This window comes from Mesocricetus auratus, unplaced genomic scaffold, assembly GCF_017639785.1.
Source record: "Mesocricetus auratus isolate SY011 unplaced genomic scaffold, BCM_Maur_2.0 Super-Scaffold_100013, whole genome shotgun sequence".
Taxonomy (NCBI): Eukaryota; Metazoa; Chordata; class Mammalia; order Rodentia; family Cricetidae; genus Mesocricetus; species Mesocricetus auratus.
This window is the reverse complement of record NW_024429196.1, coordinates 59,722,747-59,794,835: the sequence shown is the minus strand read 5'-3', so window position 1 is coordinate 59,794,835 and position 72,089 is coordinate 59,722,747. Positions and strand designations below refer to the sequence as shown.

At 41.2% G+C, this 72,089-nt stretch overlaps 1 long non-coding RNA gene across 2 annotated transcripts; it reads right to left on the bottom strand.

Annotated features, from left to right (window-relative positions):
- Positions 1 to 24,285: 24,285 nt before the first annotated feature.
- LOC121143456 lies at positions 24,286 to 46,190 on the bottom strand. Of its 2 annotated transcripts, XR_005880637.1 has the most exons (4): positions 45,890 to 46,190; positions 28,599 to 28,693; positions 25,319 to 25,426; positions 24,286 to 24,439 (listed from the first exon to the last, which is right to left on the bottom strand). It is a non-coding gene; the product is annotated as an uncharacterized LOC121143456 (long non-coding RNA). The 2 variants fall into 2 exon arrangements; XR_005880638.1 differs by lacking the exon at positions 28,599 to 28,693.
- Between the last annotated feature and the right edge of the window lie 25,899 nt (positions 46,191 to 72,089).

Below are 72,089 nucleotides of genomic sequence, written 5' to 3'. Positions count from 1 at the left end.
TATATGCTTTGAGTGGGATGTAGGACTTAATTGTGTCCATCAGACTTTTTATCTTAACTAAGCAGAGGTAGAACAGTATTTTATGATATTATACCAAATTAATAGTTTTGAAATTATTGGTAACAAATATTAAAATCAAGATAATCTGTGACCATCCTATCCTGGGTCTTCCCTTTACATTCTCTAAAGGAGAAAACTTAACCAAAGCATGTACCAGTACAGGGTAAATTCTTTGAAGATAGGCCCAAGATCCACAGATTCAATTACTACCCAAAGTCAGGCAGGAAATGTTCACTTACTTCTCAACAAACATTGCCTGAGAGTCTGGTCTGTAGCTGTTTCTGTGTGATACATCCTTGGTTTTCTATTTCTTGCCAATGTGGACCCCGAGCCCCAAATCCAATAACTCTTCCAGCTGTAACTTCAGTTGGGGAATAAATTGGTCAGAGCTTACTGATACAGCTGAGGTCAGATAAAACCTGAAAACTGTGGGTACCTTCTTTAAAAAATCTGTTTTAAACTATGCTTTGAGCAGCATCTGTAGTGCAAAATGATCATTTCAGTGGTACTGTGTTCACAAGCCAGATCTTCAAGTCTCTCAAGCTTTTGTCAGCTCTCTTCAACATAGTCTATTTGTAAAACAATCTCTCTCATTACTTCTTGTGTCCAATAAACACAGGACTTGTGACTCTCACTAGGGTGTAAACATTCTTGAGTTAACTTCTGCTATTTGCCACCAGTCCCCAGTATCCTGTAGAGTGTGATGAATTTCTCCTGATTTCATTTCCCTGGGCGTCAAAGACCACACATGTAAAAGGAAAGAGCAGAGAACATCGACACACCATCTCGATAAAGGACAAGGCAGGAATAAATCATGAAGTGACTGTCGATGGAAATTTAAAGCACAAAATTTTATTTTCTTTTTAATCTGTTGCTATAAAGCATTCACCATCTCTGGAAAGAGAGCAAACCTGACAGCTTTGTGTTGACGCTCACATTTCTCGTTATAGACATCTCCCGCGTCTGTCCTGAAGCAAAAATAAATTTTGCTTTTTAAGCTTTTGATGATAAAAATCTCATCTGAAGCCTCATAAATGATCCTTTATTATCTATATTAATAATGAATAAATGTCTTTTGAGTACCCCTGATCTTTCCCATTAATAGCGCCAGATGTATTATGGATAACCTTTTGATTTAACAGCACAAACTCTGAAACAATATTAAACACTAAAGGACTGGGTCTCGGGAGTTACCGAGGTCAGAAACACATGCATTCCCATTCTGTGTGTCCATTAGATAACATGAATGCTATCAGTATTTATTTATTCATTTAGTTAGTTAGTGTGTGTGTCATCTAAAAACCAAAACCATAAACTTTCATGTTCACACATTCCAGTTTCCCCCACAACCCTTTCTTCTAGCGTGCCCTGAACTTAAAGAACTCAAATAATTTAGCAGCTCCACACATTTCTGCTTCATTTCTCTCCTGTTTCTTATATACAGAGAGTCTGTCTCTCACTACCACATGTGCAGTTGGGAAAATTCCAGCCGAAAAGATTCTTGCTCATTTTTTACTGAGAAGTGAGCCGTTTCCTCCTCAGATGTTTTACCTACCTTTGGGGGTTACCTTTCCATTACTCAATACCCTCTTGCTCCATCACAACCCTCAGAGATGACGGAGTACCATAACCAGGTGGACTTTGCCACGTCTCGGAGCTTCCCAGGGCAGAGCCTCCGTAATAACATAGATTTGGCATTCAAGGTTAGTTTCTTTGCCATATCCCAGGTTCAATGCCTCTCGAATGCCTAATTTCTTGTGTTGGATGCTGCAAAAGTTACAGAGTTGTGGGCTCATTCTGAGAAAGGAGGATAAGGAAGGGAAAGAAATGGGGGCAAGTGAAAATTGCTGCATGTTCTCTATAGAAATATATGTCTAGCATGCCTGGCAAGTGGTTATTTCCAATGGAGAAGCTTGGTCAGACTTCAGCATATATACCAACTTTCTTAGGCCACAAAGAACTGAAACAGCTAGGGAACTTATTTCATAATAAGAAAGCCATATAATAGGGAATAAAAATTAGCACAGAACAGATACAAGCACACTAAGAAGCTACACGGATGTGAAAGCAAATGATCCAAAGGTGGTAAGATATCACAGGATGGGAAATAAGGACCCCATTTCTAGGAGCTACTCTGTGCTAAACACATCAGTAGGGCAGAATATGGGGAAGGTATCAGGGAGAAGCTCATTTTGGTGAACACAGCCCAGAGGAAATGGAGCTGCTGTGGCCTAAGGACACTTGGAGATAGAGAGTTGTAGAATGGCAAGGTCCAGCAGATGAACTTTCTGGACTCTGACTGTGAAAACATGATGCACATCTGAACTTCTACACAAACCCACCATGTTGACATTGGCCAGCAATGGAAGTGAGGACAAATGGAGAAACAAAGTCCTGAGTGGTTGCTAAGTCCTGATGGACACCCTCCACCCATAAGATTTGCCTTCTTTCTTGCCACCCTGATGTTGCATCTCACACTTTGGTTATTAATATATCCTCCCATATTTTAACTCCTCTTCCATTTTCTCTTACTATTTCTACCTTAGCCTCATAATACTGGCTTGAATGAATCTTCCTAGTTCTACAAGACTAACCTCAAATACAACATGGTCATGAAACCCTTTCTAAATTCAACATGCATGCAGCATACACACATGAGAAGAAACTGAATTCTTTCTTTAAATTACAGCATGGTTTTATTTATATATTTTACATTATTTAGTTATATGCTTTATAGCAGAATTTTTTCACATGTCCAAGTTAATAGATTACATACAGACAACTCAAAACTTCCTAGAAACAAACAGTACAATGTATCTCCCATATTCTGCCCTAAGACTATGCCCTTTTACTACTGTGAGATGTTTTTCCTACATGGATTTAGAGATTCATCAATTTAACTCTAGACCAGGGCATGCACTGTAAAAGCCAAGTCTGTTAATTCAGCATTTGTTCTAATCTTGTTTCTTAAACCTCTGTCTCTACCATGGTTTGCTTGGATGAAGGAGCAGGGATGTCTCACGTCTTTTTGATCCCTGTCTCCCCTCCCTGCTCCGCACACTGCATGACTGTTCTCTTTAATAGGTCTTGTTGGGTTTGCGGTTCTGCCTCCCACAGTCCCCTCCCCTTCTCCACATTAACCTGCATGTTCTGGGTAATGGCGCAGTCACCGGCAGCATTAAGGCGCTCCAGTCTGCTCGCATGGCTTCTTTCTTCTAGCCATGCTCACAGTGGGACTTCCCTGGAATTAGCCAAAAAGGCACTCAGAGGTGAGGCAGTTTCCACACAAGCAAAATTGAAGGGGTGACAGACCCATTTAGACAATTCAGGTCCTCAGTCTTACTAACAACAACAACATAAATCAGTTACAGGGGCCAAAATTGTAATCTGCATATGTGAAATGCCAAAACCTGGTGGACTATAAGGGATTCTTTTATGTGTATATAAAGCTATTAGAATCCAAACACTCTATGAACACTGTCTAAGTGAATTGTGTATCAAAGTTAGGGTTACACCAGCTCAAAAAGAACTACGTACTGCCTTCATATTCCTATAACCCTGGATAAACACATTTCACTAACATGAAGTAGAAATATTTGAAAGTATGCACATGACTGTCATTATTATGTTAATCATATAAGATGGGATTTGGTGGGAAGAGAGACAGATGGGAGATGGTCTTGGTATGCTGAAAAAAAGACATAAATGTTAAGTAATTGAGAGAGTAAAGCAACCCAGAATTTTAGATTCAGAACCCAAATATCTCAACTTACATATTGAAAATCTCGGGACATAGGGAAGACTTGTACAGTGCAGTGGTAGAGCTGAGTGTTATTTGCAAGTGGCCCGGTGCAAAAGCATTCTATGACAGGAGCAGAAGAGCTGTGCCTTTCAAGTAAGGGATATGACTCTTTGGTCACATCCAAACTAAGAGGATAATTTAGAGTCACTGTTCATCTCTTGTGGAGACTTTAAGAGTGTGAATGACAATTGGCTCCTTTGAAGTGAAATTCAGTGGGTAATTAGACAAAGAAAGAAGCCATAAACTTTACAGAACAGTTTAGCAGTTTCTCAGCAAGTTGTGCATGCTCTGTCACCTGTTCTAGTCATTTAAATCCAACAGATTCACCCAAAGGAAAGAACTATATAGAAATACACATGTTTATACTTTAATGCTTATGATAGTTTTAGTTTTAACAGTCCAATATTAGGCAATCCAAATGTCTGTCATAAGGGGAAATGATAAAGCATCAGCATAAAGGAATCACATATGATTACATGGAGAATGCAAACAAAAAAACTGGCTCTATCTATGTCATTCCATCTTATATAAAAGTTCCAAAGCTTCAAGCTCATGGTCACACCAAACAGAGCAGTGGCCTCATGAACTGAGACATAAAAGGAGTGTTGTGCCCAAATTCTGAACCCCAAAATCACCAAGAGGCCCATTTCGATGCAAAAGCAAAGAGTCTTTTATTGTCAATGTTTAACGAGCTAACCCCATTAGCCCGGGCCCTTCACCCCGCCACCATGGCGAATGGCTGGAGAAAGACCCCAAACAACCTTGAGGCAGGGATCTTAAAGGGCAGCATAAGGGCAGTGTCTAGGGGCATGAAACAGTCTCAGGATTGGTGTGCTTCTAGGTTTGGGTGAGCTGCCCTGTGTGGATTGGTCAACTGGTTGTTATGGCCCATAGGCCCTCCCAGGGCAGTTGCTATGCTCTGCACTTCACTGTTGTGCACTGTCCATAAAGCACACCCAGAGCCATAAAGCACAGCCCCACCAGCTAACTTCTGATTGGTTCCTTGCCACGAAGAGGGCGTCTGACCTTAGTGACCAGGACAGGAGCGGCAAGGTCATGCAAGCACATGTTAGCCTGTTATGGCTGCTAAAATGGGGGACTGGTCACTACAGGAGGTGCAATAGGAGAGATTTAGAGGGAACAAGAGGAACTCTGGGCTCCCATGATCACTGTATGGAATTTGGTGTTCATTTCATGTGTGTAGTTCATTATCTTCTTGGGTGTATCTGGATAAAATTGTGCTACATGGGACCAGGAATGTAGGAGTCAGGACTTGAAAAAGGCAAAGTAGCAAAAACTAAAATAAATAAATGATTGAGATGTGAGAGCACCAGCTCTTGCACGAACTGTAAAGCGACATTGCTCAGAGTGTTTTGTAGGGAATGTTCAGTATAAATAAACTCAGCATGGTGACCAACTAGAGCAAGATATATATAACAGAAGAGGTAATCTAGTGTCAACCTTGAATCTTAGGGATCAGGGAAATGCACAGTAAACATGGGAAAAAATAATGGATCTTACGTAAAACATGTATGACAAGTGTTAGCTGTTACAGTGACACCATCTAGACTCACTTAGCAGTTGTGCCTTCAAGCACACAAACCTGTGAGGGGGTGTCTAGATTAAGGTTAGCCTTGTCTGGAATGAGTTATCTTGAGAACATTAACTAATATGAGAAAACCGATCATACCTCTGTATGGGACCACTCCCTGGGAAGGAGATCCTAGGCTGCATGGGGAAGTCAACTGAGTATCCATTCCTCATCCCCTGCTTCTTTACTGTGGGTGAGACAGAACCAGCCCCTAGAATGCCCTATGGCTGTGACTTCCCTTGCCATGAGGGAGTAGAAACCAGAACTCTGAGCCAGAATAAACCCTTTGTCCCCAGAGTTGTCTTTGTCTCAGAATTTTATCACAGCAGCAAGAAAAGAAACTAAGACAAGAAAAGTGACAGATACAGCTATAAATTTATATGTGTGTAATTTGGTATGTCACTATTTCAATAAAGTTTTAAGTCGATGGAAGAAATCAGAAATACTACAGAGAGTGAGAGATCCACCTCAGAAACTTGACTCTCATGTCAGGTAGTGTCTGACTGTAGCAAGAAATCAGCTAAATTCCACCTGCTGTGTTTAGATGAGAAAACAAGTGACAGTGGAGTTTTCATTGAACCACTGAGCAGAGGGGAGAACAGAAATGAACAAGGCAACAAGATAAGTGTGTATTATTGGTGACAGAGGCTTTAAGCAAAACTGTACTGATGCCAATTACATCTCAGAAAAGTAGTATAACGGCAAAGGGCTTAGCAAAGAGTGAGCTGTTTGATTTGCTTAGAAAGTGCAGAATCTACAATTAGTCACGTGAGTACAACATAGTTATAATATGATGACTGTTCTAAATAGAGTGAGGAACTGACAGTACAGTCACCCAGCTTGCCCTCACTGGTTCTTCTTCTGGCAATGCTCCATGAAGACTCGGCTTCCTGCATGCCACGTTGTGAACTGCTCAACTTTGCCATGCCCTCTGTGCCAGGATGGACTCTGTGTGTATTTTTTCTCCCTGGTAACTAATGGGGGAAGGGTCTGAGTCATCGACACTCACCATCCGGCTCAGCCCCTGGAAGAGACCGGCTGGACCAGCACTTGTCCTGCTCTACCTGCCGGAGGACCTGGCTGTAGTCTTTATTAACAATTTCAGAGGACTGAGAAGTGGGTAGAAGTTAGTTAACTTCACTTCTGGGTATGTCTGTTGGAGGGGTCAGAAAGAATTGACAGGGAAGACCTATTCTGGATGTGGACAGGAACATCTTAAAGACTAGAGACCTGAGTGGAATAAAATAAAGAAAGGTACAGCCTACTAGAGCACAGGCATAGTCTCTCTGCTTCTTGCCTGCCATGACATACAGTGCTCTGCTCTGACACACCCTCCCCACTATTATGGACTAATATTTGTAAAATTACAAACTGAAATAAATATTTCCCCCATTAAGACATTTTGCTATGTATTTTTTCATATCAGTAGGGAAGTCTGACTGAATCAAGGCCTATATATCAGTTAAGTGTTAAGTTCTAGGGAGCACTATAGCATGTAGATGAAAAAATAGGATGTGTTCTTGGCTTCATGAGCTTACAGTTCTGTAAGGAAGATCAGTAGATGACCACATGTACAATAAAAAGTGGCTATGAAAACTGCAATGAGACTCAGTAGTTATCAGGAAACTCTCTTGGTCAGTTGTTACATATGATTAAAAAAAGGTGACTGAAGTACAATTAATATCAAAAATATTACTGAAAGAACATCAGAGGACAGAGCACTGAGGAGAAACAGCATTAGATTTCCAGACCAGAAAATAAGGCTTGTATTCACACTGATAGAATATACTGGTATTTGAGGGCGCCTCGGAGGTCAAATAAGACAGAATCGAAACATCTACTCATTTAGTTACATGGACATCGTTGAATTCAGCAAGACTTTAGATTCAACTGATATGGGTGAAAACCTAACATGAAGATAAATGAGTCGAGCAACACTTGTAAAGGAGAGCCAGGCTGAGGAAGCCATTTTTCTTTTGCTGTTAATAGCTCTATTTTGTTTTGAATAAAGAGTCACAATAAATAATAAATATGGGATAGAAAAATTACAATTGAGGGAATTGACCACCAATTCATTCAAAATGTATACAGAGAGGCAAAAGGTAAAGAAAGGCTAATCAATATTGAGGAAGAGTGACTTTAGGACATGTTATAAAAACCGATACAATGGCCAAAGACTTAACAACTATGTCAGCGGAACAGAAGAAAGATGAGAAAAAGTCACACAAAAATTATCAGCGGATCTTTGACAAAGAAGCAAAGGAAACACAGTGTTGCAAAGGGTCTTCCCAACAAGAGCTCTTGAGACAGCTTGATGTCTACCTGCAAAAATCAATTCAACAAGAAATCAAACTAGACACATGTCTGTATAGAAGCTAATTCAGTTCTTCAGTAGGTTGGAGACATGACTCAGCAGTTATAAGTGCATTTGCTGCTCTTCAGGAGGACCCGAGTTTGATTCCCAGTGCCCACCTCAGGCAGTTCACAACCAACCACCTTTAACTCCAGCTCCGCAGGATCCAACACCTTCCTCTGTCCTCCATTGGTACTGTACTCAAGTGCACGCAAGCATGCACACACACATATATAGATAAACATGTGCATGATACATATACATAAAATGCTTCTTCTAAAACTGTTATTACAGATGTAAATAAGACATTTAAAAACATAAAACTCTTTGAAGTTACAAGAGAACCTGGATGGCTGTGGGTTTTGCAATGGTGTTTAGATACGAGTATGCGATGCATGAACTAATAAGCCAGCCTTCATTGGAAATATAAAGCATAGACAAGAAAAAATACTTATCAGACATGTATCAGATAAAAATTGAAATCCCAAATTGGCAAAGTACACTTAAAACTCAATGATTAAAAAAAATGAATGGCTATTAAAGGGTACCTCGCTAATGAGTCGTTTAGATGGCCAACGGGCTTATGGAAACATGCTCAATATCATATGTCATTAGAGAAAGGCAAAATGAAATAGTGAGGTAACATGCACTTATTAAATGGCCAAAATCCAGAACACCATGAAGAACAAATGCTGCTAAAAAACATACAGCAGCAGGAGCTCACATCTTTGTTGTGGGGTCCAAACTCACATGGCTGTTTGGGAACACAGATGATGTCTGAAAGGGTAAAGTACCCCTGTATCCAGCAACAGTGTCCTGTGTTAGCACTTGCCCAGTACATTAAAAAGTCATATCCACACAAAAGAACCTGTACCCAGAGATTTAAAATTCAGTGATTTTTAATTTAACTTTTTACACATGTCACTCTCAGTTCCCTCTCCCTCCCCTCCTCTCCCAACCCCCAATCCTCCCAGCTTCCCACCCCACTCCATACCCCCTCTGCTCTTCAAGGAGGGCAAAGGCTCAAGGGCTTCCATGAGGGATTTTCAGAGTCTGTCATATCATCCCAGGCAGGGCCTAGGTCCTCCCCCATGTGTCCAGGCTAAGAGAGCATCCTTCCATGTGGAATGGGTTCCCTGAGTTCATTTGTATGCCAGGAATAAATACTTCAAGTGTCTTAAATGGTGACTAGATATACCATGACGCAACTAGAATTTTATTCAGTGCAGAAAAGAAATGTAAAAAGACGGGAGACAAACTTAAATGTGTGTTACTAAAGAAGTCAATATGAAACACCAATATTCTGGAAGATTCCAACTATATAACAGTCTGAAAAAGTCAAAACTAGAGACCATTAAAAAGAGCATTGATTGTTGCAGGTATGCTTGTTTTTCAGAGGACTCAGGTTCAGTTCCCAACACCCACCAGCTGATTCCCAAACAACTGTAATTCCAGTTCCAGGGGATCCAGTGCCATCTTCTGACCTCCAGGGTCGCACATGGTGCACATGCAATACAAATATCTACATATTAAATAAATAAATAAGTGTCTTTTAAAAAAACAAACTTGTGGTTATCAAGACATGGAAATGGGGAGATGCAAACAAAGGCAGAGGACAGAGAAATTTTAGAACAGCCAAACGACTCTACACAGCCCTTATGTTAATGCACATTATAGATTTCTTAATCTCTCTAGTTTATGACACCAAGAGTAAAACCTAAAGACTGAGTAATAATTATATGTCATCATAATAGAAGCATGAGTCCAATCATTACTACCACTTGAAGAAGTTAGAGACTCAAGGATATGTTGTGGGATCAAGAACAAGGCTTATTTGCAAAAGTAATATATGAAAGAAGACAAGGCTATTTACACATATACCATCTACCTGAGGATTTCAGAACAAGGAGCTGCAAGAAGACACGGCAGACAGATGCCAGAGGCCTTCTGGGTGACATGTGACCAGCTTTTCTGACGCAGGAGCTACTGTGTACAGGTGCCTAGATACTCTAGGTTCTGCAAATGTGAACATTAAAAATCCCAAGACTGACATCCCTTCTGTTTGTCTTCCCAGGAGCAGCAAATTCTATAGGTAATTATTTTTAGATACAAAAGGTGCCTTTTTTCTGCACCCAGGAGAAAAGGGAACTCGAGGAAGACTTCTTTCTCATGAGGAACCAGGGAAGACAGAGCAAAGGAACTTCTCCCAGAGGACAGGTGTGTCACAGTCATGGCAAACATCTTTCATCCCCTGATGGCGTCTTTCAGAGGATCTGTCTGCATTATTGCTGGGGACTAATGATATGTTGTCCAGCAACAAAAATTAAGTGATTATTTTTTAAAGTCAGCTGGGCCCACAAAAAGCTAGAGGGTTTATTTAGGTTTCTATCAGCAACAGTAAGCCCATGGATTGTGCCAAATCAGCAACAGTAAGCCCATGGATTGTGCCAATCTGGGCAAGCATGGTGGGATACACCAGTAATCACAAAACTTAGAAGGATGAAATAGGAACATTGTGACTTTGTGGCCAGCCTCGGCTACACAACATAGAGACCTTGTCTCGAAAGACTAAAAACAAAAACAAACAAGCAAACTGGAAAAAAGTGAAATGTACCACTCTGGGGTGAGATGTTGATGTAGCCCAAAGCTTAGGAGGCAAAGCAACTGGAGAGATGACAACGTATGAAAATGATCTCCTGTTCAGTTTTTCCCATGACTTAAAGACTATTCTAAAATAAATGAATAATAGAGTCTACTTAAAAAAATAACTAAAGAATACCCACAAGTTCCTAGAGATTGGGAATGGTCCAAACTCTAAGAACTTATGAATACCGTGAGTTTGAAAAATCATATCAACTTTCCATCTTATTAAGTGGAAGCAGGGATGTGCTTGGTGAAATGTCAGTGCTTACACTGGACAGCAGACTGATGCCTTCTATATTTTAGTGGAAAAAAGACCCACTCAGGAGACAAATAGAAACACTCACACCTGCTCTCCAGGGTTGTGGAAATAAAGTTGCAAACTAAATATAAATGAAATTACTATTAGAACTAGAGCCTTGCTCTTTCTCAGGTAGTGAGTGAGTTAAATATGCAGCCCTAAAGACTATTATTTAGTAAAATTGGGCATTTATGGCTTTAGTAATTGGAGGTTATTGGAGGCCAGGGAAAAGGAAATAAAAGTGTTTAAATGGTTGATTCTACAAGTGCATTGTGCACATGGATAAATAAACGTGCGTGCATTTCCTCAGACTTAAACATGAGCAGCCTTTGCTAGTCTCTCTACAACAGGATTTTAATGATCCGCCACCTCAGAGTTGTCAGGTTTAGATTAGATCTGTCATTTTACAACTCAAGTCAAACTCTACGTGGCAGAAGCGAGGGTGTCAGTCTTTGTGTTTGCAAGAGGACCATCTGGTGAATCTATGCATTCTACAGCTGGTTGAAACTCCAAAGCCTTTCCCCCAGGTCGTCAGTCTCACAAATAGACACACGCCCATATAAAGCAGGATTGGCTGCCTTTCTGTACAAATGAGCTCAAGGTACTCAATAAACCTTTTACTTCCCTTCCCATGGTTTCTATTGGCAAGTTGTAATTGTTTCCTTTTTTAATGATGTTTTTGTGTGTGTGAGTGTTTGCTTTCATGTGTCTATGTGCAACACATGTATGCCTGGGTCCCCGGAAACTGGAGTCATAGATGATTGCGACCCATATTGAGGGGGCAAAGACCTGCACCCTGGTTCTCTGCAGCAGCATCAAGTGCACCTCACCCCTTCTGTAGCCCTGTATTTTTTTTTAAGTTGCCCAACTTTTACTTTGACATCTGCCTATGGAATGCTTGTTTGCAGAAACTCATTTGTCTCTGTAAATTTTTCATTCTGTCACAATTCTGGTTTCTTTCCACTGCTTACTTTAGGAAATATTTCCAATCTTTTCTGTGCTTCTGGCCCGTTTTCCATTCCATCCCTGTGCTTTGAGCTCATTTGATGTTAGGAGTTAGAGATAAAAATGAGAAGGAATATTACAATGCTATATTCTTCTCTATGTAAGTGGAGCTGAGTCCCTTGGTAGACGAGTTTCTGGAAACTGTGGATTCTGAATCTTGAGTGAACATAAGAATAAACTGTAGAACTGTTTAAAATGGTGACTGTAAGATACAACATCTAGAAATAATCCCACATGTCTGCAGTTGGTTGATTGCTCTTAGCACAACTTAAAGTACATCACTTTTAAATGCCTCTCTTTTCTGTAGAAAACCTTTGTCTTCATACAATATATTCTGATTATTCTTTCCCCTTCCACCTCCTCCCATGTCCTCCCCACCTCTCCACTCACCCATTTCCATGTCTTTTGTCTCTCTCTCTCTCTCTCTCTCTCTCTCTCTCTCTCTCTCTCTCTGTTTAGAAAACAAACAGGAAGCCCGGCAGTGGTGGTGTACTCCTTTAATCCCAGCACTTGGCAGGCAGAACTGATGTATCTCTGTGAGTGTGAGGCTAGCCTGGTACACAGAGTGAGTTCCAGGACAGTCAGAGCTACACAGAGAAACCCTGTCTCAAAGAAAAAGAAAAAAGAAAGGAAGGAAGGAAGGAAGAAAGAAAGATAGAAAGAAGAAAGGAAGGAAGAGAAAAAAGAACATAAACTGGTAAACAAACAGAATTTTTAAAAGTTGATTATGAAAAAGGTTTTGTTTCAAGAATTCTTCTCATTGGAAGACATAAGAAATGTCTACCCCCATCTTATATAGCACCAGTGAGAAGCCAAGTACCACTACACCAAAGTCCATCTTGGGTGACCTATAAATTTATTGTGAGGGTTACCTACAGTAGACTAGGCGACCTCAAAATAGCCACACCACCAGAAAGTTTTACTCATGATGGATGGCAGCTCCCCATAGCTGCAGACCTGGTGTCCTCCCTCCAGCTAACCTTTCACTGTCTATATTCTCTAGCACTCCCTGTCCAGATCACAAGGCCACTACAGGTAGGGCAGAATTATATACAATCAGCTGAAAGATATGAGAGGACACAGACAGAATCTCGGGTGAGGATCCAGTGACGCCACCCATCCCCTTTTAGGAATAAGTGTCAATCAACAAGCTCCATCCTGGGATTGGAGGGGGGGTCTCTTGAAAGTAGTCATAGCTTTTCACATGAAGATGTTGATTGTTGTGTTTGGAGAACGAAACTCTACTATAGCTATCAAGACCACACTCTGGGGAGAGAAATTGTCTTTAGTAAATGGTGTGGGGGCAGGCAGAGGCCTTGAGCAGACATAACAAGTGAGAACACACTCAGCATCTCTATTCAAAGAACTAAAAGGGAAATCCACAAAAGACATCCCTTCACCATGTTAAAAATCAATCATCATCAAAAAGATGAACAAAAACAAGTGCTGGAAAAACTGAGAGTAAGTTAGGAAATTGGGACAGGCATTTTCAAAAACAATACGGAGTATCCTTAAAAATTAAAAGTGACTCTACCATGTCCCTAACAGTCCCAATTCTGTGTAAACACCTAGAGATGCTGACATCAGTGGTCTAAGGAGATATCTACATTGCCACGTGCTTTGCAGCACCATTCATAGTAAGAAAGCAACAAAGACAAGATTGTGCATCAACAGATGCATGGATTTTAATAGTGAGATAGATAGATAGATAGCATGGAATACTAATGCTAAGCCTTGTAAAAGCAGAAAGTTCTACCACCTGATACAACATAGATGAACACGGAGACACTATATCAAGGAAATGAGCCAGGCACACAGAGGCAAGTAACATGTAATGATGTCAATTGTAAGTGGAAGTCAGAAAAGCCAACCTTGTAACACTTGAGTACAGAATTCTGTCTGTCAGGAAGTGATGAGAGGACAGAAAAGGAGAGTAAGTCAGCAAATCTATGAGTTAAGCCAGTGTCGAGTTCATGCTCTGTCACGTCTGCTGCGCGGCCTGTGTCCGAGAACGTGTGGAGGGTGTTGGGTATTGAAAACACAGAGACTCGTTCAATGATATAAAGAGAACTTTAAACAGGCTCCAAAAAGGTTCAAGAAAACCTCCTAAGAAAAGCTCCCACCAGAGAAGCTTCTGCTCTCTCCTCTACCCTGGCTGGTTCTGCTCTGACACCAGAGGTGGATGTGTGTGGGTTTTTGAAGGTGCGGTTAGTCTTTGGACAAGGTCAAGGTCAGGGCGGTTTCCGTGGGAAGGCCTTTCCCAGGAACTTATTGTATCGTTTTTAGTAAACATGTTTTTACTAAACATTGTCTTACAGCTGCCTACTCCCAGGCAGAAGGGGAAGTGGCCAGGAACTTATTGTATCGTTTTTAGTAAACATGTTTTTACCAAACATTGTCTTACAGCTGCCTACTCCCAGGCAGAAGGGGAAGTGGGTCTCTGCTCAAGGTCTGGTGTTCCCACAATGCTCTACTGTACAGCATAGTTAGTAACCAAGGGTCAGGGATTTCAAAAGAGCTGGGAAAGGATTTCAGTTGTTCTCAACACAAAGACTCAACAAACATTTGAGGTGACAGATATACTAACTACTCTCATTTGGTTATTCTGTGATGTAAAAAATACCAACATGTGACAATGGACCCTACAACTACAGACAGTTATCCCTTAACCCTTAAATGGCTTCTGTAGGGATCCCACTCTGGAAAATGGAAGACAGAAAGAATGTTGTAAGCTTTATAACAAGTGTCCAAAGAGTCTCTGATGCAGTTTGTGGAAGCCACTCAGAAATACCACAAAATAAACATAAATGCTTAACTGCAGTACTCCACAGGTGTCCATTCTGGATAATTAACAAAAAGAGTTAAGGAAGCTTTGAGACTGGGAAGCTCCGCATGGCAACCTGTCTGCTATGACACATCTGTCCAGAGCTTTTCTGGCCCATAATCTTACTCCATTCATAGTCACCAAATAGCCACCGGAGCCTGTTGAAATGTAGATGCCTTGAAAAGCCATCTTTTCCTTTTACTTCTTCTGAGATACAAAGGATCCTTCCTTGAGTGCCCAGTTAGGCCAGAAGACCCACTCCTCTGTGTTATTGTCCTCAGCTGAGTGGTGTGTGCATCCCTATAGGAACAGGAAGCGTGGGAACTGGGCCTTAGTGGTCAGGGTCAAGCCACACAACAGGAAGGCGGTGAACAACCAACAGAGCAGCACGGAAGAAACAGAAAGGGTACTGAGGGGCAACTCCCAATGTGCAGGCAGCATTTAATTTACTTTCCATAATTGATTTTTCACATTATCTCTCCAAAGTAGACACTGTGTTTTCAAAGCTAGCAGGAGCCTCTTGAAGAGACAAAGAGAGCAAAGAACTAACTGCTTAACTCAGTAAAATATTACTATTTTCCTAAATCCCTGCTGCTTTATCACACCCTCAGAGGCACTCTTGGGTGACATAACATTTATAGTAGTGGATACTAATCATAGCAATAAATCTCAACAAGATAATATCCCATAGGCATGCCTAGAGGCAAATGAGAGAGCCAGCTCCAGGTACCACCAAGCCCTCTAGAGAAATTCATTCTCCCAATTCAGTTTCTTTAGAAGCACTTCTGATATCACCATCTGTGTTAATACAGAATTGATAGACTGGATTTGTTAGACTGGCTTACAAGGTGCTGTTTGAGTAGTCCAACAACAACAGTCCACTCAACTCTCTCAATTTGATACTGAAGGTCTGGAGGATATCTGGAGAGCTGCTGGTTTTGGTCTATATTGGAATCCCAAAGATGTTTATTCTAGCACAGAAGAATAAACACCAGAGTTGTAGGATAGATGAACTTGCTAGCAAGAGTGAAGGCAAGCAGGCAAAAATCAATTTTCTTCTTCCATGCTCTTTTACCTGGGCTCCCTCCAGAAGATGCCACCCACATTTAAGTCTGGTCTTTTGGCTTCAAATAATCTGACCAAGAAAATCCCCCACTTACAGGAGTGCCCACAGATTGTGTTTTAGTTGGCCCCAGCTGCAGTAGAGTTGACAATGAAGACGAGCCGTCAAATCTACTGTCTTTGTGTGAAATGCCACATGACAGAAGTATAGGTCTCTGAAGTCAGTGACCGTTTGTGTAAAGAGTTGAGTTATTTCCCAAAGCGTGAGTGAACTCCAGGAACAGTGCACTCAGCTAAAGAAGCCAGTCATAAAGGGGCAAATGCTGATGCTCATATAAGGGAATGACTACTCGGAGACACATAAAGTGGAACAGGACAGAGATTGAGTCTAGGATATAGAAAGTTCCTGGAATGGAGGGTTACTCAACAATGTGAACGTATTTACTACTTCAGAGCTGTGTGTTTAGACATGCTTGCAATTTGTTACGCACATTTCCCACATGAAAGTGTGACTTCACTGAGATAAAGTCATACCAAACAGTCTTGTTTTTCTTTTACATCACGTTGGTAAGTTGCAGACTGGAAATTTTTCATGGATATTTATCTAGGATTTATCCAAGAAACTGTCAACTCTCACTACATACAGGAAATGAAGACTTGACAATACTGCTCATGGGGGGGGTCAAAACCAGTTGAGTAGCACATGAAAGACAAAAGTCACTAAATGTATGACTTCTCACTCTCAACTCATTCCTAGATATAAATCTCTTAGGGAATAGTCCTTGCTTCAGGGTTGTTAGGAAGGTTCTGAAAAGTTCCAATGTACATCTAGAGACAGCTGCTTAACAGGGAGTACACTGAAGGACATGCTCAGTTCCATCCTGGGAAGCAGGAGTCAGCTCAAGTACACATCTCTAATTCCCTGTCATAAGCTCCAACCCGTTTACAGATCTCACAGCATCCCTGAAGTTCACTTACTTATATGGAAGGATTAACACCAATCACCTAATTCCTTTAGCATAGCATCCTCAAGAGTCATCCATATGAAGGCGCAACTTCAGAATGTCCTTCTTTTAAGGACTGAGTGATGTGTCTTTCTTTTATTCATGCATCCTCTCTTGTGTTTTTCCACACTGTGAGTGGTGCTGCAGTGTTTGTACCCCTTAAAAATTGGTTATTATACTTTTATGGGTTCTCGCTTCACTGCAGTGTATGGGAAGCACAAATACACCCTTGGTACACCAACGTTAACATTTTGAATGAATATCCAGAGCAGGATTGCCAGGTCATATGGTTGTTCTATTTCTCAGGTTCTTTTTCAAGCCCCTCAATGCTATTTTCATGAACATTTCCCATGACCACCAACTGTGCATATGTGTCCTGGTTTCTCTACAATCTAACCCAAATCTACCTCTTGTCTTTTTCATAAGAATCACCCTGGCATTTTGTGACAGATGTATGAAGTGGTGTCTCCTCATTAGTTTTATTTGCATTTGCTGTTGGTGAGGGACATTGCGCTAAGTGAGATGAGCCAGCTACCGAAAGGAAAATACTGCATGACTCCAGTTATAGAAAGGGTTCTAAGATTGTCAAAGCCACAGGATTTGGGAGTAAGATGGTGGGTGGCCACTGCTGGGAGGAGAAGAAAGTGGGGTCAAAAATCATAATGTTTCAGTCAAGAAAGATTAATAAGTGTGATTCCTGCACAACATCATGCAGGTGGCTAACAATACTACATTGTGTGTAAAGCAATGTTGAGAGTGGATCCTTTATTAAGTGTTCTTACAAGGAAATAAATAATAAAACAGGATTGGGGGATGGTTCAGTGTGTAAGTCATTTACACAGCAATCAGGAGCACTAAAACTTGTATTCACCAGAACCCACATAAAAGGCCAAGAAGGCATGGTAGCAGCCTATCATTCCAGCTCTCAGGAGGAAGAAGACACAGGAGGTCCCTGGGGCAGGGTGGCTAGATAGATTAGACAGAATTGCAGATCTCTGGCTTTCGGGAGAGACTTTGCCTCAATAAGTTGAGAGCAACTGAGGAAGAGACCCAAAGTCAACTTTGTGTCTCCATACACATGTGCACACACACACACCTATTTACCTACACACATGCAAAAGGTGGTATACATATACATACTCACCACACACTAAGTGATTTACTAAGTGAAATCAATAAAATAAAAGTTTGGCAAGAGTAGAAAGAAAGAAGGCCAATGGCAAGTGCAGTGTGAAAGAAGATTCATAAAGAGCCAAGGAGGGTTTTAACAAGGGCTTGGATAAGTGGATGCTATATGAGATGAGTTACAGGAGGCAGTTCCACCTTCAGGACAGGGTACTTCAGACAGTAATGGGATCTGGGTTACTCCGGTTTGGAGTAACAGTTAACGCTTAAGCTTTGCAATGTCCCATAGGAAATCTTCTGAACAGATCAAGGAATAGCATAACAAGAAACACTGAGAATTTAAATAAGAAATTAGAGTGTTGCTAGTTGTTCCATGGAATGCATTTCTGAAGCAGCTGAAGGTCATGTTACAGTCAGTCAGCATCAAGCAACCAAGACACAGCTAACAGTAAAAGCTAGAACCGCTCCAATAAGCTTAAAGAGAGACTTTTCATAGAAGTAAGGAAGAAATGAATCAATGAGTAATAAATGTTCGAGCAAGAAGAGGAAAAGCTACTTCAGAAATACTAGCTGTGTGGGAGAAAACCATCTGAGGAAAAAGACAGCCATTTTTTTAAAACCGTTGCTTTGACTTGAACTGATAGAACAAGCAATGTGCTCTACTGATATCAATGAAATAATGTCTCTCAATAAAATAATCTACATGAAAGCAGAGCACAGCATACCTATAATCAATCCCAGTATCAGTAAGCAGAGCCCCAGCCAATCCCGGTAGCTCACCGGCCTGTGAGCCTAGCTGTGCTGGGGAGCCTTGGATTGAATGAGAGACCCTGTCTCAAAATTATAGTGGAGGGCAATGGAGAAGACACTCAATGTCTTCTTCCTCATGCCTCTGCATGCATGGACACATGCACTCACGCATGTAGCTATGCACACACCACACACAAAAATCAAAAAATAATCCCCCCTGTGTTCCTTCTATTGAGATACCATTATGTCCTTCTGAGATACACAGCTTCGAAGCAAGAACTCTTGAGGACCTGTTGTTTCCCATCTTGACCTCAGGGCTTCTGCTGCCCCATATCACCTAAGAGGGTTAGACTCAAAACTTCAAAATAGTCTCTACTGAATACCTATCAGTTTCACACCATTATAAATTAAGCAAACAAACAAAACTCAAGTCCAGCCAGCTTGTTGGGGGTGTCTGGACAATGAGATGAATAAGCACCCTTACACTAGCCAGAATAATATCCCACTAAATATTTAGCCTCTCTAAATTTCTAGATTGCATTATGCTTTCATGATCATTTGTATAAAAAATAAAGGAAAAGAAAAGCTCACTGTGAGAGTCTGACATTGAAGGAAAATTAAATAAATAATAAAGACTCTGAATCTCTGCCTGAAAAAAATAATAACGGGGACACAGACTTTATCACGGAAGGATTATGGGTATTGTAAAGAAAACGTTCCATCAATGGTGTTAGCCCTGTCTGACAAGACAAAGAAGGAAAACGAGGAAATTTGAGGGGCAAGAGACAGGGGAGGGGGACAGATTGATTCTCTGTGAATAATGCCCCTGAAAGGATCGCAGTCACTTCAACAGGAGAAGGGTGACCGGGGCACATCCACTAGACACAAACTTATGACTCACACTGAGCCAGTGTGTTGTCAAAATTACATTTTCCACATCATCTGAGCTAATATGCCCGAGTAATGTGAAACAGTACGAATCGGGTTTTGTAAGGGGGTGTTCTAACTTACAGTTGTCAGTGTGGAAAACAAAGGCAATTCTCTTGCATTGGTCCACTGTAAAAGACAAACCTGTGAGGGGAGGATACCTATTCTGATTCTTCATGGAAATATGTTTTAAATGCCTTCTTTGGAAGTGGCAATGCAGGGTTGCCATTTTTTTAAATACCAATGATCATGTGCAGTTATATATGACAGTTACAAGTCATGCAACAGATTTTAAGTGGGGTATTTTTGTGGCTCAGGGTAGATATATCTGCTTCTTTTCATTTGTTTTCTGTTTATTAACTAGAGTGACGATGCCAGGAAATTTAAATGTCCTGTCCTAGTCACAGAATAAAGTGCAGACAGGATACTTATCTGAAAAGGAAGGAAAGACTGGAGTGGGGTTAAGGAGAGGATGACCACTTTGTGTTTTACTCCCGAGCAGTCACCCCACATCTGTCCAGCCTATGGGCATCCATCTGGAATGTTGTTTCTCCCACAGCACTTTAAATCAGTGCCTGCAAAGACTCTCCCAAGAAATAATAGAAGGGAAATCCCTAGAAAAACAGGAAAATAGAGACTGTTTCCCAAGAAACAAGACGGTTTGCGAGGACTTTAACAGATACCAAAAGTAAATGCTCTGTCATCTCCTAACTCTCTCATCTCCCATGGGTCCTAGGCTGCCCGAAACATCCCTTGAGTCCCGGCGCACAGCCCTATGAATGCGGAGACAGGAAGACTCTGTGTGGCTCTTCCGCCCCTGCCCTCTCCCTCTTCTGTTTGTCCCTCCAGCCAAGAGCATTGTTTGAGTCACTTCCAAGGGCGGCTTTCCTCACAAGAGATGGGTTGAGGGAGAGGAGGGGACAGAACCAGTATTGTTCTTAGACAAAGACAGAAAAAGACAAGACAGAAGGGTACGTCACCCAGAGGACAGAGCGCAGAACCTCGTCTGTAATGCGGGGCCTGGCAGCCCAGATGTTACCAACGCACCGTCCCTCCCTGCAAGAAAAATCGGATTAGTCACCATCCTGTCTCCTAATGGACACACTCTGTGCTCTTTAGAGCTTCATTTACTGGGTTAATAGTGCTTTGCCTGAGTTCCTTTGCTATGAAAAAAAAAACCTGTGAGAAGAAATATTCTGGGTGCAGTCCACAGCCGCTGACACGAGTAATATTGTATTCATCACAGACAGACCTCGTATCTCATTACTACTGAAGAGCTGCCTGGAGGCATCCGAGCCTGGCCAGGCCAGGCCTCTCATGTGGAACGGTTCAGGTATATTGTGAAATGATTTAATGCGATAATAATGTCCACTTTGCGAGATAGATTATGTTTTTTATAGTGGCTGATGGTTAATGAATGATACATTAGCAAACATCACTAAAACATTATGGAAGAATGCAGATGCTGACACGGGCTGCCTTCTCCTGCCACTTCCTGGCTTTCTCCCCCAGCGGTCTCGCCACCACCCTCCCCCCACTTCCTTGCCTAAAGATGGAAGGCAGAACTTACAAGAATCAGAAAACTTAATTTATTTTTTTTAAAGAAAGAATCCCAGCTGTGTGGCCCTGCCTCCCGCCTCTCCTCACCAGAAGGAGGCATGAATACTAAAAGACATTCAAACATGACCTGAAATATCTCTTCTTAAATCAAATGAGAATCAATGAAAGTACGAACCTGAACAAATACATTATATGTTGACCCAGTTTATTAGATGAAGCCGTTTACCCTGATTTGATTTATCTGGCAATACACAGCTCAGCTGTGAAATGAAATAAGCGGGGCCCATTCACCTTATTTACTGTATCGTCCTGGCCCTTCCTAGCAGCGCCTGCTTAAGGGCCGTCAGTCTTTCCATTGCAAATCTCAGCAGCAGTTTCCCAGCTTTGCTTCCTGTTGTTGCATAGCGTGGTCGACCCCACCCAGGAGGGCAGCCTTGGAATAGATGGGTCTAATTCTGTGATTGTCTTTGTGGTCTCTGCTGCTGAGTGACGAGGGACCCTGAAGGTGCTACCACAATGCTAAAGCTTGTTCCCACTTAGTAAAGCAGGTTAGTGACCTCTCCCTTTATGCCTTCCTTCTCTCCTTGGCCTGCCCTGAGAGGACATTCCCATGCGATCCTCTTTTCATTGCTGTTTCTTGTGGAAAACAAATGCCTGCCTGGCTCCCAAGACCCAACTACCGATGTCAGGTCTTCAAGGACAGTGAGGGGATGACATCACGGAAGATGTTCGAATCACAGAGGACCTGCCTAGAGGAAAGAGGGCAGATTCCGGCTCCCAGATCCAGTGAGGTCACTACAGAAACTCAGAGGAGAAGAGGAAAGGAGAAGGTGGATTTCATTGTTGTTTCATCGAAAGGATAATAAACCAGTCCCGTTGCTGTTCGGGTCCCACCAAGTATACAACCTCATGAAACCAGACATGGGCAACACACTTCTGGGTGAGTCCTCACATATCTCCAGACTCCAGTCCAGGACATACTGATACAAGGTGCAGAGCTGAAGGACAGAAAGAGCTAGGGATCCAGGGAGTAGCACAAGAGCACCTGCTGCACCCCTTTGAAGTCCCCACTGCTTCAGCCTGGACTTGGTGACAGCCTTTGACCCTCTGCTTAACAGCTGACCCTGAAACCTCAAGGAACTTCCAGGTGACATGGCGGGTTGGTCCCAGGCTGACCTGATCCTAAAAATCTCACTAAAGAAAAAAGAAATGAGATTAAAAATAAGCTGTGGCCATAGGGACAATGAGAATACGAGGTGTGTTATGCAAGCCAGTTTGGGGAAGCTAGCAACATTGGAAGGCTAGTAACTGACATGGTCACCTAGAAGAAATAATCACAGTGAGAACATGTAAATGCCTACGGGTGATATCTTACCCAGAGCAGATGGCACTGATGTAATTGAACTCACTTTAAAATACTCCATATGACAGGTACAGCAGGGGCCAGATGTCACCATCCTAAAAATGGAAAGTCTGCATTGTAGTTTGGGTCAAGAATGTTCCCCAAAGACCCCATGTGTTAAATGCTTGTCCTGTGGTCTGTGACACTATTATGAGGTGATCATTTGGGAGTTGTGGTTCAAATGTGGTCATTGGAGTGGAGGTATATCACTGAAGAGGAATGTGAGACAAGTCCCTCCCACGGTTTCCTCTTTCCAGTTAGTCATGATGGGAACAACTTCCTTCCACCATGTACCCCACACCATACTGTCCTGCCTCATCCCAGGCCCAAAACAAGGAAGTTGACCAACCATTGACTGAACCCATGAAATAATTAATTTTCTCCCTTTTAATTTGATTTGACCCAGATATTTTGTCCATCAGTAGGAAGTTGATGAACAGTCTATGAACAAGCAATGGGACCCCACCCCGGAACTCTCCCATCACTGTTTTCCCAGTAGCAGACATTTTTCAGAACCGATGGAGAAATGCTAGAGATCCATATATTAGAAGAGAAAGGGAAAAAATGAAATGTTCATACAAGAAAAACCCAAAACTTCAATAGAGAAAAACATAAGTGCCGTGTACAATAGGCTTGGCAGCAAACAGTAGTCACAAACCTAGACAACAGCAATTAGGATCGTAGAGAGGTGAAAGCGAAATGAGAAACAGTATAAGAGAGAGAAGTCCTTACGGGACAAGGGGGATATGATATCTGTTGGTATTTGAATTAATAATAATGGGAACATATTTGCAAATATGGGCTAAATCCAAAAGAGAATGTTTATGTAATCTTATATAATTAAATGTGATGTGTGATTCCTTTCTCGGGAATAAGGTGTTATGGAAGGTAGGGAGGTAATGAAAAAAGTTAGAATAAGGATACCCCTGCCGCCGGGCGTTGGTGGTGCACACCTTTAATCCCAGCACTCGGGAGGCAGAGGCAGGCGGATCTCTGTGAATTCGAGGCTGGGCTGGACCGACAGCCTCCAAAACAATACAGAGAAACCCTGTCTCGTAAAAAACAAAACAAAACAAAAAAAACAAAAAAAAAAAAGGATACCCCTGCCACTACACCTGGGTTAGATTTTAGCCTTTAACTTTTCATACTCTTTGGAACAAAATACAGCAACAAAAAGAAAAACTCTATAGTAAAAGTTGCATGAAGTTTAGTACACAGGCAGGTTTTAGCTTCCTCCTCATGTCTTGGATCTATCTTTGAACCTAAAGAGTTCCGGGGTGGAGGATCAGAGAAAAGCAGAGGCGTGGAAAAGCTGGGTGCCCTTTCTGCCCTCTGCTGTGTTGGTTTTCCTTCACTTGGCCCTGTCGCTTGGGCATATGGAAGTCCCATACATTATAGAAGGCATGCCTGGCAATCAAGGCTTCTCACCACATGGCAGCCAGAGAGCAGAAGGAGCGGGGCTGGGAGGGGGGAGTGGAGACCAGGATCTAGCTACCTCCCTTAAAGACAAGCCCATAGTGGCTTGACATCCTTCCCTTGGGCCCAACTTCCCAGAGCTTCTGCCATCTCACACTAGCGTAACATGCTGGTGGCTAAGCCTTTAAGGGATATTCACAGTTCAAACCAAAGCACTGGACCAACAATGGTCTTCTGTAGAGTGTTGAACATTTAAGACCTGTTCATACTGTAGTCCCATAGCGTGAGTTTTGCAAACTCTTCTGTCTCTCATGGTGTCATAGGGCCCGCTTTTCCACTGAGATTATGTTCCAAATTTCCCATGTGTGCTTGAAGCATCAGAGAGTACACAACCACATACATGTACAGTTACAACTATAGTTATCCTGTGCAAACATTTTTATTAACATAAAAAATGTAGTGGTGTACATGATGGCTTCTCAGAAGCTCCATAATAGAGAGCTGGTTTGTGTCCACAGTGTCTTTTGTGCTCCACTCTTCTTCCTAGCAGACGAGCTTCAGCTTCACTGTTGGAGTTCAGGGAAGTTTCCTGGGACCATCTGAATGAGTGCAGTGGACTAGGGGAGGAAGGGAGAGAGGGACAGAGATGGAGGAATGGAGGGAGGAGAGAGAGAAAGAGAGAGAGGGAGGGAGGGAGGGAGGGAGAGAAAGAGACTTTAAATAATTGTAGGGCTGTCAGCCCACAATGCTCCATCTAGCCCACATCTCCACTCATGTAAGTAAAATCAGAGAACAATACATTATTCTGGGTTTGGGTTTCCTGTGATGTGCAACTAAACAAAATCCCACTTTTCACATCCCTTGCTATGCCCCACACTTGAAAGATTTCATCACATTTCATCTTTTCAAAGGCCTCAGTTGATAGCAAGATCAAAACCCCATTACGCCTATTCAGGTCGATTGACCAAAACTTTTAATACTCACGTTTAAATTTCAATAGCTGTGTAGTCATTTCTGAATTTTAAGTTGTAGTAATAAAGTTAACTGTAAAATAGCATGAGAATAATTCTAAATCCATTTCACTATGCTGTGATCAGTGCTTAACAGCCCTCTATAATGAAAGGCTACTAAACGTGGGGACTTACAGATACTTTCCTTGGAGGAGATATTAGGAGAAATGTGTATTTTAATAATAATTAATGATAGTGATAATAATTAAGGAATCTGGTACAGCATATACCTATTCTATAGGCAGGTGAGTGGTGAGGATAATATCTCAGCCAGGACCCTGGAAACCTCCTTCACAGAAGAAGCTTGAATTTAGCTAAGAAAGCAGGATATCCACATAAGATGTTGTTCCCACATAAGAAGGTTCTCACCAAAAGCCATCCTTTACCTCAGCAGGAGTATGAGAAGAGTCACCATCATTCCTTCTTCAAACCCTAGAGAAAACAGCAGGTCTTCCCTTCACCCAGGGAATAGCCTTCTAGACTAACCTTGGTTCCTTGTGCTCTTCCATCATTTCCAAGCCCGGAGATGGAGCATCTTCCTCTGTGGAGTTAATCCTCCTTGTCCTTCCTCTTGTGATGTCACTTCAGTTATACCTAAGGAACACAGGATGGCCTCCTCTTATCATTATCTGAACATAATCACATCTTCAGTCTCTCTTGTCATGTGAGTGAACACTCACAGGCTCCAGAGAAAAGTATCTTTGGGAACCATGATTCAGCTTGCCTTTCCTTCCACAGCACCTGACCCATGAATAAAACTGGTGTAGTGCTTCCGCACCTGTAGCATTGGCCATGCCCTTTTGGGTGTGGTCGCAGGTGCGGATGTGACCGGAAAAGAATTGAGTTGGGGTCAGAAGCCCCTTCAGGTCACGGAGAGCATCAGGGTGGCAAGGTCCGCGACCTTGGGCCTGGAGCGACTCGATAGTCACTGTGTAAGTTATTTTTTCCTAATAAACTCCACGTCACATTACTGGTCAAGCATCCCAATCGTTGGAAGTCGCTTGCTTTCAGTTCCTGCCTACCCTGGTATTGTTATCTTCTTTCTCAGGTCTTTGATGAGGTTGAAGATTAGACTGTCACAATTGTTCTCTCTTCCTAGATAGAAACATTTACGTACAAGACTTAAACTTTCCAGTTTAGGACAACTTCATTATAATCTCTATTATGCCTTTGCTGTAGGACTGGACATGCATTCTTTCCAACTGTTCTATGTTGCTTCTTTAGCAGTATGTCTTAAATTGTATATTTTTTTACTTTTCTACTCTTCTTATTTAAACAAAAATAGGAATTGTAGTGATATATTCACTCTCCTCACCTGTAGCACTTGCACTTTTGGGCGTGGTCACAGGAGTGGACATAACTGGAAAAGGATTGAGTTGGGGTCAAAAGCCCCTCAGGTCACAGAGAGCATCAGGGAGGCAAGGTCTACATCCTTGAGGCTGGACAACGCAATAGTCACTTGTTTCCTGTGTAAGTTATTTTCTCCTAATAAACTGCACATCATCTTACTGGTCAAGCATCCTAATTTCTATGCCAATAAACTGGAATCTACCACCAAGAACCATAGCCAGTGTCACAAGAGACAGGACAATAATTCATTGTAATCCAGCCCACGTTTCTGACATTATTATAAAATACTGGCTGATCTAAGCAGGGTTGACACAGCCGACTGAAACAAGCATGCTTGAGTTTGGTTTTCTCTGCCATTCTCTATATAAAGATTAGCCTTGTGAGAGAAGAAGCATTTATCTTCACGTTGGCTGTCAGATCAAGACTCTCAGAGGACTGACTCTTCCAGTTCCTTCCATCAGAGTTGCTTGAGGAAAAGACACCCAAAGAAGGCACAGGAGCTACTACCTTTGACTGGAATTGGTTCTGAGTAGGGGAAAATACTCTTGAACTGCTTCCCCATTTCCTCTCCAGACTTCCCACCCTCTGCTTTTCTTCACATGACCCTCAAAACCTGAAGGAAGGGCTTGCTTTCGGGGTGGAGTGGGGACCTTGAGTCTGACAAGAAGGACAGCAGCCCTCTCCTCCTAACTCCAGTCTCTGCTTTGTGGACAAGAAGGACTTGACCATATGTCTACCTGCCCACCAGCCACCCCCACAGTTGTTTTTCCACCCCTAATCCCACTGTTTTTCTTGATAGTATTTGCCCTTCCTCTGTCACCATGGGAACAAGTTGTGCTCTCTGATTTTATTGTTTGGGAGACTGAGGTCCCTGATGCTGATCCCAAAACATACTGTGTTAATAAACACTCCTAGACAATTGAAAGCACTCCACAGTCTGCTTGAAACTACAAAGGGCTTTCCAGATGAAATGTCATTTGTTTACTGGGACTTGACTAGAGACATTCTGTCTCCTGGAATGCACACTTCATTTCTTCATGAGCACAGTTCACTTGCTTCGTTAGAGAGACACATGTCCCTGGGAGTGGAAGAAGAAGGGACACCATCATCGAAGAATGTCATCACAGCCTAACTCAGGACATTGTTGGTATCCCAGTGCCCATCACCAACCTCTAGGCCTCCCCTTCTGTGTTGGAGCCCAGGGACATCCTCTAGGCCTGCCCTCTGTGCTGGAACCTATCACTATTCTCCAGGACCCACCCTCTGTGCTGGAACCTATCACCATCCTCTAGGCCCTGCCTGCTGGGCTGGAGCCCATGGCCATCCTCTAGGCCCCTTCAGACTCTCAGATGATGTTGATTAAGGTCAACTCCTACCCAAGCATTTCATTTATTAGGTAACTTTGGATAACTCCCTCAAAATGATGGATATAATTTATCAGTGGACTTGTGGAGGAGGGGAGAATTGAGCATGAGCATGGGAAAGTACTTATTGTGGAATGAAGAAATGGGGACGTCTCCACCCTCAACTCAACTCACAGACTTATACGTGATCTTGCTGCATGCACTTCCATGGACTTAAACCCATGTACTGTGTCAAAGTGAAAGATTAGAAGTGAAAGTACTCATTGTGGAAGGAAGAAATGGGGACATCTCCACCCTCAACTCAACACTACAGACTTATACGTGATCTTGCTGCATGCACTTCCATGGACTTAAACCCATGTACTGTGTCAAAATGAAAGATTAGAACCAAACCAGAAAATCATCTTCATTGGTGGCTTTTAGTCATGGCTACTGAGATCAGAGGGGTCCAGAGAAGGAGACAAGTAACTTCCTGTCTATCTCCTTTAGACATGCCACAATTTTGCCTGAAGCAATTATTTTGCTTGTTTGTAGGGTTTGGGGTTATTTTGGTAGGGGTGTTATTTGTTATTATTTTGAGGGGTTTGTTGCTTTTGTTTTGAATTGGAACCTCCTTGTGTAGTCCTGGAACTCTTTGTAGAGACCAGGCTGGCCTTGAACTCGGAGATCTGAATGTTCTTCCTCTCAAGTGCTAAGAGTCAGTCACAGAAGAGCTCTAGGGGTGAACACTATTAGGATAGCCATTCATCTTCCTTTCTCTAGAGCTAAGTTATTCATAGGATATTGGATTTGTAGTTGCAAAATGGAAAGTTCCTGAAAACCGGGACAAGTTTTGTCCAGTCCTGCTGTGTTCACATGATGGGTAGGAAATGGGGAATGAATAGCAAGCATGGATTTACAACTGTGAGACAAGTACAGAACAAAAGAAAAATCAGGAAAAAGCTGCAATGATTTGAACAGTTTCCAAAAGAGACACCAATGCTGATATTTTTAAAAAAATCAGTAGCAGGAGCTAATAATACAAGAGAAAAAAGTATTCTAGGAGAACTCACAAACACTTGCTGAAACTTGATGTCCAGCCCATGGAAGCAGTACAGACTATTTCAGTGATTCTGTGTTGTTCCTCGAGGATACTGGGCAGCCATTGCTAGATTAATAAGGAGAAGAAAGTTCACATACCAGTGAGCTTTGCCACAGGCCTCACTGCCAAGTTGTCCGGCTGTCGTGAGAGTGCCAACTCTACTCCACACTGGCTCCTAACCAAAATCCCTTTCAGACACCGAGGACCAAGCCACTCTTTTTGCCATCCACAAATTGAAATGTGCATGGATGTCAGCCAGTCTTCAAAAATTAGTGCTTGGTTCATGTAAACGATCCCCACACACTTTCACAGCTACTTGAGAACACACTGGAACCTAGCCACACACCCAGCTATGGGAAAAGGACTGGCCTCCTCCTGTAGCCATGCTTACTCAGGTTTCTAGAACTTTCTATGATCTTTGTGTCCTCATCCTCTGGATGTGTGTTAATCTGATGGAGACTTGAGTTCCTAAGTTGTCATTTCTCAAACTGTGAACCCAGAATTGCAGTGTTTGCATCATCCGGTGGCTAATCATAAAAGCCAACTTGGAGGTCCCACTCAGACCTGCTGAATTACACTCTCTCAGATGGAGGTGGGCACTCATGTGACTCTGACACACACGGAAGCGGAGAAAGAGAAACAGTGTCCTAGGTGAAGCATGGTCTCCGGGCCCCTGTGCCACACTAGAGTCTCTTGCCACTTCACAGACCACGAGAAGTAGCCAGGTGTGATGGCACAGATCTGTTAACTCAGAGGGAGGTGGAAGTACAAAGATGAGTTCAAGGTCAGCCTTGGCTACAGTGAGAATTTGAGGCCAATCTCGGCTACCTAGGAGCCTGTGGGGGGGGGGAGACAATAACAACAAAACAAAACAAAATCCCTGACATCAAAAAGTTAAGAGTATTCCAAATGCACACTCCTCTCTGCCTCATTGACCCATTCTCCTCTCCTGCAGGCTGCCTTGCTCATTGGCCTCATTCTAGGTCAGATGTCTCCACCCAGCTTAGCAGCCTTCTCAAGTGACCAAGATTGTGCATTCAGTCTGCTAACAATAGTCCACATCCCCTCTGTCCCTTGAACCCATATTCTTCCTGCCTCTCCCATTCTAATGTCAAGTTAGTGGTTGTCCTCTCTAATTTGTCATCAGGTTGCTAAAATGTACCCTGGCAAGCGACATCCCCTTCTCTGCATCCTCTCTCCTCCCCTCCTCCCTTCTTTTCTTCCTCTCTCCTTCCTTTTATCCCTTTCTTCCTTGGTCCCTTCTGTCCTTTCTCTCCTCTTCCTTCCCTCCCTCCTCCCTCCTGTCTTCCCTCCTTCCTTATCACCATTTTCCATCCCTCCCTTTCTTGCTCCTTCCTTCACTCCTTCATTTCTTCCTTCTTGCTCCCCATGACCTCCCCCACCCAGTCTTAGCTGCCTCCCTCCTGAGCAGCTTCCATCCTTGGGCACAGCGCATTCTATGAACTTCTGGAGGAGCCCTTGCCATAAGTAGAGCTGTATCAATGCCTGTACCCAGCCAGGAGCCCCCAGCTGTCACTCAGAGTCACTGTGGAGTATGGTAAGATGCAAGCCTGCAGACCAAACAGTGGGGTCCTAACTCCTCCTAGGGACAGCCTTTTAAATATCTGTGGACAATTATCACCTCCTCCCAGGCTTCTTGTCACCAAGCCTTAAATCAAAACCATCACTTCTCACCACATGCTGATGCTTTGTATGTATATAGCCCCTGTCCTGCTACTCATCCATTTGGTTCTTCCTTGTCTCTTTTCAAATGGCTGACTTAAATCATTGCCGGGGCTGGGCATCAGTGTAATTCAACCTCTGAACATTTCCTGGTTGTGTCTATACACCATATTACTTGAGGAAGGTGGGGGTTTTCCCCATTAGGGCCAATCACTATTTGGAGATGTGCCAAGTTCTTGTTTTAATATCATTTCCAAGTATGACCAACCACCATAGTTTTTAAGGAGCCTTGAAAAATGAACATATATGGTGGTTTTACCCCAAGTACGCAGAATTTTCAGAAGGTGGGGGGGCTCTGAAGGAGGCTGAGGCTTTGAAACTCTGGTCACTCTTTTGCTTGATCATCTCTAGGGTACCACTGGCCTTTTTTGTTTGTTTGTTTGTTGTTTTGTTTTGTTTTTAGAAAACAAAAGAATTAAAGCTTTGACATTAATCTGTGAAAATGCTTTCTGTCTCAAATAACCAGCTACTAATTCATGGAGACTTTCTTTGGTAAATAAGCAGAAAATGAGATTAAACTATTTCCTCTTTGTTCAATCTCTCCAGAATTAGAGAGCTTTCTAAACCCCCACAGTATTTTAATGTAGAATTTCAAATACAAATAGACAAGCAATAATTACACATTTTACTTCATTCAAGTAGTACTACAGAATAAATATCTTTCTAAAGTTTTAAAACCCTAACCCTACAGGTTTCAGCTTCCTTAGCCCTGGAGCTACCAGGCAACAAGAGGCCACAAACTGCTGCCTGATTCCAATGGAAAACCCCAACAAAGGTGAACAGGAAATGCCCCTCTGCCAGCCTCAGAAGACATAAGTGATAGGCTTAGTGTATGACCAAACAGACAACGAACACAAATCAAATCCTCATCAGAAACAAAGCTGTCCACCATAGGCAAAGTCCGAGAACTTAACTTTTAGAGTGAGCGTTTCACTACACAAGATGGTAATACCATTCTCAGCACGACTAAGCTACTAGAGAAATTACCTGCTGTGCAGAGAAAATCACAACATGAATGATACACAACAGCCCACTCACAACAGCACTCCACAAATACAGGGTCATTTGGAAGAATTTTACATCACCTGTCATAAAACCACTTCAGCAACCAATTAGGAACTCTCTAGAAACTAAGGAGAGAGGAGAGAATTAGAAAATCTTGGGAAAGAGATGGAAGTTATTTCTGTCAATCAAATATAGTATGGACTTGGAAGACAGAGTAAGCACTACAAATGTGTACCATAGCTGCCCAGGAACCCAAGAATACCTGGCTTGGTAATGCTAGTGCTCGGTTTTCAACAGAGGTGTCAGACGAATGGAACCCAAATCCTGAGACCTTTCTCCAAAAGTTCCAGATTGCAGAAGTGCCACCTTCCAAGTGGAACAAGGAGAACAGAAATCTTGAGCTATTACGATGGAATGATTTCTAGCAGAAAAGAGAAAACCAACAAACTGAACTCCTGGCTATAGGTTTTCAACCATTTTAACTTGGACGGTGATCCCTATGATGTGAAGTGCCTGAGCAGCAGCAGGGGCCCAGGTCCATGCCAGAAGCATTGGTTAGGTCTGAAATGTCCAGCACAGGCTACTGGGTTTGAACATTGGCACCCAGGTGGTGGTATTGTTTTTGTTAAGGTTGTGTGGACCTGTTAGCTGAGGTAGATAGCTGGTGGTAGGCCTTCAAGTCATGTCTGCTGCTGGTGGCAACCCGAGATCCCTGCATCTTGGTCCAGTGGCAATGTAAAAAAACAACCGTCAAAGATGCCAGCTACCACAGGGAGAGCAGCTCCTGCCACCCCTGCCATGGCAGGCTGCATTCTTTGAAACCAGGAGCCATAATGAAGCCTTCTCCTAAGTTCCTTCTAGCCGGTATTGTCTTAGAAGGATGAGAAACATGACTGACAGTGGTTGGCTCCAGCTTTATGTTTCAGACCTGTACCTTGTGTTCAGATGATTAACAAGTTTCCCAAGGGATACCAAAGCAGTCAGTCTGTGGCTTGATTCATGAGAACCAAACTTGAAAACCAGTCACTCTGTGAGGCCTAAGAGCAAGATGACTCAGTAACCCTCCCAAAGACATCACAATAATGTACAAAACACTTCCAAAAGTTAGACAAAAAAAAGATTTGAAATGTGCCAGAACCACAAAGAAATCTGAGTCAAACATGCATAATAGCAATGTATCAAAAAATCCCATTATTCTGTTAATATGTATAATTGTATGCATTTATGTGTCAATTAAAAATAAGTTTTAAAAAACCCAAATGAGTGAAAAACCATTCAAAACAGCATTGATGTGTGTCATTAAAACATGAACTATATGAACCCAAGAGAAAAACACAGCAACCTCAAAAATGATGTAGAATGTGTTTTCTCTTGCTCTCTTAAAATTGTCCTCATTTGCGTCCTAATCTACCAGTGAGATCCATCAGGGTGACACTGAAGGAGAGATGCCTGCACTACAGATCCCTCTTTAATTCTCCAAAAGAAAATACTGATACTGATCTGGTGACATGGTAAGAAGTGGTTGAAAAATCTCATTTCACACCCTAAGAAATTTTTTTTGTAGTTTTGTAGTTTTCTAAGTAAATCCCACTCTATATTTAATCAAAATCTCCACAATGTTTAAGCCTAAAGGTTCATCATCTAATAGCTGAAAATGTTGACATGGTATTAATTGAACAAGGGCTATTTTTGCACATCATTTGGGGATAATGGGGTTTGGGGACCGGGCTTCAGTCTTGCCCTAAACAATTGACTAGTCTTTTAGAAGATGTCGGCCATGAATTCATCTATACAGCTCCCCAAACCACAAACTCAGAGAGCTGTCAGCAAAACAATCCACTCACGTTTCCATTCATTGATTTTAGTGGCAATGGGAAAGGATGCTGCCAAACTACTTTATAGACTCAAAATACAGCTGTCCACCCTTTTCCCATTCCCATTTATCCTTTTACAAGTTATTCTTTTCTTTTAAGGAAAAAAGAGAGGGCTCTTATTGATAATCAGTTTTCCATGAAGATGCATTTTCAGAGAGTAGGATGCTCCTAAGTAGTGCGTTTCCAATCTGATCAGGCTTGTTTTGTCTGGCAAATGAATTATGTAAACCTTATCCACCAGAAACTGTTTCAAGTCAATTAATTGTTGTAATTACTTAAGATTTCTTTTTAATGAATATAGCTCTCCAGGGATTCGGTGATATCCTGTCATCTGTAGGGCCTGATAAATGAAATGTGATTTGTGGCTCACTGCAAACTGAACCCTCATACATGGGCAATGTCTGCGTCCTGTGTGCTCGTTAAATGGAAGCGATGCCCTTGATGGAAGCAGGGACATTCATTATGGATAGTTCTCAGTTAGCTTGAAAGTGAAGGGACAAATGGGCTGCTCTCACCCTTCCCACTCTCCTCTCTTCAGTCCCTCTGGAAAGGAATTAACCAAGCCCATGACCTCAGCAAAGCCACATATCATGTCACTATCAGTCTCATCGTTCAGCCTCTCATCTTCATTTGATGCAATAAATTGAGGTCTCAGGCAGTTATTTGGGAAGTTAATACAAAAAAAAAAAAGAAAAGAAGAATGAAGGATTAGTTTTTCAATCTTTCTCTTTTTGTTCTCCCTCTCCTCTTCTCTCCTTCCCCAATCCCCCACCACCCTTCTCATCATTTTAAGGGGTCATTTCTCTAGGACTTGACAAAATCAGATTTCTTGTCCTTTCATAGATGTCCCATTTCCAAGTGATTAGTAAACTACATTGCACCTGTAAATAAAGAAATCTGAAATAGCACAACAGTGTTGTGTAAAGCAACATCCCACACTTCTTAAATATAAGCTTATCTTCCTTAGCAGATCAAAGTCTGTATAAAGCGTGTTTCTTAACAAGTCGTTCATCTTCTGTGGTATTATTTTTGCCCAGCAAATCAGGCAGTCCATGTCAACAAAATGGTGTGTTTTTTTCTGGGACATTTCCACACCACAGACAGTGTAATCATGAAAAGATTTCTAGTCAAGAAGTGAAATAAACGTTATCAGATTCACAAAAGTGTAATAGAATCTTCACTATCAATGCAAGTATGTGGTTCACTTCTATTACAATCACTACAAATAAAATGCATTTGACCTTTGAAATCTACCATTTTTGCTGTAATTTTCTACTAGACTGTGAGACACTGGTTATGATGTGTGCCTATGAGACATATCAACTAGAGTTAATCCACAAAATAGCCCATTGTGACTAAAGTAGTACTCGTTAGATGAAAGAAAATTAAAATTCTACCTCCTTTATTCATTGTTCTACAAATTCAGGACCTCTGAACTCAGTTTGATGCATCATAGACAAGAAAACACTAATTTTTAAAACTGTAGAACTTTTCATACTGTAATTTTTATCATGTTTTAAGTCCAGAAAAATTTAGTGATATCAAAAGTTTTGAAATTCAGAAATATATTAAAGTACTCATTCAGTAGATAAATATTCTTTAATGGCTGACAAATACCTAAGTATTGGGAGTTTGTGACAGAAATGTCACATTGATAAAGAGAGCTCACTGATCTTCCAGAGGACATGAGTTCAGTTCCCAACACCCACGTCTTTAACTCCAGCTCTGGAAGACTGGACACCTCAGGCCTGCAAGGGCACCTGTACTCATGGTCACATAAACACATGTAGACACATACTTAAGATAATAAAAATAAATCTTTGAAAAAGAGACAGAAGCACTTGGTTAGACCTTTTGGTCACATGGTCTACCATCATGTTGATAAACCATTTGATGACCATTTACCATATGCTAAGCACTGTCCTCCTCAGTGCTTCCAGAACAAGCCATAGGCCTAGCTTCACAAACTCACTGAGTCTCCTTCCTTTGAATAGATTGATCAGCGAAACAGACCAGACGGACTGAAATACTTAGCTTCAGTTTATTCCCTCTATGACAGGAGCTCCCAGATGCCTTGGTCTGATCTCTGTGAGTCCATATGTAACATATTTATTATCCACCACCTGTGCTGTTACTTCCTACATGTGCCAGGGAAGAGTCCCTAGCTTGGCATGCTAAAGAACCACTGGGTTCTGATCCTTGTGCCAACACAGCATAGCTATGTAGAATCTTGCAGATTATAGAAATGGTTTCTCTTCTTCCCTCATCTGCAAAATCAAACAGCACTTTTGAAGGTGGTGGCGGTGGTGATAGTGGTGGTACCTTCCCCCTTAAATTGGTGTTAAAAAAACAACATAGCAAACTTAATGTCTCTTTGCAGTTGTAAACACTAATCAGTAAGTTGTTACTGCAGGGTTACCATCATCTTCATCATCACAGCCATTTAATTAGGGTTCTCATTGTTGTGAAGAGACACATGATCATAGTAATTCTTATAAATAAAGCATTTAATTGGGGCAGTTCACTCAGAGGTTTAGTCCATTAGCATCATGGTGGCCAGCATGGCAGCGTGCAGGCAGATGTGGTGCTGGAGCTGAGAGTTCTCCATCTTACAGGCAACAGGAAGTTGACTGACTTGTCACACTGAGGCAAGCTTGAGCAAAAGAGACCTCAAACCCCACTCCCACATGACACGTTTCCTCCAACAAGGACACACCTCCTAATAGTGCCACCACCTTTGGGGGCCATTTTATTTCAAACCACCACAGTTCAGTATCATTGAATTTCCTGATGACAAAATGGCACAGAGAAATTAAAGAGTATCCCCAAGGACAAGTGGCTGGAAATATAACTAAAATTCAGAACGTATTTCTTTACTCAAAATAAAATGAACTTCTTAAACAACCTCCAGTGTGGACATCCAGGGCAGACCAGGCCCACTTACCAATGGTTTTCTTCTCTCTCCATTCATCATCACCAACAACCATATGTATACAATGAAGTATGCAGTGATGATCATATACCCGAGGCTCTGGATTCAATATTAGTTTAGTTAGAACAAGTCTTTTCCCACAAGCATTCACAGAAGAGCATAGAAGAACTGAATAACAAGCCAGAACAATTAATAAAATACTCACTAACTGTGGATAACTGGCTTTTTTAATGGTGAAATTGGTACTCACATTGATTAAATAACTTGTCTAAAGCCAAGAAGAAAGTAGTTAAACAAGGCTTTCTGTTTCCAACTCGAATCACCTAAAAACTCTTTAAAAGTACAGTGGGATTCCCTATTCAAACTATTTTCTCTCTCATGGAAAACCGCTTGTGGCTGACAGCACCTACCACTAATATATGGGAGGTCAAGTTCCCCATCTTTTTATGGCTCTGAAGTATGTCTTTTATATATTTTAATAATTTATCTAGTTTCTGCGTATGAATGTTTGGCCTGCATGTATGTATGTGTGCCCATGCCTGGTGTCTGTGAAGGTCAAATGAGCATCAGAGCCCCTGGGACTAGAGTTAAGGATGGATGTGAGCCTTAATGTACAGGCCCTCTGCAAGAGCAGCCAGTGTTCTCAACTGCTGAGCTGTCTCTCCAGTATCTCATGTGTTTCTTTCCTGGGAAGTCTAGTCTGTGTCTCTGTCTGTCTCTCTCTTTCTCATTTTTAGACACACTTAAAACTGTCTTATCAAATTCATAGAGTATTCTTGTTGCAATTTTCACTCAAATTTTATGAAGTATACTATATAATGCAAGAAAATTATTCTCACATATTTTATACTCAGTTTCTCCATTCAAAACGATTGCCTTTCTTCTAATTTCTCAGCTTTTACCTTTTTAAAATATTATTTTATTCAATTTAGGTAGATGTTGAACATTTCTGGTCAAATTTTTTACTAGAAGTTATTAGATCCATGAGTGAAAAAATGTATTTCCACTAAATTTTCTAAGGTGCAATTTCTAGTAGAAAATTTGATTTGCTCTTTTCTAATGCTTATTTTAGCCAATAAGGCAAATATGCAGTTGTCCACCCAAATACATCCTTTCCTTTTTCTTGTATGAGGGATGCTCAGACTTGTCAGCCAACCTTGCCATTGTCCACAGCCAAGGGACTCTGAGAGGGTATGTGTAGAACTCGGCCACCTGCAGAAGAGTCTATGCTTCTGTCCTAGAATGCAGACTCCAAATGAATTCTCTTTAACCACAAAGTAAGTAACATTCCAGAACTACAGCTAGCAAATTACAGCTGTGAGCCAAATCTGGCCTGTGACTTGGTTTTTTGTGTGGTCCATGAGCTAAGAATAATTTTATATTTTAATTGTTATAGATAAAAAAGAATGAATGAATGAGAGGGCAAATGAGGGAAGGGAAAGAGGAAGACTATACAATGCTAAAGGTAGGACATTCACTGTCTGGCCCATTACAGAAAATGTTAACCCAGCTGTGTTCTGGAGCACAGTGATTGACGACAGAGGAAACCTGGGACTGAGTCACCACGTGGAGCAGAGTGTTCTAGAATTCCTCACCGCTGGTCTCTGAATTGCCCTCAAGAATAGTAAATCTGTTATATTCAAGGTCTCATCAATGAAAGAGCCATTAATCATCCAAACAGATAACCTTTTAATTTTTCATTTGCTTTCTTACAATTTCTATGTAGAAATCTTTGTCATATGGGGGCAGTAGTAATTTCTTCTGTCTCGCAGAAACAAACACCTCACCCCTCCCAGCCTTCTTTAGTCTTACTGTATTATCTAGACCTTTCAGAACTTTGAATATTAGCAGCAAACACCCTTCAGTTCTTCGTTCTAATGATGACTCTTCTTTATCTCAGTGAAGTAGATTGTAGATTGTTTCATTTTTCAGGTTTTGCCATAAGTGACTTCATTTTTATGAAATTGAAAAACCTAGTTACATTTAGAAATCATGCAAAACAAAAAAGAACAGTGATTTGAAGCTCTGAGAGATGTTTGCTGGGGTCACTGAGGATTTGAGGAGTGCCACTTATTTATTTATTTACTTACTTACTCTTTACTCATTTATTTATGTATTGTAATGATGCCTAAGAAAGAAGTCTCAGCTAAGGGACTGCCCAGATCATATTGGTCTGTAAACATGTCTGTGAGGAACTGTCTTGATTGTTAAGAGGGCCAATTCTCCTACATGCTGCACCATTCCCTGGGCAAGTGGTCCTGAGTCATATAAGAAAGCCATATCATACAAATAATTTTATAAAATTTATTTTGAATTTTTCCATGACTATGTTCCAGTATGTGTTTCTTGAATTAAGTATGGTAATTCATGGTTTCTTTTGTCATTTTGTTTTTTAGTGTTTAGATTGCTAGGATAAATTTATATACATTCTATTTAAAGTATTCAATTTCCACAATATTTGATGAAATAAAGCCTTCTTAAACTATTTCTTTATCTTTTTATTTTCATTTTTCCTGTTATTCAAATCTTCTGGAGTTTTTAATTTTTCAAACTTTTCATTTTTTGTTAAAATATATTTGTATCATTTCATCCCTTCTTATCCCTACAATACCTTCTATAGCCCCCTCTCAAATTTATGGAGTTTTTTTCCTTTACACAGACATATATACACACATACACGATGCCCCTTGAGTCTGTTTGGTGTTACTTATACATATATGTATATGTTTTTAGGGTCAACCACTTGGTATTAGAATGCCAGTTAGGGGACTCATCCCTGGGGAAGACTAAAGCCCCCTCTCTCAACTGCCCTTAATTGCTCCTGGCTCTTCATATAAGAGTGGAGCCCTGTCCAATTTCCCCCATACATTTTGAGATGTCAACTGGTATTAGAATTATTCAAAAAGCATGCATTTGAATTTATTAATATTATTTCATTAGTTTTCTAGACAATTTATTTTGTATATCGTATTCATATACATTTCTCACTTTTACTGGGTATGGTTGTTAGGCTTTTATTTGTTTGTTTAGAGCTTCATATAGCTCAGACTGACCTCTAAATCAGTAGACAGATGAAGATGAGCCTTGAGTCTGTATCCTCCCGTCTCCAACTCCCAGGTGCTAGAATTAGGGATGTGCAACTGCACCTAACTCTACCAGGCTCTCTTATTGAGCATTCGATTCTTTTTTTTTTTCTTTTATACTTCTGTGTGAGCAAAATTTTTATGCTACTGATTTGTCTCTGGGCATTATTAGTCACATTCCCCATAGGCTTTGAGAAATAGTGGTCTTCTTCATTTTAAAATTGTATGTTTTATAGTTTGGGTGTCCCTGAAAGCAAATCTTAGATAAGCGTCTGCCTGTGTGTAGAATTATCTGAGATGTGCTTAAGTGAGGGCTGTGGCTTCTGATACTGAAAAGGAGTAAAGCCAGGAGACAAGCTAATAAGTGATCTGATGCTATGGGGAACCAGAAATGAACCAGTAAGAAAACTAACATGCCTTTGGGGTATCCCACTGAAGGAAGGGAAGCAGACTACAGAGCCATCAACACTCTCCACTGTGTTAAAACCTTAGTTGTTGGGGTAGTCATTCCTGTGAGTTAAGTGAACTGGGATAATTTTTTAAACAGAGATGGTAGTATTGACAACCTGTGGTCATCTGAAGATGCCATTCAGTCTGTCTTAGCAATAAGTGAACGTGGACCAGTGCCAGGCCTCTGATGATAGTACTATGGTCTGCTGCCAAGTGCAGTCAAGGCTCTGCCTCCCTCGGGTAAGCACTTTTCTAGGGCATAAGTTTAAAAATGCCTTTAGAATTTAACAGGAGTACTCATTACACACTTAAATATTTACCTGAGTTGTTATATGTATATTTTATCTTTAAGAGATTTTGTATTTCAGGGCAATAAAAATATTTTTAATGTAGCAGTTTCACAAATTTCTTCTCTCCATTCAATTTGTGTGTTCTCTGGTGTGTGGTTGTTCAAGGCATTTAGCATTTTATACTCATTTGAATTTTCTTAATTTTGATATAATTTCAGACACACAGAACAAAATGAAAGGCTAGATGGAGACCTCCTGTGCAAACTTCATTCAGATTCACAGTTTGTGTCAAGACTCTGTTCCCTTGGTCTATTTGTCTGTCCTGTAGATGGCATCTTGTCTTGACAAACGGAGCTTAGTGATAAGCTTTAAAGTCTTTCATTTGATTACTCTTTTAAAGGCTATTTTTGTCTTATTTCATTTAATTTTCATACACATTGTTCTTTTCTATTCTTTTAGGGATTGTTGGGTTGGCTGGTCTTAGAAACCCAGATTCTCATGTAGCTCAAGACTGGATTCAAATTTACTGGGTACCCAAAACTGACCTTGGCCTCCTATTCCTCCTACCTCTGAGTCCCAAGTGTTTCGATTACAGGTGTGTCCCAGCACGATATGATTTTCATATCATTCTAACATAAGGATTTTAAGCTATAAATTTCCTATAACATTTATGTTAGTTGTCAATAAATTTTCAAATGTTTCTGTGATTTGACTTTTGTAATCCTTAGAAGTGTGTTGACTCATTCTAACTATTTAGTATTTTTATTAAGACCTTCATTTTTTGTTTTGTTTTGAGACAGTGCTTCTCTGTGTCCTGGAACTTGCATATAGACCAGGCTGGCCTTGAACTCACAGAGATTCGCCTGCTCTGCATCCTAAGTGCTAGGATTAAAGGCATGTGCCAACACTGCCCTGCTAGACCATTTTTATTTTAAACAAAATTTGTCATAATCAGAGAACATACTAGAAATTTTGTAGTATAAATTCTTTTAAGCTCTTTGACATTTATACAATACATCTTACATTAACCTTCATGTTATATTACTAATCATACTATGCTTACTAAGAATAATACACATCTTGAGTTGTTGAGTATGGTAGTCTATAAGCATAATTTAGTTCAAGATGGCCAGTAAGTGTTCTCCATGGCTTACTAATATTTTTGTCTGCTTATTATAAAAATTGCGTGCTGAGAGAGACCTGCATCAGTCTCAAGCTTTTCTGGAAATGATGGGTTCTTGCCTCTTCATCATTATAAAATGGATTTATCCCTCACACCACTGTTTTTCTTAAAGTCTATTGCATCTGAAGTTAATTCCGTTATTCTCTTGTGGTTGCTGTTTGCCTGACGTTTCCTTTTGTTCCATCTTGGTCTTTATGTACATGTTCCAATAAATTACCGTCCACTCTGTTCGTCACTGCCTTTTACTAGTATCCAGTGTTTAAGAATACACCGCTGATGTGCTCTCAATTGGTCCAGTTTTACTCTTATTTGCTACCTGTCCTCTTTTGGTTTCAGTTCCCTGATCTCCTTTCTTTGCCTTATTTTAGATCACCAAATATCTTTTTAACGTTTTTGATTTACCAGCTTTTAACTTACTATGCTCTGCATAGTTTAAGTGCATTGAATACTGACTATAATATGTGTCTTAATTTCCATTATTTTACAACCCTTGCTGTACTACTTCCTATCTTCTGTACTATAGTTTACATGTGCATTACATCTATATACTAAACATTTCACCCATAAGAAAGTTATGTAATTACTACAGACAGACCCATGTAGTTTCAAAGAAAAAATTTAAAATTATTTCATATTTACCTGTGCATTTGCCATCTCTAATGCCTTTCATTCCTTCCCCAAAATAGAAGTTTCCATCTGGTCTGTGTTACTTTCCATCAAAGATCTTCTTTAGTGTCTTTAGTGAATTGCTGCTGTTGACAAATTCTCTTGATTGTTTTTATTTTGAAAATGGTTTTCTTTGTCCTTATTTACATGGAACAAATTTAATAAATATAGAATTTGAGGTTGTCAGTTGTTCCTTATTTCAAAACTTTAAAGAAGTTACTTCATTCCCTTTTGGTCTCCCAAGTTTCTTGTGAGAAATTAGTGACTTTCCCAAATATTCTTCTCTTGCCTACAAAATGTCTTTCCCTGGCTATTTTATAGATGTTCTCGTTATGTCTACTTCAAACAACTTTTCTTCTTGTTCTTCTCTTTTCTTTATGAGACTCAAATTACAACTATCTTCCGGGTATGGGTGCTGGCCATGGTTTCAGATGGTTTCCTGAAAGCTTCTCTTGAAATAATTATATCTTTATCTGCACTATTTCATCACAAACTCCTCTATCAAATCTAGTATGCTGCCAAAAACATGCAGTACTTTTAAATTCTTAGGTATTGTATCTTTACTGATACAATTCCTTTGGATTTTTTTTAATGCTTCATGCTTCCCTGATGAGATTTCCTTCATACCCACCCATTCATTTGAAGCCTATTTTCCTCTGTATGAACAATAATTACAGTAACTGTATTGAAAACCTCTTTGACAACATCTGTGTCATTTTGAGACCACTTTCTATTGACTTCTTGCTTACTTGAATATGAGTCACATTTTCCCACTTGTCCATGTGTATGGCAGTTTTAGACTCTGTCCTGGAGATTAGATATCCTATACTGTCAAATCTATAGATTATGTTTATTTCCCTAAAATGTAGTTGTTAAGCAGGTAACTAACTGGCTAAAGTCTCTTAGCTGTGGTTGGGTTGCTTGAAGTCCCTTCCTAAATGAACTGTTCAGGGTTATTCAGGATGGTCCCTTGTGTAGATTTTTAAGTTTCTTCTCTCCTTTAGTTCTGTCTTTCCTAGGACTTTCCATCTTAATTTCCAGCTGCCAAATAATGGCTACTGAAGCCACAAATATACCTTCTTATTTCTTATTCATAGTCTCCTCTGTGTTGTCTTTATAGTTCTTTGGTGTCTTTTTGTCCTTCATCTCAGATAGGCAAGTGTTCCAGTGTCTTAGAGAACTTCCCAGACATTGACATTGAGAACTGACATTTTTCTTAGACCGATCCAACTTGGATCCATTTACACTGAGAGTTCAAACCTTTCTAGCATGTATGACAGGAAGTTGTCACTTTGCCTCGGTGACCTCTATAGTGCATTATAGCTTCTTTCTTCTTATCTAACTGTGGGTACCCCATCCTGGCAGGTGCCCTCAAAAAACCAGGTTCAATAATCCAAGTTGTCCATCTCAGTTGCACTCTGGGTCCCCTGCTCACATGCAAATGTTTGTTTTGAGCAATTAATTTTCTCTAGCTACTATATCATTCTGATGGATACTGATTAGTCTTCTATGGCATCATCTTAGGTAGTTTATAATGAAATAATGATGATAGGCAGATAGTAGACAAAAATATACATAGAGATAAAGAGATAGATAAGTATATAGCTAATAGATGCATAATTGATATATAAATATAAAATAGAGATATATAGGTAAATACAGAGATACAGAAACAGAAAGAGATACATAAATGATAGTAAGAGGTGACATGGAGATATATATAATATATATATGAGAGAGACAGAGAGATACAGAAATCAGATGGTAGAGATACAGAAACAGGTAAAGGGAGGAGACTCAGAGGTACAGAGATAGCACATGATAGGGAGAGACATGGCAAATGAAACTTACGTATGCACACTTAGCCAAGGAAACATTTTACCTGCTCCCCTTCACAGTGTACAGTGTTTCTACAGCCTACTGAGTAGGACATTGTGTCGATGTGCAGCATTGAAACCGTTTAATAAGAAAGTTCTGTGCCCATAGAAAAAGTACTGTTACATCTGATTATCCTTTACATTGCCACTAAGACCGGTATTAAGTTCACATTTATCAGTCTCTGGACCAGGACTTGGCCTGTATCCAGCAGTGTCTCCAAACCATGTTCCTTCTATGTGTTCCAAATGTCCAGTGCATACTTCCTGCTTTGCCTGCCCTCCACAGGCTTTAACCCGTGGCTCCTATACTATAAATGTTTCCTTCTGAACATGTCTATTGCCTCTTCTGCACTCCTTTTCTTCTTCCAAGAGAATATATGAAGTAATGTAGCCAACCTCCAAGCTTGGCCCCTCCCTCAGACACTCTTAAACCCTTAAGCATTTGAGCACTCTGCCCCTTTGGCATCCAGATGCCTCCTCCTCCTCTCACTTTTTCGTTGTCTGTTGTTACTTGGATGTTACTTTTCATACCCACTAAAATCTCACAAACTAACTGGCCATTTAAGTCATGCTGACAAAAATCTTCCAAGCAAGGCATAGCAGAGAGTATGTGTGAAATCGCAGTTCCCCAGTTTAGCCAGTCATTTCTGTCGATCAGCAGTGAGGCTGTGTAGCCACATTTGTTAAGCCTCGTAGACGGCCATGCATCACAACAATGACTGCTGTAAGAGAGGAGGCTTTCCCCCACCTTTGGATCTGTCGGTGATGCTTTACAGACTCATTGCATCACTCACTCAAGCTGTTCGTGTAGAATAAAAGTCATCAGAATTGGGAGGAAAATAAAAACCATTTCCCAAAAGTGCAGAGGCCTGTGAAAATGTGCTGGCACTAATCATCAGGAGTGTAAACTTTTTATTTCTCAGTTAATAAGCACCACCTGTGTTTATAAAAATCTCTGATGACTTCTGGTTTTTGTGCCTCATGTAGAATATCAAATGATCTCTGAAAGGATTCTACTGGGCACATGCGGGTTATTAATGCACTCTAAAAATGCCCCCACACGACTGATGGCACCTTCATTATCCTCCGTCTATTTCCCATTCTACACTTTCTTCTTTAATTTTTTTATTGAAATGATATAATATAAAAAATCATCAGCTGCCTATAAATCAATTGTCTGTGACATATTTGGGGGAGAAAGAAAACATCAAGATTGCCAATAACAGTCACTCAGTCTCATAAAACTTGTAATCAACTTCCAAGCCAAGGCGTAAAGTGTAATATATTGCTGCAAACCTATAACAATAATAAACTATTTGAATTGCACCTTCACACTAGCACTCGTTAATATCAAATACACATGGAAAATTTTTGACAGTCATTCATTTTAATGGGCATCTGTTTGCTTTCAGGTTGTGTCATCTGGTATTATGGGATAGAGCTTGTTATTGGAAGGGTATAGGGACAAAGAAAGAGAAGTGGGGGAGAAAAGAGAGATCAGGGGAGAGGACAGAAGTGAGAGGGGACAGGGAGAGACAGATGACAGGTTAAGCTGTGAAAACTACAATGAGGAGTCAATCAATGGAAAACTCTAAATGCAGTTTATTTATTTATGTCAGCTCGAATGAGGATTACACCAAGTCTTTAAGAGGCAAATCCTTAATCTGATTGTTTACAAAAAAATCACCACAAAGCAGTGGTTTGAACACTAATAATAATTTGTACCTGGGTTTGGAAAATGCCACTCACGTTTAAGGTTGTGCTGGGAAGACCTCTCTACCTCTCTCTCTCTCTCTCTCTCTCTCTCTCTCTCTCTCTCTCTCTCTCTCTCTCTCTCTCTCTCCTTCTCCCTCTTGCCCAACCCTACCCCCCACCCCTGGTTTTGCCCATGTGGTGAGTGGAATCTCAAATCTCAAATTCAGAGCAGTTACCCTGCTAGAGAGCATGTTGGGACTGAATGACTTTTAATGACCTCACTGCACACATCACACTTCCCCTGTGGTGCTCAGTCCTCACCATTGTGAGACAGCAAACAGACTCTACCTCCTGCTGATCTTGCTAAGGTTGATTCTCAGAGACAGCAGACAAGCATATGGGAGATATTCTTATAAAATACAGCATGACACTTCCAGGGCACACTCATATATTGCAATACTCACTGTAAACAAAATTCTTGATTGATGGTGTAGTAAAACACCATGAGGCCGATCGTGTGGTGTTCCCCAAAGCTTCAGTGGTGGTGCTGAAGTCAGTGATGGCAGTCAAACAAACAAAATGGAGTTAGTTGGCAGAAGGTTTCTTCCTACCTTAGGGGAGGAAGAGACAGGAAGAGATCTTGGGGACTTAGCTATTCAAAACATAGTTTGGGAACCACATCACCCATCCTGGGCTCTGGTCAAAGGTATAGACTCAGGCTTCACAGACTTGCTGATTCCTATGATCATCCTCCAACAACCCACATGATCATGAACTCCTGGCAGACTGTCTCACAGAACACTGTAGGATGTTCTGGAAACTACCTTTGTGACCTCACGTCATCCACCACTGAGCTCTGATTTTACCGTGAGAACTTCCTAGAATTGCTGTGCATTGGAGCTCGGGAATCACTATAATTTAATGTTATGGAATTATAACTTTCCCTACACTAGGCTAACTGTCTCAGACTTTCTCAGGAGAGTCTGTGGTGTCTGTATGATTCCCTTCCTCTGATCTCAGGTCTTAGGTGATTAAAAAAAAGAGAGCTACTTCCCCGACTGTCAAGCTCTCCTTCCTCTCTGCCTTCTCTGTGTCCCTGAGATATAATGGGCTTTGGGAACATGAGCATCTCTCTTAACTCACTTTCCTGTCTGCCTGGAATTCCCTCTGCATCCTAATCTAAAGGATACCATTTCATTCTTCACCAACATCCCAGAACCCACAGCATGCTGGATGTGAGGGAGAAATCAGTTAAAACCTGCGTGATAGGAACTGGGGAGATGCTTAAGTCTGGGAAAATGCTGTGTTCCATGCTAGAATCCATATCAAAACATGGGTGCATGCCCACGTTTATTATAGTCCCAGCTCCGGGGAGTCAGAGATTGGTGAATCCCAGAAACTTGCTGGCCAACCCGTCTTGCCCAGTCAATAAGTTCCAGGTTCAGTGGAAGACCATGTCTCAAAGAAAGAAAGGAAGGAAGGAAGGAAAAGTCATTCAACATTGACCTCTACCCTCTACATATGTACAAAACTCTATACAAACATACAGACATCTACACACAAATCCTTTATAAATGTACAGGATGGATGGATGATGGATGGATGGATGGATGGATGGATGGATGGATGGATGGATGGATGGATGGATGGATGGATGTCAGGTGTAGAGAAACAAGGAGACTAATTGATGACTATCAGAACACAGGTGAGAGAGAACAGACTCTTTCAGAGCCCTTTCAGAGGGCTTCTGTGCTACCTGCACAGGGACTGCAGTGTCCCAGGCACCAACATGGAGATTCTCATTGGAGCTACTCTTCAGGGGAACAGTGCTCCTCTGCTCATTCACAGCCATAGCTGTGCATTCTCTGGCAGCCTTTTCTACACCTCTAAAGAAACCCCATCCCCGGGTGCTCAGCTCAGAGCAGTCAAAGCTGCTACCCAGAGAAGGAGGAGGAGAAGAGAAAGAGGAGTGGAGGGGGAAAGAGGAGAAGGAACAGGTCAGAGTAAGTATCAGGAGTTGAAAGGATCAGGGATGCTCGAGCGAAAAGACATACCCACAAGAGGCAATGCCACCCACGCTTTATCAGTGATACTAGGACAGACTGCATGGAGCATCCATCAGAGCTCTCATTGGATGCCTCAGAAGAAAACCATCACCGGGAGGGGAGAAAGGGCAAAAGAGCTTGCCAGAAGGAGGACGAGACCAATGCGTCTGAGTGAAACTGTGCAGCAGCCCAGTGGGAAAAGATTGGGCTGAAGGGGGTCTCTTGGGGGAAAAACAGCAGTTTGGAACCCTGTAACAGTAAAGTCCTACCTTATTGGTGGGTGACAGCTGTTGGATGAAATCTGTGGCTATTCAAAGCAAATGGATGGTTCCCTAAATGCTTTAAAATTGTGCTTGTTGGAGTTCTTTTTAAAGTACTTGATGTGCAATATTTGAAATAAGCACCATCAGGCTTTTGAGCTAAAAATGTCTTCATCTTTAAACATGGATTGGGGATTTGACTCAGCAGGAGAGGGCTTGCGTAGCATGCACAAGAACCTGAGTTCAATTCCCAGCACCACATCAAAGCAAATAAATAATGAACCAGGTGCAATGGTGCATGTCTGTGATCCCAGCACTCAGGAGGCCAAGATGGAGGGCAAAGAGCCTGAGATCACCCTGGCGACATAGTGAGATCTCATCCCAAGGAAAACCAGAGGCCAATGATGTAGGCCAGTGGTAGACAGAGCTCTTATCTTAAATGTTTGAGGCCATAAGTTCAATGGTCAGCATCACAAAAATTATTTTTTTGATTAATTCATTTAATACATAGGGCCAATGTACAGGGAAGCCACCCATGGGTCATTGATACACTGATGGGTGGAGGCTGGTCTCCAGAACATTCCATGAGGAGGTAGAGGGAATAGAAGCTGTTCAAGTTAATAAGAAAGTTAGTTTTGTTTTGTTTTTAAGGTAGTAACATGAGCGAATTGAACATGGAATCATCCAGTTTGGCCTAAGTCTGACTACCCTGAAGCACCACCAAGAAACACAAATCGTGTTCACTGAAATTTCCTCAGAGTAGAGACAGCTAACATCTTCAACCTTCTCAAACCCCCTACACTTGACCAAGAGGTCTGATTATTTTATAGCACCTTATTATGTCTCACTATAAAACCCCAAATGCCACCTTGAGTCCTCTTGCTTATTGTGTCTGCCTAAAAAATGCTGTCTGTGTTTCCACTGACATCGTTGACTGGATTTATTATGCATGTTTTTTTCTTTAGCAATAAAATCATGTTAGTGGCGTTTATGTTGGTATTTTTTTTCTTTTTCAAGGTAGCGCCATTAGTTGAGAGCGCAGGCTGCATCACCCTTCTTACAACATGCCCAGCCATGAGGAACCATGTAGATGGGAAAAGAAACACTTTGCTGCACACCCAGAAAAGGAGCCTCTGTAAGGGCGCAAGGGGAACCCCACGTGAGGCTTCAAACACAGGATCGGATATTATCAAAACAGACTCCACTCAAGCCGACGCTATCAACTCTCACATGCAACTGTTTTCTGACTATATCAAACACCTTTCTAGAAAGCAAGCAAACCTTTTAGTGGCCATGTTTTGTATGGGGGTGGGGGTGTCAGAAATGCAGAACACAATTTTATAGTTCATGTTCCTTCCATGGGTCAGAAAGAAGCTTTCTATCCAGGTGTCCCATGGACCTTGAGAGAGATGAAGCTTTTCATACTGGAAGAAAAATAAACCAATTTTTAGTACCCCAAAATACAATAGCTGTTTTCAACCTGGTGTATGTTTACACTGTAGGGACCATTAAAGATATCCTTGGAGGCAGGTGTAGTAGATTTCATTTCTGCTTTTACAGGCATAATAGCTGCACCACAAGAAATGGCAATTCCACCTTTGTGTCGAGTTATGCTAAGTGAGGACAGAAGATGAGTGACTTCACGTGAGCACGGGAATTATATAAATGGGTTATTCAGCAAAACCCACTGCTGAGTTAAGCTATCTGATTTTTAATCCACAAGGGTTGAAATACAGTAACAAACACCTTTACAGACATGGGGCACTTTGGTACAAGGTGACCTGTTACTGCTTTGGCTAGGAAATGCATGCTCATTTAAAAAAATCTTTTAAGAAATTCCTGAATGAGAGCAATAACTCTACACAGTAACTTACAGAGACATATTGGGGGTGTTCAAAATATGAGAAAATAAATCATAATTTGAAAAGATTATTAAAGAATCTGACGCTTCAGGTTAAAACCCTTAACCAACTCCTAGACAAACCTTCCAATGTTAATCCATCTGAGAGGCAACCTTGCCACACTGTGTGCCCAGCCCATTCCAGTGCCCACAGAACCAACCAGGAGCATTGCTTCAAGAGGAGGTCATCCAACCCTCAGGCCGAAGTTATTAATCTCATGTGACTTTGCAGAAGATTATTGATATTAGAAACAAGAAATGTTTCCTTGCTTAAGCCTTCATGAACCACTAAAGGAAACCTTGAAGCAAATCTTGTTTCACACAAATGCTTACGTTGGCTCTGATAAAAATATTAATATGTTCGTAGACAATGCCACTACTTAATGCACATTGTAAAACTCTTGCAGGAAACAAGGGAAGGATGACGATGTGTGACCGGGAATGTTCCAGTGTTCCCAGCACGAGCATCCTGAATCCAGGGCTTGGAATTCTGTCTCCAGGTGCAGAACCTGAGGACGTGAAAGTTGGTCATGCAGGTTCATTTCCAATACCTGCCACAGTATGAAGCCGCCACATTTCTGGCCCTGAGGAGAAGTTCTCTTTCCTTGCAGCAAGATAATGTTTTAAAAAGCTGACTTTTAAACCTCTTGCTGAATTTTTTAATGGATTAAATTCATCATGTCACCAGCTGCTGTGCCGCTAATAGAGCCATAAAACACTGTATTAAAGGATTACCCATGCAAAATTTCCTCTGGTGCTAATGTGAATTTTAATACTTTTAACATTTAGTTGAGATGGGAATGTCCAAGAACAGCTTGTTCAATAGGTTGTTCTATAAAATTAAGTTCGTCGTCTCATCAGAAATGCCAGGACTCCATTAAGCTAAAATTTTACAGAGAGGCTAAGATGATTCACTGTGCAGTGTGTGAAAGGAGGGAGACGGAGGGAGACAACATCTGCCCCTACACTGATGCCGTTTCAAAAAGCAAGGAAAGATAGAAAAGAAGGGAAAATGTAAAACTGTCCTGAATCTCATAAGTTCTCAGAAACTGGACTCCACAGAGAAAAAAATAAAATAAAATAAACCTCTAACTCTGAATATGTAGGAAGCCAGTTGCCACCACCCCCAAGGAAGCTGATCATTGAAAACTCCTAAACATATATCCCCATGAATGCCATGTGTCAGAGAGAAAAGGCTCTTATAATGCGGTGATCATACAAAATTACATAGATATATTACACTTGGCATAGCACAAATGCGATCCTGTGCATGTGGCAGGGAAAAGAGATGGAAGATGCTGGTCGTGTGTGCATCCATCATAGGAGAGAGGGCTGGGGGATAACCAAATTCAACCTCTCTGCCTGTAGGGGGCAGTGCTGAGACCCTGAGACACTCCAGCCCTACCCAAGGTCACACAGCTAATGGACACAGATCTGAGAAAAAAAAAAACCCTCAGGTCTCCTGACACCAGACAAGGGACCAGGTGCCTACCTTACCCGTCTATAAATACATACTCATTGATTTTGTCCATATGAAACAACTTCCATATTAAACAACAACAAAAAATCAATAGGCACACGGTGAAAAGATGAGGGTCCTCCCTTGAGAGGTCTACAAATAAAATAGCAAATCTATATGTATTGAGCATTGTTTCTGAAAGAGTTCTGGACCAAACCATTCTCTAAATATTCAGCTTGAGATTTCTATAGTCTTGGTTTCATGTCCTCCTCTGCTCCTAAATAAGACCCTTCATATCCTGATTGTGATTCTTACCTGTGCATCTGAAATGTGACAGCATTTCACTGTGTCCCAATGAAATTGAACCGTAAATGAGATTGTAAATGCGATGCAGACTCTTCTTGAATGCTGTTCAGTAATCGTTCTAAATGCAATCATTGCAAGAGGCTCTGAATTCTCATCACAATTAGAGTGGACATTAGGATGTGTCCTGGCTCTTATTTGAAAACACTAGCCAGGGACAATCGGTTTTAATGGAAATTCTCCAAGGCTCTTTACCCAGGCTGAATTTTGTCTGCAGCCCCATATTTTGTACTCTGTATGTATTACTGCTCTGAGAGCCTGTCATTTCTTATCAGAATGAGAAAGGCTAAAGAGATAATATTTCAATAACATACTGGCCTGATCATAAAATAACTCAATGGAAATGTGTAAGTGCCTCGGGCAGCCCGGCAGGGTACCCAGCAGTCAGACAATTTCTATTCTAGGCTCTTTTTTTTTTTATGGTTACATTTTCTGTTATATCAGACATCCCCTCAAGTCTTAGTTACGCTTTATTCAAAAGGGAGAGCCACTGTATAAAGACCTACAAAACTTATTATGATACATTACTGTAAAGAAATAAAAGTAGCTGCCACAGTAGCATATTGATAAGGACAGGTCTGCCACATTAATTGACCTTTTTTCCATCTTGCCTACCAGGGCTGAGGCCTGAGTTCCTTGGTTGCTAGGCAACCGGGTCACCATTTTCAGGTCTTAAATGCACAACCTAGTCAATAAGAAGATTCGGTCTTCAGAGAGAAAGCATATCCCTGGCAGCAGTAAGGTGTGTGGTGTAGCATAGAATAGGGTTTGATGTTTTGTTTTGTTTTTAATCACACTGAAGGCTGAGACAGAGAAACTTTGACTTTTGCAAAAGATTTTGATTCCAGTGATTAGACTCTATGGATGAAACACACAGCCACGCTTTTCTTTGATAAATGCACTGACACAGGGCTCAGGATCGTAGCTGTGGGTGCACTGATGATCAAGCCCTTATGCGCAACACGCTGTCAAAGCACAGAGGGATCGAGGGAGATGTATTTGGAAGCTGATTTGGAGGTGAGGGTTTGGGGGAGGGTTTTTTTTTCATCGTGTTCACAAACATTCCTGCATTGTGCTACACTTAATGACAGTGCTGCCCGAAGCTCACTAGCCCCTAAAGGTCAGCTGCAGGAGAACTGATTCGCTACCCTTCCCCCACCACCAAGTCAACACTTCCTTTAAACTTTAATAAAGGGCATCGGAGGGAACCTATTTCTCAACCGGAATAAATGTAGCATCCCTATGTAATTGCATCAGACTCTATTACATAGGTATGTATTTAACTCCCATTGTATAATCCTAATAGCATGTCAATCACGACAACTTTTTAACACAAAAAATTGGTACACTCAATGAACTGTCAAGGGTAAGGGAGACATTTTATACTTCTCATTTCTTAGTCTCAGTATCTTAACCCTCACAAAGAACCACTTTTTCTATTTCACTTCATATCAATACTCAGAAACTGTAAGACTCTTTGGGAAAGGGACTATGATTTTTAACCTCTAAAGTTTTATTTGTTTGAGTTGATGTTTTGGAGGGGAGAGGGCATGGTGTGTGTGTGTGTGTGTGTGTGTGTGTGTGTGTGTGTGTGTGTGTGTGTGTGTGTGTCTTGATTCTAAACTGCACATAAATAATTTGAAATCCAGACTTTAACTAAATAGATAGAAGGCTGCCTGGCTTCCTTCACTCTGAGCCTTGTGTAAGTTCTTACAGATCCTAGACAGATGACAGCCCAGCTATTCTACAGACGTCCCAGTACATATAAATAGCAATGAGATCGCCAGGGGCCAAGCCATGTGCCTGGAGACTGTGGCTGTCAGATAACTCTAATGATTTCTTCAGCCCTTCAGGGTGAAAAATTTACTTCATACTTTTTTTTGTCTAATATTGGCCATTTTCCTTTCCCTGAAGATAACTGTCATTTTTAGCTATGTCTGCTGCTTTTCCAAGTTGCTGGCCTGAAAAGAACATATAAATGAGGCAGTTGGACAGATGTAGGCCTTGGTGTGCCAAGGGGAAGCAGGCTGCGTACAAGTCTGAGATGGGAAGTGTGGTAGAACTTGCAGCCAGGAACCCACCTCTGCATTTTGTGTGTGTGCCGGGCACTCAAAGATAAAGGCTTTTACATCTGGGGCATGACTTCCTGAGACTCAGAGGTCACAGAGGACAGACATGGGATAACCCAGATCCCCCAGAACAGCCTCTTGCTTTCATGTGGACATTCTGAGCAAGCAGGTGTCACCTCCAAGAACTGTGCAAAAAAAAATTGGTGGTGTGGGGGCTGGTCTCCACAAAGATGGAACCAGCTCAGAGGAAGACTTGTAGGCTCTAATACAATGAAGTGGAGTCACTGTGCCTGTTGAATATTTTTTAATTAAACCTGTGCTGTATAGATCTCTCCACTGAGTTTTCTAGCAATTCTCTTTCTTAGTAGCCTGTGTTCTATGAAATAAATCCAGAATGAATTGTTTTAAATTACGTTGAAACTGGCCCTTGAGAAGGATTGTCTCATGCTGAGACCACTATACCTAACTTACAAAAGTTCTGGTTAAAGGTAGATAAGCCTCTATATGTGGATCTTTATAGGCCTTGTGGTAGGTGTGCACTGAGGGTTCAAGTGAACCATTTACCTCCAACTCTGTTTGCCTTCAACACTGCAATGTTTGCACTGTATCTTTCCACTAACTACATCTTTCAGAAGCCCGCCAGCCATGCTGATGTCCATGTGGGTTCACCACTAGACCAACTTTCTCTGTGTAAAGAAAATTGGTGTGGAATGCTCCAAGACGGCGACAAATTGAGTCAAGCATGAAGTTTGGTGGAGATGAAGAGAGCTTCCACCACACAGGTTCATGACTTCTGTACCTCAGCTGCTCTCTTTGAAGTAACATCACCTGATTACCCTCAGGAAGTGGTTCTGAAGTCTTCCAGAAGCTTCCTTACTGTGGTCTAGCCGACCTAAAATCCTTCCAATAGCAGCTGGAATTTGCCTTCCTTTGGACTTCGCTTCAGAGCCTTCCTCTACCTTCCATCTCTTTGCTCTGCACCTCAAAAATGATGGCTTCTACTTGGGTTTGTTTCATGGGAGACATGAGGAGGGGGTTGGTGAGAAGAAACCAGGCCCTCACCTCACTGTACTGCAGTGGGCATCTCTGACTATACCTGCACCTGCCCATGGTTTGAAGAGCTTTGCACTCCCCCTGTAGTTTTAGGCACAAAGAGTAAGCCAGTTTCTGAGGTCTAACAATACCATATTCCCATGTCTCTCTGTCCCTTGCTAAGCTCAGTGTTTCATGTCCTGTTTCCTTAGCTCTTCTGTCACCTAGCTTACCAAGCCTCTAATGTCCACATGATCATTGTTCTCTCAGAGTGTGGGTGACAGATCTAGTTGTCCAGGCAGCTAAGCTTGGGAAAGAGTATTTCTGCTATAGATTATACATGTATCAGTTATGACAGCCAGCTGCGCATATGGTCTACAGCCAATCAAAATTCCATCTTGTCAACCACTGAGTTCCCTACACCTAGCACATAATTGATGGGAAGTGACCATTATTTCTATATCCATGACAGAAAAAGGAATATTTTACTTGAATAGTTAAGCTTTAAAACTGTACCTTACACTGTGTTCTGTGAGAAGACTAAGGCCTTTCGTTAAAGCATGGGAATCGCTAGTCATTCTGGCTTTTTGACTAATCATTGGCCCATCTTTTCAGCAATGCAATGAACTCTAAGAAACTTAATTTTCCAATTAGACTTGCCTTCAGCAACAAACAAAAATGAATGAAAGAAAGAAAAAAAACAAAATAAAAGGAATACTTTCAAGAGAATTCCTTGCTGACACCTAAATTTAGCTGGTCAAAGTCTATCTGTGCAAAGTGTAGTTACTTGTAGGCAGTAAATTATCACATCATAAAGCTGTCTAGTGGGATTCTAGCTGTTTGAGGTGTTAAATTCCCATGTCACCTTCAAAGAAAACGACTTTTGACATTCACTTCTTAGAAGGCAGGTACTAACACAGGCAGGACTGGCCTGAGGCAAAATTGAAAAGTGGGGAGATGGCGGGTTATCTGCCTCTCCCCTTACCACAGCTCCCCTTTCACCTTTCTCTGGAACTCTGCTGTTCTGACACATGCCACTTCCCAGCACCTGGCCTGTACTTAACATTTTCATCTACACTGGGCAATGAATTGCTGTGACACTTGGAAACATGTCCTTCTCTGAATTTGTCTGTTTTCACAGGAATCAGTGACATAGGGTGCTTCTCAAATTTTAGCAATCATTAGAATCACCTGGAAGACTATCAGAACTCAGACTGCTAGGCATGACCCAGAATTCCCTTCAGGTAGTCCTGGGTGGAGCCTCCCTATTTGTAGATTTTAAGCAAATTCTTAGATACTGATAGTGCTGGTGATGATGACAAGGGTAATGATAATGGTGATGCTGGTGGTGATGGTGGTGATGATGATGCTGATGGATGGTGGGAGTCATGATGATGACAATGACTATGAATTATAGCAACCATTCTTTGGAACCACTGAATTAGCAGTAGTTACAATAGGTTTCCTGACACAGACACAGACGCTCCTGCAGGTAAGATTTGACACTTTTGGCATATCAAAATTTTCAGCCTTCAAATTTTAAGAATTAAAAAAATACAAATCCTCCTAGATTTTTTTCCCTCAAACCTGATGTATCAGGGCTATGGTATCACTTTCAAAAAATATATACAAATGTCCAATAGAATTCTGAGAATTAGGCCTCTGGAGAGAGAAGCATAATTGTTACATCAGACATGCCCCAGTCCCATCACAGACCTACACTTGTCCCCACATGTGCTAAGCAAGTTACCGAACCTCTGAAAGCCTCTCTGTGGTAACCCTCAAAATGGAATCTTCACCTGAAATTACTTCTTGCTGTCAGTCTCCCATCTTGTCTTCTTTCAGGGTAGCTCTGTCTCTGAATTCTGCAAAAGAGTGATAAAGACAATGCACCTGCCCATGACAGGGTTTCAAACTTAGGACTCTGAATAAAACTTCAATAGAATAGAAACAAACCTTTTTGATCCCCTTCAGTCGCAAAATAAATTCTTTGTTCATAGGCTGCCTTGCAAAGGAGTTGTTCCTTCACAATTTGCACCAGCCCTTTTACAGGTTCTTTGAGACTTCAGTTAATTTGGCTGATCAACTTGATCATGGACGTCACTCTTGCCATTTTACCCCCAGCTATTGTTTATTAGGCAAAATCTACCACAAAAAAAGAGGAAAAGGAATTAGATCCAATCTTCTAAACTTGTCGGGTTGAGCAGTACATTCTACAGTCTCTACTTGCCATTGCCACAAGGAAATGACATATGATTTAGCAGTACCCTAGATTTTCTCAATAAGAAGTACCAGAATGCTAGACACCAGGACTACAAAGATGAATAGAACAAGTAAGTGTCCATGATCAGTGGGGACAATGGCCATTTAGCAGATCTGTTTACAATTAAAATGTTGCGTGTACCTGAGGAAAAGCACTGAGAAGGCCCAGAGCTTCATGAAGGAGTACACACTTTCTATCTGATGACATGATGCCCGCCATATCAGGATTCCCCGGTGGCTCTATGAAGGACTAAGTGTGTCCGGAAGCTTGATTTCATGCACACTATATACGTGTGTGTGTGTGTGTGTGTGTGTGTGTGTGTGTGTGTGTGTGTAAAACACATCTCAATACTCTTCCTCCCCCAGATTTCTATAGAAGAATCCACAAATGGACATTTTCTACTCAGTCTCAGACCAGGTTGCTGATCTTGGCCCTAGAGCCACACTTTACATGACAAGGAGTTAGGAGCAGGCTGCAAATGCCCCAGAAAATGTCTTGATAAGAACATGGAAGGATCACACACACACTGAAGGCTTTCATGGGATACATGGGAAACATTCTGAAGAGGGACCATGTTAAGAGTGAGGCAGAGGGGTTACAGAAACTTGGAGTAAGACTCGCAGAGCTGTGCCCAATTTCAGCTGTGCTGCTGACTGGCTGGGAGACTTGAACAATTGTCCAGATTTCTCTGACAGTGCCTTTTCCTATAACATGCAGAGTAAGGCTGAGCTTCCTGGGATCTCACAAAAACTAGGCACTGCATGCATAAGGAGATCTTGGTTTTGAGACAGCACACAGTGGACCCATACATGTTCCACCCTCTGCTCTCCCCTCCCAGAGCTGAAAGGTGAAGACAGGCATTTAGAAATGAACTTTCTCAGAAGGGCACTTATGGTAATGCTACACTCATGGTTAAAATCAAGGTCAGCGGAAGCACATGTTATTCATGGCTACTACCTCACAGTGTCAACTGCAAAAAGGTGCCGGGTCTCCTGTTTGTTGATTCTTGTCTGCTGCCTCTTAATTGTAACGGAGGAAATTTCCAGGAACATTTCCTGCGGTGCATTTGGCAAGGGAGCAGAGCTGAGGTCCCCTAACCTGGTGCTGCTTTGATAGGGTACCCTTCCTGGACAGCAGCCCCAAGTGCATCTATATTCTCACATGGAGCACCCTCATCCCCAGCTACCATGACACGCACTACCACATTCCTCTTGTTCCCGTGTAGTGAAAAGCAACAAAAGTGTGTCAGAGCATAACGTTTAGTAACAGAAACTTAAAATGCCTTAAAAAAATTTATCCAGAAGATCAGGGAAGCCACTTCAGTCAAACTCAGCATCTGCGTAAAAGACTTTTTTGAACTTTTTACCTTTTGATAACACTTTGATCTCCAACTCACAAGATCTCATTAAAAGTATATTATTTAGCTTAAACTTCCAATGCTTACTATTTTCCCCAGGGCCCTGGGGCACAGGACAGTGCAAAGCAGTTCATACATATGAGCTTATGTCATGACAACATGTCATAAAGTATCTGCCAGGAGATTGCCCCAAAGGTATGCCGTGGAAGGGAGGAGGGAGTTTTCTGAGCATATGCTTCAGACAGCTCTACAAGGTGAGGTCAGACCGTCTCTGCCAACAAAGTGCATCCTAATTACTCAGGAATGCTCAGGCTGACACACAGGGCAATCAATCTCAGTAGAAGAGGCAAAGACACCTGGCTTCCAGAGCTGGCTGCCTGAGGTTAATTGTCTAGTTCTCGGTCCTCAAGCAATCTTCAGAGGAAAAGAGAGAACTGAAGTTATGAGAGCGACCACTGATTTTCAACTGAGCTTCCCTTGGAGAACTGGAGGTGGCTAATGTCATATAACATAAATCAAACAGTTGCAAATGCGGGTAGAATGCATGGGTGCAATCACTGCCACCATTTTTATTACCCTTCATAGAGCTTGTCACACGTGATTCTTTATATACTACTATATGAAATTGGGAGGATGAACAGAATGCAAAGCCTTCAGGGCACAGACCTGCTCAACTTTGATTAAGAAACAGCAAATTGGGACAAAAATTAAATACCATACAATACTGAAACATTTCCAAGGGTGGGGTCTTTCCCAAGTCACACTGGTGTGCCTCTGTGTGTAAGTCACCCCCTTTCTGTCTCAGTGATTGTTTTAACTGAGAGAGACATCTAAAAGTTAAGGGCTGAATAGGACTCAATATGACAAAATGTCCAGGTGTAGGGATAATTCAGAATAACCTGTACATTAATGTAGCAGACAATCCAGATGTCATCTTTCCTCACTGTGGTCCTCCTGACTTGTAACCTCACACAGCCTTAGATAGCATCTCCCAATTTGAAGTAGGAAGGCATAGGGAGAGGGTAGGGTACCAGTCAGGGCACTGCAGAGGTGCAAAACTATCAGGATGGATTGTTAGATAAGTGATGATAGAAAAATAGATAGATAGTTAGATAGATAGATAGATAGATAGATAGATAGATAGACAGACAGACAGATAGATGTCAATTAGTGATGGGGAAGTCCTTCTGTGAATATGTTGTCCTCTTGGTTGATAAATAAAGCAATGTTGGCCAATAGAGAAGCAAGATAGGTGGGACTAGAAGTCCAGGAGGATTCTGGGAAACGTAGTCAAGGGTAGAAGTCACCATGTGATCCCAGGAAGAGAGGATGCATGAGGCTGCATCCTTGGTAAGATAAGACCTTGTGAAGACATATATTAGTAATTATGGGTTAATAATTAAGTCAGAGCTAGCCATTAAGAAACCATAGCAAATGGCCAACAGCTTCATAATTAATATAGTGTCTCATGTGTTATTTGGGAGCAGAGAAAGCAGTGGGACACAGGCAGCTGGCAGGGAAGAACAAATTAGGAACTGGATCACATGATTCTGAACTCTGAGGCATCCTGTCATCTGCCTGTTGTCTGTCGTCTGATATCCCAGGAAATCAAGTTCAAAGACTTGAGAAGCATGAGAGCCAATGGTATGAATCTCACTCTGAGGGGGAAAATGAGATGAGTCAGCTCCAACAATGAAGAAGGGAGAAAGGAGCAAAATCCTCTTCCCTCCAGTTTTTGTTCTTCTCAGAGAAGGGCAATCTATTTTAATGAGTTCACCAGTTCAAATTCAGTCTTTTCCACAGACATCCTTACAGACGCACCTAGAAAGAATGTTTAATCTGAGAGATTCCTGTAGTCTGTCACTTGACCATAAAATTAACCATAACAACTGGTACCTGCCACTGATGTCTTCTTTAATCTAGTAACCCTATTTCTGACTTTCTCTTGTTTTATTGACCACAATTGGAATACATGGCTTAACTGATCAATATAGCTGTAAAGAAAGCATGGAAATTAAACAGAAAGACCAATCATACCCCATCCCCAGAAAGCACAGCCAGTCCCAACATGGCCATGGTTTCATTAGCAAAAACCGAAGAGGGTGTTGGTATTTGTTAATAGTGTTATTCAGCTGTCCATCCCTGTGACAAAACATCCAAGATAAATGACTAGGAGAAAACACTGACTTGGCCTATGATGTCAGAGGTTTTCTAGTGTGGTCCTTTAACTCCATTCCTTTTGAGCCTGTGTCAGAACACCATGGCAGGGAGTATGTAGTGATAGAAACCACCATCCCTGTGGCATCTGAGTATCATAGAGGAGAGGAGTGTCCAAGCACCAAAATGCTCCTTAAAATAAACATCACATCCCAATCTCTTCCCATGGGGCCCCATATCTCAAAGACTCAACGAATTCCCAGCAGCACCAGCCTGGAAACCAAGCCTGTGGGTCATTGAGGAACAAACCCTAGCAGAAGGAAGCTGACAAGAGCTGCCCATACACTCCATTTGAGAGAATTAAAATCTCCTTATAAGACCATGGAGGAGATAAAACAAACCAACTCATGGGGCTAAGCAGCCTCTTCTCAGGCCACAATCACTCATAGCAAAGATTAGGATTTATTTGACTTCTGGGTGTGTTGATGTGTGCTTCTGGTTTGTGGGGGTGGGAGGGCATCTAAACCAAAACTCTTCAATTCAGACTCACGCCACCCACCTCCCTCTAACCTTCACTCTCCCAGAAGAGATCCAAGACCGAACCTCTTCCTCAGCTCACGTATAAAGTCCTGGACAAACACACACTGCTCTGTTAAGCTTTCCATGAGCTCAATAGGTCTGCTGTATTTTTTGCCTCAGGATTGGTTTTTTTTCTCACTGTAGTTCTTGATCTTCATTTTTACTAACCCAATCTTCCACTGAGCCTCGGTATTAGACATTCTAGAACTATCCAGGAGTATAATGATCTAGACTTGTTTGTGAAAACTACCGACACTACTGCCAGCTTACCAGTTTTCACACCCATGAGAAAAGTTATTGACAGGTATAAACAGCAATGTGGTGAGCAGAGGAAAATGTTGGAGGAACTCCAGTTCACTTTCTCAGTAAATTAAAGACAACGCCAGGCCTTCATTACACTCTCACATGGCGCAAGAGTAATAAGGTTTCCAAGTTCAGTATGTTGCCCAATATTACCAGCCCGTACAACAACCAAAGTGTCTGGGTAAAAAGAGGAAAAAAAAAGAAAAAGCTTCACAGTAAATTAAGTACAATTAGCAGAGCAAACATCAACACTTCCAGCCCAAGAAAGAGGCAATCAGTCAGCCTTCATTCTCAGCACCCATTAAGCCAGCAACCATTTCTCAAATCAGTGATCTTTGTAGCGATCATCACGATGCTCGCCCTCCTAAATTAGGGCATCCTCATTAAGGAGTACTATAACCATATTAAACTGCAGCTTCTGCTAAGAAGTAGGGGCTATAAAGCTTCCTGAGAGGCAACAGTTTTTTTATTCTTTTGATCCCTACCATGAAGACAGATATGTATGTTCCAACACTTTGACAAGCCAGACTCCCTTTTAAAGTTCCTTCAAGAAAAAAGGATTTCCTTGGATGATGGACGTAAAAAGCTAGAAGGGGCCTATGGGTCTGCTCTCTCATTTAACAAATGAGAAGACAGAGGTGGGACTATGGCAGATAATTGCACATACTGCAGAGCTACTTAGTTGTATACCTGGCTTAACAAACAGCACATAGTCAGAAATAGGCTCCCATGGGACAGAAGCCTGTCATCACATCTCCTCAGTTTTTGCTAACTCCAAAGGTACTGACGAGGACCCAGCGTCCAGGACTGAGCAAATCTGTGCCCAATTAGCCAATCTTGCTATATCCTTGCTTAGACTTCTGTTGGGTCTCAAATCTGGGCAAAGGGCGCTAACTGAGGTGCCTACTAACATATCAAAGAGGATGCTGGCTGTCAGGTTCTCCCAGCATCCCTTAGTCCCTACCTGTTACAGGGTCCTGGTAACAGGGGAGACCTGGGACAGTTTTTTCAGTGATTAGCATTACCACAATTCAGGTAGCATCATTGGACATTGATGCCCCCCCCCATCTGTTTTCTTTGGAGACCAGAGGGTTGCCACTAGGAGCTGCCATTTCTGTCTTTCATGGGAAGCTCTTTCGTTAAACATTTTAAATGCCATATTCAGAAGATCTCTGAAGTGTTTGAGGACCTTTATGTATTACGTGTACCCGATTTTAAGCAAATATTATTTGTTTTTAGTTGCTTGCTTTAGGCTTAATCTTGAAAACATAAATTTAAAAATTAGCAAAGACATAGAGGCGAGACATATATCTTCAAGTCAGTTACTGTTAACCTGAAAAGACCTTAGGAGTTTATAAACCTTACTTATTAAACATGCTTTATTTATCAGACATATGTTGCTACTTACTTAAATTTTCTAGAAGCCTGGTGTTGAACACAGTTGTCAAAGACATAGGGAGTTGCATGTAAGTCTCTAAATCAACTTTTGTTAATCTGAGCAAACATCTACAACTTTAGGGATTTGTCATACAAAAATCCATACTAATCCAAAATATTTTAGAGACCTGCTGTTGTCTCATTAGTCTAAAAGAAAGATAAGATGATAAACAGAGAGTTCAGTATGGCTAAGAACTTTTATAATTGTTGCTTTAGTTGCATCTTATTCAAAATAGTGGTGAAGTCACATGGCATGTACTCATTAACATTAAAGAGATGGCTGCCACCCACATGTTTACTTCCATCCTAATGAGGTCATCAGCTAAGATGTAAGCAAGTCACATAGTTACTATTTAAAAACATCTATTCTCTATTAGATCTATTTTTTAAAACAAGAAATGAATCCAAGTCTCTCTCACACACACACCCTAAACAAGAATTGAATCACATATAACATGCTTTAGCAAATTAAGATCACCTATGTATAGACGTTTTAAATATCAGTTTTTGTTACAAGTTTTAAGCTAACTTCTTACTGCAAAATTTACAGATTTTTTAATCACACCCAATGACCTTACAACTTCTAGCTCCCAGAATTTCTGAAGGCTGGGAATCTGAGACCAGCGTGTCTACCAGATTGGTTCCTCCTGAGTAAAAAAAATCAGTTTCCTTCTTCTTCTACTTCTGGTGAAATGGTGGCCATCTTCAGCATGCCTCCTTGGCTTCTAGACATAGCACTCCAATCTCTGACACATGTTCATAGGTGTTTTCTCTGTGAGTGTGTCTCTGTGTTCAAATTTTAATAAAGACAGCAATCACGTTCAATTAAGGCTCACCTAAAGACCTCATTTTAACTAATTGCCTTTGCAGTATGAATCCTTCCCTCCCACCCCTCGATACCAGATGACATTCTGAAGTTCTGGGGATTAAGAGTTCATTTAATAAACAGGACAGCACTATTCATCCCATAAAAAAATAATAGGGAGAACTGCATATACCTTTGAACACACTTGTGAGTACAGTTTACAGAGGGCACATGAGACACTTAAGGGATATTATGTCCCCTCACTCTGGCACAGTTGATAATACCTAATCTGTTTCAATGAGAAATACATGTTGTCCCTGATTTATGAGGGCTTGATTTATAATTTCTGGTTATAAATCAATTGCTTGATATCAAAGCAAGATGCAGTCAACAGAAACTGCTCTTGGATTTTTGACTTGGATATTTTCTTGAGCACATGATGGGGTTCACAGTCTTTGGAGCAGTGCTCGGTGACAGCAGTATGCAAGCCTCAGTAATCCTCATGAGCACAAAGGAAAACAGCCAACAGTCTACAGGGTACTGGCATCTAAGGCCGAATGCTCAGTGGGTTAAGTGCAATCAACTTACCATATTTTCAGTTCATAGGGAATAATCCTATCTTAAGTCAAGGGACATGGATTTTCAGAGGAGCCTCTTTTGCCTTTTGCTCTTTTTTTCTTCTTCTTCTCCTTTTCTGAATGTCCCCTTCCTGCTCTTGTCTCTCCACCAAATAATGGCTATTGGACTTTACTTTGAGCTACTATGCTTAAGACTGATCTCTGGGGAGGTGTTTGTGTCCCTTTAGTAAGCTATTCCACAAGCAGCTTGCCAAGCTTCCTTGCTAGAAAAGTCACTATGGTATTGAAGCCTCTAGCCCTCCCATCAGGGCACTTGTCCCCTCTCCCTGTCCACTCTAGTGTTTGGTCTTCTCTGGCCTCATCAACTCAATGAGGAGTCTTGGTTACTAGTGGGGCAAGGAAAAGCTCAGTTGTTCACCAGACTTAGTTTCTGCCTAAAGTTTGAGCTAAAAGTGGATCTCAGGGACCAGGTGTGGTGGCCTAGAATCCTAGCCATGGAAGGCATGTTCAACAGTACTGTAAAAATGGGTTCATCTGTAAGAAGGACCTGTCGTAATGATGGCCACATGATGGCCATACCATAGTCCACAATGGAAATCACATTTAGATCTGAGAAAGACAAAAATGAATGCACCGGCTGCTAATGTGGTCTACCATCAAAGCACCATCTGAATAAGCAGAGCATTGCTTTAAACGCTAACTTACATGGAAATAGTATTTAAAAAATGAAATGAGCCAGTACCTGATGGAGATGTAAATATTTCCAGTGCCTTAACAGATGTCCTCTCACAAGTCTAAAGCTGGACATGACATCATTTTTACCACCATTTTAGTGGTTTCTGAATACAATTCAAACTCATTAGTAGGAGTCAATGGTGAAGATGTGTAGATCCGCATGAGCCACAAAGCATTTTAGTAGACATATTTTCACTTTAAATATTATATTTTAATCTCCAAAAGGAATAATGGTATCTGGTGAGTATTACTTGCAGTAATAAAGTAGACCTCTTTAGGATGAAAGAGTTCATATTTAGAGAAATACTGGAATGATGTAAGTTACAACAGGGTTTGCCACTCAATTATGTTGATCCAAATGGAACCACCAGATGGCACAGCAATGCATATTTTTACATCACTTTATTTCAGGAAAAATAAAGGTTAGTTGGCAGGCACTGGCCTTAGTTTATTGTCCATTTTATTTACCAAAACTAACTTAGCACTGTAAAAATAAGAATCTACAAAGTGTGCCTTTCATGTTTTAAATAAGTTCTCACTGTCTTTAAGTTTTGACAAGATATCAATGAGCAGAAATAGTGATAAAAAAGCAGTCCGTTGGTTGTTCCTTATGTGAAGAAAAGGTAACTGATGAAATAATTTTACCTTTCAGAATTATCAAGTAAGGATTACTTCTATTTAATATTCTACTTCTGCATTTTATATGCAAAGATACATTACTAAAAATTCACACAAATTATTACTACAGTGAACTTGATAGAATCAAAGAAAACTTATATAAAACATAATTACAATTCTGAATGTTATCAAAATATTAGTATGTTTTACCTTGATACTTTACCAGTGGTTTTAGTGCCAAATTAAACAAAACCAACGTAAGTTTAACATATTCTCCATTCATCCTTTGGTTGGATAAATGACTGATGGGATGACATTGACTGTGATGACCCCGTAGAAGTTAAATTTTTGACATCAATCTTCTAGAAAGGGTGATATCTTTGTGTCTCCTTGTGATAAGTGGGGTGTATGTCCCCATTGACTAAGTACCAGAAACACATAATGTGGCTGTCACTTTGAACAAAACCTTCAACATCTGTTGGTCAATGAGTGCTCACACAGCACTTATGGTCCCTCTACCTCTAAAGCCACAAGGAGGATGAAACGAATTCCCATCTAAATTCTGCCCCCTCACCATGCCATCTTGAGCCAGTTGTTTAAATTCATTTTCCCTTTTTTTTTCCAAATGAAACAGAGTGGAATTTCCCTAAAATTCAGCTAGGCTGTATTCTATATTTGAATTTAAAGCCATGAGGCAGGGTGACTTGTTTCAAGGTGACTGACAACATAGGAGATGCTAGGGAAAAGCTCATGATATGATCACCAACCCCAGTGGCTAAGCAGTTAGTAGATAGCTGGGGGTTCCATCCATCTCCCCTGTTAGAAGAGCCAAGAGCCCTGAACATACAGGAAGTCTCTCAACGTCACTTTGCTTCGGAATACATACACGTACTCTGGCTGCCTTTCAACCACCTTCTTGTTAGCTCCTTCTCTGCCTTACAGAAAATTGTCAGTGGCATACGGCATGACAGATTCCAACTCCTAGGACTCATCACTTAAGCATCCAGTAAGAGAATAAACAAAGTAAGAGGGGGACTCGTTGGGAAGGAGACAGCCAACAGGAGAAGTGAGAAGGGATTGAGGGAGGATGATGAGGGGGCATAATTTCAAAGCATGAGATTGTGAAAGAATAGAAAAGCTCAAACAATGAAAATGAAAGAAATAATAGAACTGTGGCTTTAGAAAGAATCATGGGCTAATGAGATGGCTCAATGGACAAGACTTGCCACCAAGCCCGACAACTTGAATTCAATCTTGGGTGTCACATAGTGGAAGGCGAGACCTAACTCCTCAAAGTTGTCTTCTGGCTTCTCTACATGCACTGTGGCATGAGTACATGTGCACACGTGCACATACAAAACAAGATAATATATTTTTTTAAAGAAATACGATCCTAACTCACATCCTAGTCAACAAAGATCCACATAGACTACCGTGATCTCCTAAGATCTCAAGGCCTGGTGATAACTGACATAGCTGTTCTTCTGCAAGAACTTAAGAAATGCTGAGATGTCTGCATAGTGACAAAATCACCTCATGACACATTTCTCCAAGTGCATCTTCATTCTTAATTGATTCAGGATTCTGTGTGGTATGTCTGTTTAAGTTGGTCCTAACCGTTCTAAACTCCATTTTTCATGGGATACTCTACTTAGGGAGAGGAAACCTGAAATACTCCTCTGTTTTGGCAGTACTGTATCTCTGACACAGAAGTTGCAACACAGAAACTTCTAAATTCCTCAAATTTAGGAACAATTCTGTCCATAGTGTTGTGTCTGCAGAATTCTCAGTAAGTGAACAGTTTTCCTGTTTCTCCTTACTGGATTATATTCTTTATCCTTTTCCTAACAAACTAATTACTACAATGTTTTATAAATAGACTGAAGAAGCACACTTAATGTTCTCAGACAATAAAGTTGCATTTTTAATGAACAGAGGCTTCTTACCTCTTTGTTTACACTTTTAATGTTATTGTCAAAAGGGCTTCCATGAGGGATGGGTCCTTAATTAAGACTTTAAAATGAGGGCAATAAATACATTTTATTGATTATAATATCTTCTTTATTAGAAGGACAATGGACTGTTAGTTAACTGGTCATGAAATATTCATTAGAAACAATAGATGACGGAAATAGTCTCGTGGTTGGTAGGAACTTATTTTTCCTCAGTAATTTTCCTCTAGAGGAAGGCATGGCGCCAGTCATGTCATCCCTTAGGAAACACTAGATTCTCTCCTACTAAGCACTCATCCAGAGACAAGTCACGTGTCTTCTCCTCACATACACTTGAGCTCCATAAGGAAAATCCTGTTTGGCCAGAGGCAGTCAGAATGCCCAGGGAGTCTCCGGTAAGCCCACCTCTGACTCCAGGACCAGACTCACCCACAGCAGATCATCCAAGCAAGCAGGTCAGCTCTGCACAGAAAGAGCCTGTGCCCATGGAACAGCAGAAGGCAACAGGAAGTCTTCCTGCTGCGGGCACCTCTTTATGGTACTACCCAGAGCCTTTTAGAGCTTCGGACTGACTTTTTCGCTTCTCACTAATTTACATGCCTCCCATGCACTTTAGCTTGCTCCCCAAAATTAGCTAGGAGACAGTTTTAGACAAATTCAAGAGAAGCAGCAGAAAACATTTCTGAAACTCTGCGGGACTATTAAAAATAGCTTCATGCAGCACTTCCTTGAAAAATTTTCAGCATGATTGCCTTTTGCTGGACAGATCCCTAAAAGATAGAGACAGAAAAACAGCGTCACTCACACATGCAGGAATAGGTGTGTGTGTGTGTGTGAGTGATATGTGTTATGTATGTATAATATATGGGGTATATGTGTGTATGATGAGTCTGTGGTGTGTGGTGTATATGTGTGATATATGGTGTGTGTATGTGGTGTATGTATATGTGTGAGATATGTATGTGTGGTACATGGTGTATGTTTGCTTGTGGTGTGTATGTGTGTGTTATGTGTATGGGATGTGTGGGATGTGTATGTAGTGTGTGTGTGTGTGTGTGTGTGTGATGTTCAGGGCAACCTCCTTCAGAAGAAGAAGGATTTCCTGATCCTCACCAGTCATCAGCAGACCACCAGGAATCAGTCATTTCTAAATTCTCATAGCCAACCTGCTCAAATGGGGTTTTTGGTTGTGCAAGTCTGGAGTGGAGCTGATGCTTGTTTCTAGCTCCACTGTTAGCAATGATCCCCTCTTCCTCTTCCTTACACTCTAAATTCACAGGTCTTTATCTAGTAACATGAAGGGGCAAGGACACACACCCAAAGCTTACAGGGTTTTTCAAAATGCAGATAAATGAGATATCACATATAGAAGATTCTGGGTGATTTACAACTTCCTGTCACATGCAATAATATTGATAAAAAGAGTTTAAAACATTTTAAAATCCTTTAAGTTCTTTTTGAAACTTTTTTGTTGATTATTTTGAGGTAGGGGTCTTGGATTTTTCCTGCAGTTGAGTGCTAGGATTTTATCTGTGCCATCATATCTGGCCTAAATAACTTTCCTCATATTGATAATTCCCTTCCTTCTCCAGGATTTTCCTTACTTTTGAACTTAAACAGGTATGGGCTTTTCTTTTACTCTAGTTAATATTTGATTTTTTAAAAAAGTATTCCAAGAATTTGTGTAGCTACTACTACAATAGGGAAGTGAATCATTCCACGACTCAAAAGAAAGTTGTTAGGATTTTAGTACCCAAGTTTTATAATTTTCACACTTTCCCCTTTCTTCTACTTTCACTCCATGTTCCTTCATGTGAAGAAAGTGTAATTAAAAATGTAAATTCGTAATGTTTTCAGGCATTTTCCAGGAAATGAACATTGCTCTTAAAATCATGGAAGACACAAATGAGACTCTCAGATTCAGAACCACTTTGAAAGCTAAATCCAGATTAGAAGTAAAAGAAACCTATAGCTGCAATTCCCAGGAGGACAAGGTCACTCAGGTCCAAGGTGTTGCCTCTGCAGACTTCCGAGAGTATTAGTCAACTTCTGTTACTGAGACAAAATGCCTAAGATAATCAACTTTTATCAAAGAAAGGTGGAACTGGGGTGTAGCTCAGTTGGTAGAGTTCCTGCCTAGCATGTACAAATCCGAGTTTAATCACTACCACCACACAAACTAGGCATGGTCGCATGTCCCTGCAATCTTGCATTTGGAGATGGAGACAGGAAGATTAGAAGTTCAAAGTTCATCCTTGGCTACATCCCTAGTGAGAAAGCACACTGTCTCAAAATGAAGAGAAGAAAAGGAAAAAGAATAAAGGGTTATTTGGGTTCACAGTTTCAGAGTTTTCAGATATGGTCACATGATTCCATTGCCCTTGGGTCTAATGCACATCATGGCAACAGCACATTACCTGGTGGCATGCGAGAAGCAGAAATGGAAGTTAGAGTCCAAAAACCCCCTTCATGGGTATGTCCACAATGGCCTGGGTTCTTTGCGGTAGCTTGTACTTCATAACTATCATCCAATAGTACCATTAGATTAGTGAGCAAACCTGTGATACATGGGTTTATGAAGAACAAGCCAAATCAACTCTACAGACTGTGGGTGGGAGATTCTCCATGGTGACCCCTTGATCATATTGGTCTGTCAGTGTCAAAGCCAGAAAAGCATACAGGCTGTATCATAACTAGCAGTGACCCCATAAGCTCAGTGCCAAGGCTGGAGGGCAAATCACCCAGTTGTAAGGAATTACATCAGAAAATCCCCAAAGCAGTCCCTCACAGAAAGAAGAAACAAGGTAGGTAATTTCTTCTCCTTCAGCTTTCAGGGCAATGGAAGCTGTGGAATATATACCCCCAAAAAAGTTTCAAATCATGGAAAGGCTCCCAGATTCTTAAATTATTCATATTAACAACTACAAGGAAAAGTATAAGCCTTCGGGAGATGGCAGAAATGCTTTAATTTGGGGGCTATTGCCAGCCCCTGTATTCTTTTAACTCCATTCATGCCACATGACTTGAAAGTCTCGTAATACTGCATTTGATTTACTGAAGGGAAAAAGGCTGATGTTACTGAAAAGACCCATTACTCTTGTGCCTCCTCATGTAGTTCAATGTTAAGTACTCTACAAACTGAATCCTTGGTGGAATGCAATTCTGTAATTCAATCGAGAGATCCTGCTAATGTCCCAGTCTGCAAGAACATAGCTTAAGGGTTTTGGTTTAGTAGGGAATCTTGCAAACCAGAGACAGAATTACAACCTGCCTTTGCAGTCGATGGATGAGTGAAGGCTGTTGGCAATGGGGTATTAAGCAATTACGGAGATTTTTAAAAGAAATTGAAAGAAATATAAAGTTCGGTTTATCTCAGTAAAGGTAAAGGACAAGGGAAAGGGGGGGCATCTTTTGAGCATTGAAGACATTGAAGTCAGGTATTAAGAAAGAAATGTAAGACTGAAGACAGAAGATAGAGCTAGATAGATAGATAGATAGATAGATAGATAGATAGGATAGATAAGATAGACAGACAGATAGATAATCTAAGGCTCTAAATCCAGAAACAGCACTAGTTTGAAGTCCTGATCTTTCTGCTTCCTAATTCCTAATTCTAACATTCATTACCTCTGTGAAATGGACAAAAAATACCTGACACCGCCAAAAACTGTATTGATTGAAAAGTCAAAAGATATCAGCATTCCACGTAAGATCACAAACATCAGTACTCACATAGGGATAGACAAATGCACAGAAACACGGCAGGAAGCTCGTCCCTCCAAACTGATGACAGACTGGGGACAGCAGGCTGAATTGGGCTTTGTGAAAAGGAACTTCAAAACTTATTTGTCATACTTGTCATTTAATTGTGTGTGAGGTTGCAATAAGAACATATCATCAAGTCTTTTCTGAAAAGACACTGTCCTCCCATTACCAGATGCTACACAACTCATTGATAATGTTGCCAAGAAAATGAAAAGAGCCCCTGTGTGTGTGTGTGTGTGTATGTGTGTGTGTATGCGTTTGTATCTGAGTGTGTTTGTGTATCTGCGTGTGTGTGTCTGTGTATGTGAGTGTGTCTGTGTCTCTGTGTGTGTTTAAACCTGATGATGTAGATACCCATAAGTAAAATATGAAGAATGCAGGGGAAACTGTGCCCTAAGAACATTGAAAAACCCTCCCCATGAGTACTGAGCAAGCCGGGTGATCCCAGACATCACAGGGGCTGAGCATTATGTCCATCACCAGAAATGCTTCACCCACAGTTTTCCCTGCCCACCTTCTGGGACTCTCCAGTCCTTGTGGATCTTCCTGTGTTCTGGTTCATGTAGCCTGCTGGTTATGTTCCTATAACTCAGAAGAATCATCTCTCTCTCTGCCTTCATTTAAAAAAAGAGGTGTTTTTTTTTAAATAGCTTGTTTTACATGTCAATCCCAGTTCCCTCTCCCTCCCCTCCTCCTGCACTTCACCCCCCTCCCAGCCTCCCAATCTATCGCCATTTCCTTCCACATAGGGGATATCTAGAGTCTGTCATTTCACTCAGGGTAGGATCCAGGCACTCCCCTAAGAGTCCAGGCTAAGAGAGCATCCCTCTTTGTGTTATGGACACACGATGTCTGTTTGTATGCCAGGGATAAACACTGATCCATTGCCCAGGGTCCCATAGGTTGCCCAGGACTCCTCACTGACTCTCACATTCAGGGAGTCTGGATCAGTCCCATGTTGGACTCCTAGCTGTCAGTCTGGGGTCC